The sequence below is a fragment of the Psammomys obesus genome, unplaced genomic scaffold (assembly GCF_907164565.1).
Source record: "Psammomys obesus unplaced genomic scaffold, mPsaObe1.curated_primary_1811, whole genome shotgun sequence".
NCBI classification, from domain to species: domain Eukaryota; kingdom Metazoa; phylum Chordata; class Mammalia; order Rodentia; family Muridae; genus Psammomys; species Psammomys obesus.
Window position 1 is genome coordinate 46262811 of NW_026585895.1, and position 71439 is coordinate 46334249.

General features: G+C 43.8%; 1 protein-coding gene across 2 annotated transcripts; it reads left to right on the forward strand.

The window, feature by feature from the left end:
- Positions 1-3204: 3204 nt before the first annotated feature.
- Gapvd1 (GTPase activating protein and VPS9 domains 1) lies at positions 3205-52156 on the forward strand. Of its 2 annotated transcripts, none has more exons than XM_055600240.1 (24): positions 3205-3288; positions 5283-5417; positions 5564-5753; positions 7834-7914; positions 9547-9707; positions 11479-11608; positions 13565-13690; positions 17711-17884; positions 20641-20781; positions 22948-23082; positions 23644-23763; positions 24949-25026; positions 25154-25518; positions 28825-28912; positions 29758-29838; positions 33797-33919; positions 35647-35776; positions 39387-39496; positions 39966-40125; positions 41454-41641; positions 44959-45172; positions 48570-48642; positions 49727-49924; positions 50180-52156. In XM_055600240.1, the coding sequence occupies exons 1-24, from the start codon at positions 3229-3231 to the stop codon at positions 50318-50320; spliced, it is 3402 nt and encodes a 1133-aa protein (XP_055456215.1). In that variant the 5' UTR covers positions 3205-3228; the 3' UTR covers positions 50321-52156. The 2 variants fall into 2 exon arrangements, with proteins under 2 accessions (XP_055456215.1, XP_055456216.1); XM_055600241.1 differs by having other exon boundaries at positions 11479-11545.
- The last annotated feature ends 19283 nt before the right edge of the window (positions 52157-71439 follow it).

Sequence of the window (71439 nt, forward strand, 5' to 3'; positions counted from 1 at the left end):
TTTTTTTTTTTGAGAGGTGCTTATATTAAAGGCATGCTCCACCCTCACCTGGATGTTCACATATTTTTATCATTTCTTTTCTTAAATTGTCCTAAATATTTGCTTCTCATGAAACAAAAGTAATTATATTAGGATTTTGAGATTTTTATAGTCATAAATATTTTCAAGTGAAATCCCTGAACTCTTGGGTATAGAGTTGGCTAGGTTTCTAGGACAAGCCTGTCATCCCTATTCTATAATTTCAGAGTCCAGATTGATTAAAAACTGAGAGTGTCCTTTCTACTTTAAAAGTTAGGCTGAAAGTCAAGTGGTAGGGGTGCATGCTTTTTACATAAGCACTTGGGAGGCAGAAGCAGGTAGATGTCTGTGAGTTCAAGGCCAGCCTGGTGTACAGGGTGAGCTCCAGGACAGCCAGGGTTATACAGAGATTCCCTGTCTAGAAACAAAACAAATCAGTATTGGAGTAGGCTGGAGGGATGGCTCAGTGGTTAAGAGTACTAGCTGTTCTACCAGACAACCTGGCTTCAGTTCCCAGCATGGTGGCTCACAACTGTTTATAACTCCAGTACCAGGGGACCCAACATCTTCACACAGACATACATGCAGACAAAACACCAATGCTCATAAAACAAACAACTCCAAAAAAAACAAAACTAAACCCTGAAGTTGAACAGGAGTACTTAGTATTTTTTGGAGTGCTATTGAACTCTTAGGCCTTTTTGCAGAAATATTCATGTTTTTGAAAGTAGACACCACCCAGTGAAGATTTTACATACTCACACACATATATACACACATGCATATATTAAGTTACCACATATATACACACATGCATATATTAAGTTACCCTTTTAAAAAAAATCTGATTTCAGGGCAAAGGTGATGATTCACTGGGTAAAAGCCTTGCTTGAGGAACCTGATAACTTGAGTTCAGGCCCTGGAACCCACGATAGTAGAAGAGAGCCTACTACTGAACTTCTGACCTCCCCTGACCTCCACATGGATGCCATAAAGGAACCCAGAGCCTCACATGTGCTCAGCACATGTTCTGCTGTTAAGTTACACCTGCAGTCTTATTTATTAGTCTATGTGTATGGGTGTTTTACCTGAAGTCTTATCATTTATTTCAATTACTTAATTTGTGTGGATGTTTTACCTGAAACCTTGTTATGTATTTATTTATTTATTTAACTTATTTTGTGTGCTGGTGTTTTGCCTGTGTGTGTATCTGTATAGTGTCTGCTGAAGAGAGCACTGGATTCTCAGAACAGGCGTTACAGACAGCTGTTAGCTTGCTAGACGGGCTGGTAATTGAACCCAGGTCTTCTGGAAGAATTAGTGGTCTTAACTGCAGAGCCATCTCACCAGTCTCTCTGCCCAGTCTTTTTTTTTTTTTTTTTTTTTTAATGTTTATTTTATTTGCATTGGTGTTTTGCCTGCATGTGTCTGTGTGAGGGAGCTTGGAACTGGAGTTACAGAGAGCTGTAAACTGCCATGTGGGTGCTGGGAATTAAACCCCGCTCCTCTGGAAGAGCAGGCAGGAACCCCTGAGCCATATCTCCAGCCCTAGCCCAGTATTTTTTTAAAAATTAAAAAGAAAAGTTTTTGTTTTGTTTCTTGGCTCACAACCATCTATAACCCCAAGTCCAGGGTATCTGATGGCCTCTTCTAATCTCCACAGGCAGTAGGTGGCAGATGGTTCATAAGCATGTAGACATGTAGGCGTAGCATTCATATGCTTAAAATGAAATAAATTTTTAAAACATTAAAGTTTTTTTAAATTAAAGAAGAGAGAGAGTGAGAGTATGTGGGTGTGGGTAGGCGTGGGTGTGAGTATTTGTGTCTTTGTGTAGGAGCATGTGCCATGTGAAGGCCAGGAGAGGGCACTGAGTGTCTTCCACTTTTGTGCTGTCTTTTATTCTTTTGAGGCAAGGTTTCTCACTGAACTGAAAACTCAACATTTTGGTTAGACTGGTTGGCCATTAAGCTTATAGTATCTGTTATCTCAATTTTCAATCTGCAATTATAGGCACATGCAACCATGCCCAGCTTTTAAGTAGGTGCTGAGATTTGAACTCAGGTCCTCATGCTTACATGCCTAGTGCTCTTAACCACTGAGTCATTTCCTGAGCCCCTACAGTCCTCAAGTCTTTTAATCATATTTTATTCTTCTGAAATACTATGAAGAAGAAATTGGGTTAATTTAAAATAGGCTGTCTTTCAAATTTTTTAAAAACTGATAAGCTGGTCTGGAGAGATGTCTCAGCAGTTAGGAGCACTGACTGCTCTTTCAGAGGACCCAGGTTCAATTCCCAGCATCCACATGGCAGCTCACAACTGCCTGTAACTCCATTATCTGATACCCTCACACAGACACAGACATACATGTAGGCAAAACAAAGCACATAAAATAAGTAAAAAAACAAAAAACAAAAAACAAACAACCTGATAAGACAAATCATCAGCTGGGCAATGGTGGCACACACCTTTAATCCCAGCGTTCAGGAGGCAGAGGCAGGCAGACCTCTGTGAGTTGGAGGCCAGCCTGGTCTACATAGTGAGTTCCAGGCCAGCCAGGACTGCACAGACCCTGTCTCAAAAAACAACAGAAAACTATAAAGAGAATGCTTTACCCTGAGTTTTTTGTGATTTGTAAGGGGATGAGTACTTTGTGTTATACTTGAAGTCATTTATTTTGTGAGTTAGTGTTTGAAGATTATTATTTTACAATGTAGTTCAGGGCATAAAAAAATGCTATGTAAGGTTGACAACTTGAATTTCATCTCTGAAACCTGTGATAAAGGGAGAGAGCCAAATCTCAAAAGTTGTCTTCTCACTGCCGAATGTACACCCTGGCATGCATGTTCCCCCAGTCATGCACACACATGTGGTAATTATAAAGTTTAAAATATTTTTGAGCACACAGAAAGTACGGTACCAGAAATAAATATATTGTTCTTTCAGTTTCCTAATGCTATTGTCATGTTTTAACGAGAAATTACAGCAAAATTTTCTACTTCCTCTAACTCTTAATCTGAAAATAGTAAAAGCTGACATAGACAAGATGCACATTTTATTGGAAACGTTATTTTGTTTGCCTGATCAGATGAACCCAGATACTTAGATTAGAATGGAAGTGCTTCCTCAGACCAGTGTCGGTGTGTGCAGTCTACATATGCTTATCATTGCTTTTGTTTACAGGTTGGCCGCCTTTTGCAGCAGTTAGCCATGACTGGCACTGAAGAGGGAGATCCCCGGACCAAAAATAGCCTTGGAAAATTTGACAAAGTAGGAATGAATGTTGTGTCATGTGAAATACTGTTTATAGACTGTAAGATGTCCAAGTGTGCTAGCCCACACCTGTAATCTCAATTGAGGCAGGAGGATTACCTCGAGTTCAAGGTTAGCCTAGACCTCAGCGAGTCTTCTTATCATAAACAAACAACACAGCTTTACTTGGTGAACAACTTTAATCCCTGTACTCACTGTAATTTCCAGGTCCAGCCTGGCGCACTCAGAAGTTTCAGGCCATCCAGGACTATTAGAAAGCAAACAGCATGAACTACAACAATACAAAATAAAAGTTCTGGCAGAGTATTAGTGAACTTAGTTTTTTAATTAAATGTTGTCTTTAAGTGATAAGAAAGTTAAGTTGTTCAGTCATTAATTTGTTTTTAAATTAGTTAACAATATCGTATCAGCAACAGTTAAATTTCAGAAGATTTCTCTAATGATTATAATTAAACTGTCATATATATTGAAGGGTGTCATTGTAGTGAGAATCAAGACCTGTTAGATTATTTTTTAAAAAGTTTGTTTTAACTGAATTTATTACTAATATAACAATCAGCAATAGTTAATTTTTTTTTAAAGATTTATGTATTTTTTACGTATACAGTGTTCTGCCTGCATGTGTGCCTGCACGCCAGAAAAGGGCACCAGATTTCATTACAGATGGTTGTGAGCCGCCATGTAGTTGCTGGGAATTGAACTCAGGACCTCTGGAAGAGCAACCAGTGTTCTTAACCTCTGAGCCATCTCTCCAGCCCTAATTAAATAATTTTAAATGTTCTTTATTCATGACATTGTTCAGTTAGTTGAGTAAAGATTTAATTAGATTTTGCGTAGGCTATTAATTAAATTTGGTTTAAAATTCAGATGTTGGCACAGGCCTTTAATCCCATGTGAGTTTGAGGACAGCCTGGTCTACAAAGTGAGTCCAGGACAGAGAAACCCTGTTTAAAAACAAACAAACAAATAAACAAACCAATCAACCGTCAAATGTTGGAACTGGAGAACTGGCTCAGAAGTGAAGAATGCTTACTGTGCTTTCAGAGGACAGGAGTTTAGCTCTCAGCACCTACCTTGTATGGCTACAACCACCTGTACCTTCAGCCCTCAGGGGATCTTGCACCCTTATCTTACCTTTGCAGTCACCAGTACACTTGAGTTCATGTATGTGTGAATACATATGTATGTAAACAAAAATTAAATCTTAAAAACAAATGAATAAAAACAGTAAGAACCTCAAATACTGTGCTGAGTATAGTAGTATATACTGTAATCACAGCACCTAAGGAGTAGAGGCAGGAAAATCACTCAGGTTTGATGCCAACTTAGACACTATGGTGAGTGTCAGGCCAGCCAAAGCCAAAGAGTAGGATTTTGTTTCAAACAACAACAACAACAACAAAAACTCTAAGCAATAAGACACAGACCAGCAGATGGCTTAGTAGATAAAGGTGCTTGGCATCAAACCTGATTGAAACTATGATCCTTAGAATCTACGTGGTGGAGGGGAGAACTGACCGCCTCAGGCTGTCTTCACAGGTGTTCATCATGAACACTGACTCATCCACCCCCACACCACACACAGATAAATTCATTAGAAAATGTAAAGGAAAACTCAGTAAAATAAAAATTTGTTGTTCTGTGTCATTTCTTCCTCACCTCTCATCTGTCACTTCCATTTCCTCTTCAAAGCTGTTGATGTTCTCAGTCTTTTGTGCATTCTTGTAGAGGTCTGTAAGTATGCACAGACTCCTAGTAGGTTCCCTGCTCCACACCCTTTCCTGCCTTCTCAGAATTGTAGGTTGCAGAGTGTGTTTTTTTTCTTGAGTGTATTCTCCATGACTGTATAAAGAGTTGTAGTTTTGAAAATGTTGGGTTTAAAATACTTTTGGTGAAGTTAAATTTTTTTTTCACGCTTATTCACCTTGGTGAGAAAATTTTCCACTCTTTTGAAGGAAGAATTTTACTTTGGTCTCTTCCTGTTTTAACAGGGCTGTGTAGCTGCTTTCCTTGATGTTGTAATTGGGGGCCGTGCAGTGGAGACTCCGCCAATGTCCTCTGTTAATCTTCTGGAAGGCTTGAGCAGAACTGTGGTTTACATAAGTTACAGTCAGCTTATTACTCTGGTAATGGCATCATTCTTTAATTGAAGTTTCTTGACTTCATTCTTCTAGCCATGTGCTGGCAGGTCACAGATAAATATATCCTTTTATAAGTCTATATTATTTTTGAAAAATTCATTTTACCAGATAATGTTCTTTCATTTTACCAGGTGAATTTTATGAAGAGTGTGATGTCTGGAGATCAACTGAAAGAAGATAGAATGGCTCTTGACAATTTGTTGGCGAACCTGCCCCAGGCTAAGCCGGGAAAGAGCAGCAGCTTAGACATGACTCCCTACAGCACTCCTCAGATGTCTCCAGCCACCACTCCAGCCAACAAAAAGAATCGGTTACCTATAGGTAATGGGAACTTTCCTTATTGGAGCTTTTCTTTAAATATTATTTTCTCAGAGTTGGAGGTGTGGTCAATAAGAAGAGTATTTGCCTAGAATTCAAGCCTTGGGTTCAACCCACAGCACTGCACAGACCAAGTGTGATGGCGAATGTCTGTAATACAGCATCCAGAAGGTGGAGGTGGGATGATCAGAGTTTAACGTCTGATAGTTCTTAGCCAGCTTGGGTTATAGTAGATCCTGCTTTGTTTTTTTTTTTTTTGTTTTTTTTTTTTTGTTTGTTTGTTTTGTTTAGTTTTTTAAAGATTTATTGACTTATTTTGTGTATATAAGTACCCTATCTGCATGTACACCTGTATGACAGAAGAGGGCATCAGATCCCATTCTAGATAGTTGTAAACCACCATGTGGTTGCTGGGAGTTGACCTCAGGACCTGTGGAAGAGCAGACAATACTTTTAACCTCGGAACCATCTCTTCAGCCCTACACCCTGCTTTTTTTAAAGAAATAATTATATTTAAATGGGCTTTACTCAATATTTGTCACCCATCTACATGCACACAAAAATTTATCGTATATTCTGTAGCAGGTACTAAGTAAACCTTTACAAATGTTTCCTTTAATCCACACAAACCTCCACTCACAGTATGGCACTGTTCTGTACTTGAAGCGCTCTATTAGATGCTGGAGATAAAAATACCATTCATAGTAACCCTGGTATTCTCAGGTTAGTTGCTCCTAGGCATTTAGGGAAAATGAGATCAGTGCTCTTCCTAGTATTAAGTGTTCCAATGGAAAGAAGCCTGTGGGTCATGGGATCATGACTCAGCCAGGTATAGAAAGTGAAGTCTGCACTTTTTCTTAAGGAATGGACGGGAGTTAGACCAAAGAAGCAAAGAATATTATGTTCAGGGGAGTAGGAGTATTCCGTTATCTGTTTAATGATGACATACTCAGCAAGACCTAGTGAATGTAGGTAAGCATTTTATCTTTATGGGTTTAATCTTTATGGATTGAATACAGGGATTTGCACATGCCAGGCAAGTACTCTGCCACTGAGCCAAACCCCAGCTTAATTTAACACATTTTAAAGAAAAGGAGTTCATTTTAGCTTCAGTTAACTGATTTTTTTTATTTTTATTTTTTACAAACACAGTTTCTTAAAATCATGAATTCCACTTAACATAATATGGGTTTATAGCAATAGGAATATTGTATCAAGTCTTTAGCTTTCTTCAGTATCCCAAAATGTCAGATTTATAATTAAAACTGGGACTGGACAGTGGATCCCAGTACTCCGCAGGCAGAGGCAGGTGGATCTCTTGAGTTTGGGGCCAGCTTGGTCTACAGAGCAAGTTCCTGGACAGTCAGGGCCACACAGAGAAACCATATTTTGAAAAACCAACCAATCAGCAATAAAAACAAACATGAACAAATAAAGGAAATAAAATAATAAATTTCTTAGCCAAGTGTGGTGATATGTGCCTTTGATCTCAGCACTCAGGAGGCAGAGGCAGGCAGAGCTACATAGTGAGACCCTATCTCAAAAAGAAAAACAAAACAAAACCCCGAAAAAACAACAAAATTCTCTTTTGATTAAAAAAATGATGCTTGGGACTTGAGAGATGGCTCAGACATTATCTTCCAGAGGTCTTGAGTACAATTCCCAGCAACCACATGGTGGCTCACAACCATCTATAATGAGATCTGGTGCCCTCTTCTGGTGTGCAGATGTACATGCAGACAGACCATTGTATACATAGTAAGTAAGTAAATATTTAAAAAAAGTGATGCTTTATGTTTAGTGATTTTTAATATTGTGGACTATTTGTACTTTGATAACATGATAAACCACTATTTTTGGTAGAGAGATCGCTGCCCTTCTTTCACTGTTGTATATTAGGTTTTTTAAATTTTCTGTCACTTGAATACATTATTAGAGGTGGGTTTAGTGGGAAGAAAATTTCAAATGTTTGCCCAGTGTTTTGTATGGTCATGTGACCTTGTCATTGCATTTAATTTCATGTTTTATATACAGTGTTTCCAATGTCCAAAATTTCTTTCTATTTAATGTTTTTGCAACCCAGGACAACAATTAGCAGCCATCACTGCCTGGGATTCCTCAGCCACCAATCTTACTGCTCATATTCCTCTAGTAACCCCTTTTGGTGGGTAATAGGCCATTCTCCTTCTCTTCCATAACTGCTTTAGAAACATTCACAGGTGTGCTCTGTGTGCATGCTGCCTTTGCTTTTTGCAAGTTTTTGTTACATGAAATTTGATCACTTGCATTTATTTAAGTTACAATTTTCAAGTTTGCTAAGGTCATAGAGTTGCTAATGAGATTGATTGTGAGTTCACAATTCAGTAGATGATAGGAAAGAGAAGCATAAGAAGTACTCAGCCTGTCTAAGGCTTTTGGAAAACCTGGGATGTGACTTTTCAGAGTGAAAGTGATAATGACATACAGCTTTGTGAAATGAAGAGTGTTGTTTATATCTCTGCCTCTGTCTGTCTCGACGAGGTCAGCTTTTCTCAGCCTTTCACTTGTGGGTGTTTTGTTTTATGTCTTCACTTTTATACCATTAGAGAATTTCTACTTAGCAGAGTTTTCGTTTTTTGCCCAGTGGACTCTGGGAAATGAACTCAGGTCACCAGGCTTGGCAGCAAGTGCCTTTACTACTGAGACTTCTTGTCAGTCTGAATGTAGAAAGAACCCCACTGTAACATAAAGCAATATTTCCTGTGTCTCTGGAAAGGGTTGATATATTTCAGAAGGAAGAAATGTGCTTTCAGAAGTTGACTCTGGTTTTACCAGTAATTGTATAATTACTTTGCTTGGTGTGATGGTGGCTGCCTGTCATTTTAGAATGCAAAAGGTGGGAGCAGGACAGTGGGTCCCAGGTCCCAGGCTTCTCTGTACTACATAGCTCAACCCTATCTTACAAAAAGAAGACAAACATGTTTCTGTGTTGATTGCCAGGATTGCTGGAAGTTAAAATTTTTATAAGAAAAATAATTTAAATGTCTTAAAAACTTGAGAAATAAGTAGGGCTTGCTGGTGCACACCTGTAATCCCAGCACTTGGGAGACAGAGGCAGGTGGCTCTCTGTGAGTTCGAGGCTAGTCTGGTCTATAGACGAATCTAGGACAGTCAAGGATACATAGAGAAACCCTCTCAGAACACCAAAAACCAAATAGCTAAACAAAGAAACAAAAATAAAAACCCTTGAGAAACAAGGTGGTGCTTTGTTGTTCCTGAAATCCTGATTGGCTAGGACATGTTTCCTGCACCACAGCTGTGATCAGTTGTGGCCTTCCTGTCCAGTGGAGATAGAGCATTATGCATTATTTCTGATGATCAGTTGTTTAAAGAAATTTTTTTTGGTTATATGTGTTTGAGTGCTTTGTCTGCATGTATGTCTGAGCATCAAGTGCATGTCTGGTGCCTGTGGAGGCCAGAAGGGGATGTCAGACTCCCAGGGACTGGAATTAAAGTAAGCTAGTATGTTGGTGCTGGGAATTGAATCCAGGCCCTCAGCAAGAGCAGCCATTGTGCTTAACTGCTGAGACAACTCAGGCTTCTTTCTAATGAGCAGTTTTGAAGGAGAATCTGTATTCATCATCAGGAGAGTAGCTAGGAGGACCTAGTGTTGGCTTTGTCCTGATTGTTTTTCTGTCTGTGTTTTCACCATCATCCTTCATGCATGCACAAACGTTCAACATTAACAGAACATACATTTTTGTATTTAGTGTACTGTTTTCTTCATTTTGACTTTTTCTCTTATTTTATTTGTTAGCAACTCGGAGCAGAAGCCGAACTAATATATTAATGGACCTACATATGGACCATGAAGGATCATCTCAAGAAACCATCCAGGAGGTACAGCCAGAAGAGGTGCTGGTCATTTCATTAGGGACAGGTCCCCAGCTTACTCCAGGGATGATGTCAGAAAACGAGGTATGCATGTAATACTACATTTTAAATTTTTATATTTTTATTTTGAGACAAGGTCTCACTACAAAGCCCTGGCTGTTCTAGAGCTCACTATGTAGACCAAGCTGGCTTTGAACTCACAGAGATTTGCCTTCCTCTGTCTCTTGAGTGCTGCTGGGATTAAAGGCTTGCTGATATCACCACGTCTTGGCTTGGATTGCTACATTTAACTTGTACCTATCAGCGTTAAGAATTTTAAGTCCAGCATGGTAGTTAATACCTGTAACCTCAGCCTGTGGGAGGCTGGGGCAAGAGGAACGTGGCTGCATAGCTGGTTCTAGGCCAACTTGGCCTCCACAGTATGGCCCTGTTTCTACAGAAGAGAGGAAACAGAGATTCTAATTAGCTCCCCAGCTAGAAACCACCTGCTTCTAATCAGTACTCACAGCTCAGTCCGTTAAGGCGAGTATGACAAAATCTAGAGGTTTAAATATTTTATTTTGTGGAGTTTTGTTTGTTTGCTTATTTATGTTGCTTTGCTTTATTTTATGTTTTGATACTGAGTCTCATGTAGCCGTGGCTGGCCTTGAATTCTGGTCTTCTACCTCCAACTCTCAAGTGCAGGGCTTGTAGGTATATGCCACTTCACAGAGAGGATTATAATAATCTAAAAAAAAGTTAGTAGTTTATAAGTAACAAATTTATTTCTGGTTGTTCTGGGGGCTGAGCAGTCCAAGATGAAGGCATACTTGGTGTCTTGTTAGGGTCTGCTCTCAAGTGGTGGAAAAGGTGCATGGACTGATTTTAGAAGGACACATCTGTGAAGGCTTTGCCCTCACACCAGTCACACCAGCTAATGCTCCGTGTCCAAATGTTATCATTTGATGGTTAGGATTTCACTACATGAACCTTTAACAGACTTCAAATGGTCAGGTTATACCAGTTCTTTTTTTCTTTCCCTCCTTTCCTTTTAAAAAATTCTTCCCTCCTCTCCTCCATCCCATTCCCTTCTTACTGATAGGGTCTTATGTATCCCAGGCTCCCAGGCTGGACTAAAATGTATGTGTGTGTGTGCAACATCTCCAATATATATGTGACCATGAGCTTCTGATCCTTCTGTGTCCACCTGAGTGCTAAGGGTTCACATGCCTGATACATTGGTGATGGAGATTGAATCCAGATTTTCATACAATTGGCAAACACTCGGCCACTGAGTTGTATTTCCAGTCCCACAATGTATTATTTTCCATAAGTATATGGGAAAAGCCATCAAATACTAAGCTCCTGTGAACAGTTAATGCTTTAGTACTTACAGGACACTGAGGTGGGTGACCATATCCAAAAAAAAAAAGGAAATTGTTCTAGTAGCAATAGAAGATAGGTATTGACACCGTGGAATAGAAGTTGGTAAGATTTCTCTAATGATTTGTAGGAAATGTTTTGCTTATTTTCATTTGGTGGTACATTCGTAGCTGAACACTAAACTCAAGCTGGGAAAACAGACTTGAGCAGCTCTACTGACATAATAAAAACACCAGTCTTCTGATGGCTGTGCCCGGCCTCCTGCCACCCTGTGTGACTAGCTGCTGCTGACCCTGGGAGGAGGATGGAAAGACATAGCTTGAGTTGGCTTCGAGCATAGACTTTGTTTTGATTCCATTTGAAAGCTTGAGAGACCTTGCAAGTGGGTTTTTAGTTCAAATAACCAAGAAGAACTTAAATGCGCACTTGTTTATTTTATTCTCAGTAGTCTTTCATTTGTGATGGGCCAATATTTTTTGTTTTGTTTTTTCAGGTTCTAAACATGCAGCTTTCGGATGGAGGACAAGGAGATGTCCCTGTTGATGAAAACAAACTCCACGGTAAACCTGATAAAACCTTGCGCTTTTCCCTCTGCAGTGATAATCTGGAAGGCATATCTGAAGGTGAAGGGTTGCTTCATTCAGGGAGTATGTGATTGAAGTTGTTTTGTGTTCTTTAAAGGAGCCTTATAAATTAGTTAAGCCACTCCTGCCTCTTCTTAAGGAGAATGATGAAATTTCCTTTAATGAGCTTTAACATGGCTGTAATACTGTTTCTTGAATAAAATTAAGATCACAAGAGGCTGTTGGTCATGTAAAATGAGAAGATATGTCTTCATTCAGTGTTAAATTTGAGTAACAGCAAGTTGTGTTTATCAGTCTGGATATCAAGCTTATAGAGCTCCTTTAGAAGGATATAATGCATGTACAAGTGGGGAGAATGGACTTACTTATTTTTAGAATGTTGTGCATACTTTTTGCTGTTCTCTGTTCCTTTATCCACACAGTCACACACGCCCTTATAAATCAGGACACCCTGGAATAATAGGCATTTGAGGCTGAGATACAGCTCAGTTGGTAGAGTGTTTGCCCTACACCCTTAGATTTAACCTTCAGTAATGGCAGGAAAAATAAAAAAGGAAACTTTTAATCCAGATTGTGAAGTAAGAGTTTGTCATTCCGTATATTAGGTCATTTTGTTTTAGGAAAAAAGTTCAGGTTTGCTAACATTTAAAAGAAGATAAAAAAACTTTCAGAAAATTACTGAGTAGGATATATTCACTCTAGAAAAGGTGGAAAAGAAATAAACTCACCTGTAATTTTACTATACTTTTAACAGTTAATATTTGGATCAATTATAGCAAAACTAAGTTTATGGTGTTTTGTAACCTTTTAACATTCCTTTTGGGATTTGTGTTTTTAAATAACATGCTTTTATTTTTATGTTTTTTTTTTTTTCTTTATTTATTTTTGAGACAAGGTGTCACTGTGCAGCCTTTGCTGGCACAGAATTTACTATGTAGACCAGACTGGACTTGTACTTACAGATTCTCCTACCTCTTTCTACCAAGTGCTGGGAGTAAAGGCATGGCAATAACATGCTTTAAAGGGAATTTTAGCATCAGATATGCCTTTCAATTTATTTTAGCATTCTCTCTGTATAGATAGGTAGAATACTTTTGCTTTTTATTTTATTTACTTACTTTCTCACTTTTATTTATGACAAATATTCCCTAATGTTTTCTGGTCAAGAGTGCCTTAGCCAGTTGGAGAATAGAATCACCTGACTCCCCCAGAGGTGGTGGTGTGCACCTTTAATCTCAGCGCCTGTGAGGCAGAGGCAGGTGGATCTCTGAGTCAGAGGCCAGGCTGGTCTACAGAGTGAGTTCCAGGACAGCCAGGGCTACACAGAGAAACTCTGTCTTGAAAAAACAACAACAAAACAAAAACCAAAATCAAACAAACAAAAAACACAAAAAGAATCATTTGAATTACTCATTGTATAAATGGCTCACAGATGGCACAGGTTTTAAACTGGCCTTTAAACCTGCATGTGGTTTTGTCGACCTCAGCAGCATCCCTCTGAATGGACGTGTGGCCCTGGCAATAATGATGCCATAGTTGGTGGAATTTCCACGGGAAATACAGGTTCATGAACTTGCTGGCATTGTTCTGCATGTCTAGGCATCTTTCTGTGTGCAAGCACAGAAAGTACCTTTACCTTTTAAGTATTACATTTCTTCAACAAGCAACCTTTGATTTATTTTTCCTATTAGTTTTTTAAAGATAAATATCTAAAAGCAGAGCTGTTGGCTCAAAGGCATCTGTATTCTTAAGGAAATAAATACAATATTAAAAGCATCTTAAATCTGGCATCATGGCACATCAATAATTGCAGGGTGCAGAAGTAGAAGATATGAAAGCGTAAGACTAGTCTGGCCTTTGTAGTGATACCTTGTTTCAAAACAGAACAGAACAAAAACTATAACTAATTTTTAGTCTATTTTCATGGCAAGAAATGTTACATGGTGACTTATGAATACTTTAAGAAAATTGCTGACAGGATAAACATTTCTCTAGGTCCTTCTAATCGCTCCAATTCAGTGTCTTCTCTCGACCTGGAAGGAGAGTCTGTATCTGAACTTGGGGCAGGACCTTCTGGGAGTAATGGAGTTGAAGCACTACAGCTGTTAGAACATGAGCAAGGTAAAGTGGTGGTGAATACAGTTGTACAAGCAGAAAAAAATGTACATGATTTCAAGAGAGGTAATGTTTGTTTGAGAAAATAACTTAAGTTGATTAATGACCATTACAGTTGTATTTATTCATAGCTCCTTTAGTTTTTAAAAGGTGTTTAGTTAGTGAATTATTTGGGCTTAAGTTACATACAGCAGTATGCATTACCTTAAATTCTGTAATATTTGCTCTCCTTAATTCTGTAATATTTATGGGGTACAATGGTAACTATTAAGGGCTCATGGAACTTAGTTTAGGGAAAGAATAGTATGCAGATGGTTAAAAGCCCCCAAGTCTGATGATCTGAGTTTGATCCTTGGAATTCACTTAGTCCTCTGAGCTCCACATGTGCACTATGGCACGGATACAAACTGACATAAACAGAAAGGAAGAAAAGTTGCTAGGAAGATGGCTCAGTGGGTTAACTGTCTACATAGAAACATGAAGGTCCAAGTTTGGACATCTGAGATGTCGGGGACATCTACATAAAAAGCTGGGAATGTGCACGCCTGTAACCTTAGCTGGCTGATGGGGTGTGAGGAATGGAAGGATGGAATGGTGAGGAGGCAGAGACAGGCAGATCCTTGGACCTCTCTGAACTCTTGCCTACACACACATGAGCACCACAAATAAACCCTAACAAAGAGAAATTCTAGGTAGAGCACACATCCGCAACTAAGTTGGATTCTTAGACTTTAGTGTATATGAAAATTACTTAGGGAGATTAAAAAATTACTTAGGGAGATTATTTTCCAAGCCACCTTAGAAATATGTTTTTGAAAAGGAGAAGCCATTGGAATGTATGGCTTATATAGAAGTCTTGCCATATTGTTTCCATCTTTCAATGTATCGATTAATATTAAATTTATAGGTGTGGTGGCCCACACCCTTTAATTCCAGCACTCAGGGAGACAGGGGCAGGTGGATCTTTGTGAGTTCGAGGCCAGTGTGGTATATTATTAAGCAAGTCCAGGACAGCCAAGGCTACACAGAGAAACCCTGTCTCGAAAAACAAAAAACAAAACAAACAAACAGAAATAAATATATTGTGCATAACTGAGAAACCGAAAATTAGCATACAGGCAAGGATGAATGAAAATCACATCTTCAATGGGCCTTCTGGGTGATTCAGTGTAAGAGTTGACACCCTTTGTATATGAAACGCTAAGAAGTGAATTGGGCTGGAGAGCTGGCGCAGTCATTTGTTTTGTAACAAAACTTTTCCTGGGGAGACACTACACATATGGCTACTTACCCCACTTCTCGAGTCCAGGAAAGACCAAAGTCCAACATGGTAAACATGACTTTTATTGGGGTTACTTACAGGAACAGAAATTACTCAAAGACAACTACATAAAGCCCACTCTAGCATGGGTGACAGCTCACAAAAGCTGGGAGCCTGGAGTTCAAGTATGTAGGCAGCTTGACAAGTTGAAGAGTGTCCTTTCCAAGTGAAGCTCTTTTTAAGCAGCTCAGCTGCTTTCACCTTCTTTCATGCAGCTGGTCTGGTCTCAGATTCTTCTTTGGAGGGTGGCTTTTCTTGACTACATTCAACTGGGAGTAACTGTTTTTATTATTTATTCTGGCATGGGGTTACCTAGTGAATCCGGTCAGTTTCAGGAACTTCCTAAAGCTATTTTGAGTTACCTCTGCTTAAAGAGCTTTCCTGCAGGATAGAATGTTTCAATCTCAGAGAAAACTGTTACACAGCATTATTGATAGGATTTACTGCTCGTGCACAGTACCCTGGTTCAATTCCCAGTGTCCACATGGCAGCTTATATGGGTGCTGCAGGCATCAGGCATGTAAGTGTTATACATACATATACACGCAGGTAAAACATTCATGTACATATAATAAAATAAATCTAGAAAGAAGGTGAGTTGAAGCCAGGGCATGGTCGTGCATGCCATTAATCCTAGCACTTAGGAAGGAGAACGAGTTTGAGCTAATGTGGACTTCATAGAGAGACCCTACTTTAAAAAAAAAAAGGAAGTAAGAAAGTGAATTGAGAGCTAGATGTGGTGATCTATGCATGTAATCGCATTGTTAAGAGGGTGAGGTGGGAAGATCATAAATTCATGACATTTTGAGGCCTTGTCTTAAAACAAAAAATACCAACACTAAAAACCAATTCAAATTTTACAAAAAGGGAATTGACAAGAATGAGTTGTGGGGCTGGGTAGATGGCTCATTGGTTAAGAGCACGTGCTATGTAAAAGCCAGGCCTGGCCATGTGTGCCTATAACGTCAGCATTGGGCCACAGGGACAGGAGGATCCTGTGAGCTTCCTTGGCTGAAATGGTGAGCTTTCAGTTCAGTGGAAGGTGGAAAGCAGGACCTTCTGGCTTTGGGGTACATGTACACATCATATACACAAAGCAAGTTGTAGAATATTGGCTTAGGAAAGAATAAAAATTCTAGAATACACACTTGAGATATTGCCAAGTGAAATAGTTTTACATAAAACCATAAGGATTTTCTATGCCTTTCCCAGCTCTGTATAATGACATGGAATTGTATATTTATTTATAATAGCTTTTATATCCTTGTTCCCAACCAGCTTTTATAACCTATATTAACCCATTTATATTAATCTATGTTCTGCCACGTGGCTTGTTACCTTTCCTCAGTTTCGTACGTCTTACTTCCTCCAGGTTTCATAGGCAAATCCTTCTGCCTCAGATTCTTTTTTTCTTTTGTTTTTTGTGAGACAGGGTTTCTTTGTGTAATCCTGGCTGTCCTGGAACTCACTCTGTAGACCAGGCTGGCCCCAAACTCACAGAGCTCTGCCTGCCTCCGCCTCCTGAGTGCTGGGATTAAAGGTGTTTGTGCCACCACCACCAGTACCACCAGCTCTGCTTCAGATTCTTTCCTAGAGAGCGCCCATTTCTCTGTAAGTCCTGCCTGTTTTCCTTGCCTTTGATATAGGCCGTTCAGCTATTTATTCAACCAGTCAGAAGGTGATGAAGAGCAGTATTTACAAAATACGGAGGCAGGTGATGCTTATTAAAAGTCACAGTACTGGGGCTGTCTCTGACATGAACTCGGTGGTAGGCTCTCTGATCACCTCCCCCTGAGGAGGGGGAAATGGCCTTACCAGGCCACAGAGGAAGACAGTGTGGGCAGTCCTAATGAGACCTGATAGGCCAGGGTAAGATGGAAGCGGGAGGAGGACCTCCCCTATCAGGAGTGGACTTAGGGAAGAGAAGAGGGAGAGAGGATGGGATTGGGAGGGGACAGGGGAGGGGGCTATAGCTGGGCTACAAAGTAAATAAATTGTAATAAATTTAAAAGTAAATTAAAAATAAAGTAATAAAATTAAAAAAAAAACTATAAAAAATGAAAAAAAAATCACAATACTAAAGTCCAAGTTCAGCCTGTACTCAACTTTCTGGGTATGGAAATCAGTATTTGAATAATAAAAGGACAATTTTTTTTTTTTTTTAGTTTTTTATTATTATTTTATTTACATTGGTGTTCTGCCTTTCTGTATATCTGTTTGAGAGTGTCAAATCCCCTGGAACTAGAATTACAGACAGTTGTGAACTGCCATGTGGATGTTGGGATTTGAACCTGGATCTTTTGGAAGAGCAGCCAGTGCTCCTAATCACTAAGCGGTCTTTCTAGCCACTACAAGGACAATCTTCAAGCGGTGCATAATAAGATCACCCCCACAGTTTACATATGGGTTTATCATCTAATTATTAACACAATAATGATATCTAATAAGCCACCCCAAAACATTTTATTCAATTTCCTCCCGGATTATTTTTCCCCTTTTAGACTGGGCACATTTCCTTTCAGCAGTGATTAAGTGTGTGTGGGTCTCTGTTAATCTTAACTGGGGTGAATTGATTAGTTCAGAGCAGGCTGGAACTATGTGCTTATTAATGATAAAATGAAGTTTAAAGACAGAATTATGTCAATTTAACTAAAAAGTTATAGCAGTGCCACCATATTTAAAGTGCTTAATTTTGTTTTTAATAGCTACAACACAAGATAATCTTGATGATAAGCTGAGGAAGTTTGAGATTCGTGACATGATGGGACTAACAGATGATAGGGACATATCAGAGACAGTGAGTGAGACCTGGAGCACGGATGTCCTGGGAAGTGACTTTGACCCAAATGTTGATGAAGATCGTTTGCAAGAGATTGCAGGTAACTGGTATTCAAGGCCTGTAGGAATGAAGAGCTGTGTAGTTGTTGTATCCATTTGTTCTTCATGGAGGGTTAGTGCTTTGAGTACTTCCTGAGAAGCTGGTATCTATATGGAACAAGACATTTGAGTACTAAACTGAATAGGTATGTGTTACCTTCTGCGTTAACCTCCTCCGCTTTCCACCTCCTTTGAAAAGGAGAAAAACAAGGACTGGTAAGATGGCTGAGCTGGGAAAGGTACTTGCAGCCAAGTCTCATGACCTGACTTTGCTAGCTAGGGTCCATATAGGGAAGGAGAGAACTGTCTTCCCTAAGTTGTCCTCTGACCTCCATGTGTGCCATGGTATGCCCATGCACATGCACACACAGTTTAAAAACAAAGGAAGGCCAGGTTAATCCCAGGCCTTCCTGGGATTAACTCAGGGCGCCGAGGCCTTGTGAGTTTGGCCAACCTGGTCTACGGAGTGAGTTCCAAGACAGCCAGGGCTATACAGAGAAACCCTTTCTCAGAAAAGGAAAGACAGACGACTCTTTTGAGTCTTATCTTTGGGGCATAGTATATGTTCTCAGTGTGTGATAAGCTTATTATATTTTTGAGGCTAAAAACCTTACCTTAAAGTGAAAATTCTTGCAAACATAGCCATAAAATATGGACTAACAGAATCCTAAAGTTCTTTAAAATGAGGGCTGGAGGTGTAGCTATTGGTAGAGTACTAGCCTAGCATGTGTGATGGTCTAAGAACTATCCCCAAGATCCACACAATCATAGAAAATAATGAAATAAATTCATTTCTGGAAAAATTAACTCTCTTCCAAAGAATAACCAGTTTTTTCTTTTTTTTTAAATATCAGTTTATTATGTTAGGACATTCAAAATCACCCTTTTAGAATACTGGTTTGTGGGTTCTGAAAGATTTCATACAGTCTTATAATTACCATCTTCATTTTCTTTTTATGGAAGATATAAACCAAAGACAATAGAGAATAGTAGGAGCTCATTGTACCTGGCCTTGAGCTTTAGAAGTTAGACACACACGCCAGTTTTGTTTTCCCATTCTTTCCCTTTCCCCAGTCATGCTCAAGCAAGTTTCAGATAATTCTTTTTTTTCTTTTAAAGTTTTATTTGTGTTTCAGGTGTATGAGTGTCTATATTTCATGTGTACCTGGTATCTACAGAAACCAAAAGAGGGCATTGGATCCCCTAGAATTGGAGTTACAGACAGCTGTGAGCCACTATGTTGATGCTGGGAATCGGACCTGGGTCCTCTGCACCTGCAATAAATGCTCTTAACTGCTGAGCCATCTGTTCTGATCCTTACTTGCAGTTCTTTTAATATTATCTCTGTAAAAGGTAGCTTTTGCTTGTAACTATCCTTAAAGCTTTTTTATGACCCGAAATAGAATTATTCCTTTATTAGATTGGTTCAAACGAAATAGAGAATTCCCATAGGTAGTATTTCTTTCTTTCTTTCTTTCTTTCTTTCTTTCTTTCTTTCTTTCTTTCTCTTTCTTTCTTTCTTTCTCTTTCTTTTTTTTTTTTTCTTCTTTTTTTTTTTAATGTGTATGGATAGTGGCTGGCATGGTTATCTGTATACCACATGTGTGTTGTAGCTGCAGAGGCCAGCAGAGAGTGTTGGATACTCTGGCAGCGGAGATACAGCTATCTGTGAGCTGCTATGCACGTAGTTTTTGGGGATTGAGCCCAGGTCCTCTGGAAAAGCAGCATGTTTTAACTGCTGAGCCATGATTTTTCATCTTGAGTCTATTAAACATATATATACAATAATGTTTTGTTCTGGGATAGAGAGATGACTCAGAGGTTAAGAGCACTGGCTTTTCTTCCAAAGGTTCTGCGTTCAATTCCCAGCAACCACATGGTGGCTCATAACCATCTATAATGAGATCTGGTGCTCTCTTCTGGCTTATAGTCATACATGCAGACAGAATACTAATAAATCTTTAAAAAAAATGTTTTGTTCCTTCCACTTGTGTTTTAGTAGTGTATATAGATTTCTAAATTGGTTTTGGATTACTTTTTTCCAGATGGCAAAATAGTATTGTTATTGGCCACAAGCAGTATTTACAGTTGGCTGGATGCTATGAAGGAGCTGTTTAGTCTCTTAGAAATATATATTATTGGTCTGATTTTGTGGCTAATATGCTGGAAGAAAACATGTTTGTCTAGTATAACTTTCTGTGGTTAAATTCTCTGGATTTTTATAGTTCCCCTAGGACTAAAAATCTTATAAAGTTAAAAATGATATCAAGGACATTTGCTGAAAAACCTCACTGAAAACAAATCAACATGAACCTAAAGATGTGTTTTCCTTGTGGAGAGTCAGAGTTAAGCGAGAGGTGGCTCAGCAGATACTGCTCTTGCAGAGAAGAGGACCAGAGTTTAGTCTCCAGCACCCACGTGGTGACTCACAGCTGTAACTCTAGTTCCAGAGCATTTGATACCTCTTCTGATCTTCTCAGGATCCTACATGGACATGGCACACACACAAACCTCAGGCGTGCGCGCGCGCGCGCACACACACACACACACACACACACACATATATGTAAAGCAAAGGAATGAAAAAAAAGGTTGTGCCAGTGTGCCCAACTGGGAACTTTGTGATGTTAGTAGCATGCTTAAATGAAATGGTTCCTACCTTAGCCAATTTCTTAGTGTTACTATTCTGTGTGACCCTTTTCCACTGCTCTGGCTACTTTGCTTTCTTTGTAACACTTTGCTCCCACTGGTTGTACAGGTGCAGCAGCAGAGAATGTGTTAGGCAGTTTGCTCTGCCTCCCAGGCTCAGGGTCAGTTCTCCTTGACCCTTGCACTGGCTCTACCATATCAGAGACTACAAGTGAAGCTTGGAGTGTAGAGGTATTGCCAAGTGACTCAGGTTAGTATGCCGTCATTTTTGCTTTTTACTTTGTGTAGAACTTTAACATGAAAGGTGTCTTAAATTTGTATTAGGTGTATTGTGCCAAATGACATTTTTATTTGTTTTTGTGTTTTATTTGTTGAGAAAGGGTCTGACCCAGGCTGACTTTGAACTCGGAGTTCTCCTGCCTCCGTGTATTAAGTACTAGAATTTCATGCATTTAACCACAGCACCTGATAACACACACACACACTCTCTCTCTCTCTCTATGCAAATATCAGACAGTCATATTGTTAAAATTTTCAAGTAGAAATTTAGATAATTTTCTGTCCACGAAGGAAAAATTTGTTGGGCAATAATAAGATAATATTATATAATATTTTATTTTTATTATAATCGGTCAGTGGTGATGCATGCCTTTAATTTCAGCAATTGGAGGTCAGAGGCAGGTGGATCTCTGAGTTCAAGACCAGCCTGATCTACAGAGTTTCTGGGCAGTCAGGGCTACACAGAGGAACCCTGTTTCAAAAAACCCAAAATAATAACAATAATAACAACAACAATATAGCAAGTGCTTCAGAGTCTGTGTTAAATTATATTTGAAGTAATTATTTGAAGCTTTTCAGAGTTTTGTGTGTACGATGTGTTCAGTTTTACTAATTTATCCCAGGATGAGAGTAACAACCCAGCTCAGACCCTGCACATTTGAGTTCCTAGTCAGCATCCTTCCATTTGTCCCTGGATGGCCAGCCCAGTGAGATAGCTTAGTGAGGCTAATCTTCAGAAGGAGACAAACATACATGCACACACACGCTCACTTACGACTCATTCACTCGTGCACACAATGAAATGTAAAATTATCCTTGGAAATAACTTGTTCCTCTTAAGAGATATCTGAAAGTTTGTTTGTTCATTAATCTTTTTGAGATTAAAACAAGTTTTTTTTAATTACATGTTCACATACTCACATAGTGTCTGTATGTGGTTATGTGCACACATAAATGCAAGTGCCACAGGCTCCAGAAGAGGTTATTGGGTCTCGTTGGCCAGAGCCTGGAGTTAAAGGCAACTGTGAGCCACCTGATGTGAGTGCTGGGAACTGAAGACATCTTCTGAGGAGCACCAGCAGTTCCTTACCTGAGCCATCTCTCCAGCACCAATTTATTATTTTCACTTTATGTTTCGAGTATCTGTGTGCTTGAATATATGTACATAGCATGTGTGTAGTACCTGCGGAAGCCAGAAGAGGTTGTCAGACCCATTTTACATGACTGAGTTACAGCCATTTGTGAGCTGCCATGTGGGTGCCAGGGACTGAACCCAGGTTCTCTGTAAAAGCACCAAGTACTGTTAACCACTGAGCCATCAATCTCTACAGTCTCTTAAACGATAATCAATTTGGTGGCACATGCCTGTAATTTCAGCTTATGCTGTATAGTGAGACCCCTATCTCAAAAGTCAGTAGATAAATTATTAACTAAAGAGATTATTTTTTCTTTCTTTTTGGGGGGATGGTTTGAGACAGGATCTCACCATGTTCTTCTTGCTGTTTCTGGAACTGCCAGTGTAGATCAGTCTGGCCTCAAACTCACAGAGATCCACCTGCCTCTGCCCACTGAGTGCCTAGATTAAAGGTACCTGCCATCATGTCCATTTTGCATGCTTTTGAAAACATTGAAATCAGAAAGTTGATACCGTACTAAGCCATTCTGTATTCTTGTTCAGTTTATATGCTAACCAAAAAAGGCCCCCCCCCCTTTTTTCCTTTAAAAAGTAGTTGGGCTAAAGAGATGGCTCAGCTGTTAAGAACACTGTCTGCTCTCCCAGGGGTCCTGAGTTCAATTCTTAGCAACTAGAGGGTGCCTCCCAACCATCTATACTGGGATCTGATGCCCTCTTCTGGCAGGCGGGTGTACTTGCAGATAGAGCACTCATCTACATTAAATAAATAAATAAAGTTTAAAAAGAGTAGTATAGAAATAGTTGTCATCTGTTCATAACAAACTGTGTATCAGGAGGAAATCATAACTTTGCCTTCTTTAAACCCTAATCTAACTAGCTTTGCTAAGTAACTTAAACTTAGAAATCTCTTTATATGTCTGTAACTTGTATGTGTGAGTCACAAAAGCTGAAATTTTGCATGTTCACGGAATTACTAGGTGACTCTTCCTGTCTTCTCTTCAGAGGCTCCAGACTTAAAGCAGGAGGAGCGCCTCCAAGAGCTGGAGAGCTGTTCTGGACTGGGCAGCACGTCTGATGAGACGGATGTCAGGGAGGTCAGTTCCCGCCCCAGCACACCAGGCCTCAGTGTTGTGTCCGGTATGTCTGTCTTGTTTCAAGGACTAGAAATTTGAAGACATCTTCTAGTCCCTATTTGAAAAGTGTTACCAAAGAGATAGTGGGTTTTGTTGTTGTTTTATAGTATGGTACCAGCTGTTGAACCCAGAACTTTGGGGCATGTTAGTTAAGCTCTGTCACTGAGCTGCATCTCCCTACCCAAGAGATATGTTTTATTTAGGAACTTAGTAGTCTCCAGGGAACAAAATTAGTCCTATGTCTTTATAATCTTTTAGAACTTAATATGTGGCTTTTACAGCCTGTTGAAATAATCAATGAACCATTCCTCTACAACTCTTGATATTGTTGGTAGCTTCTGCTACAATATTTAGGTATAATACATAGTTCTAATTATGTTGTATAAAGCAAGATAAGTACATTTGAACAACAGTATGGTAAATTCACAGTACTCAGCAACTCACATGTATAGAACTAGAATATATAAAAATTGAGAATTTCTCCAAACTTCATATAATTTTGTGTAGCTACTTTGTTTTTGCAGCCTACTTATGTACTTAAATACTTTTGCTGTATTTTTCAAAGGGATAAGTGCTACATCAGAGGATATTCCCAATAAGATTGAAGACCTGAGATCTGAGTGCAGCTCTGATTTTGGGGGTAAAGATTCTGTAACCAGTCCAGACATGGATGACATAGCCCATGGTAAGTAGTGAGAGTGAGAATGGCTTTTTAAGATGACATGGCCTTCCCTGGTTACAGTTACCTTATCTTACCAGCACTCAGCAGCTGAAGGCAGAGGAATGTCTCTAAGTTTGAGATTTTCCTGGTCTACATAGCGAGTTCCAAGTCAGCCAAGTCTACGTAGTGAAACCTTGTCTCAAAAACAAAAAAAAAACAAAAAATCCCCACCAAAAAACAAAATAAAGTGGGGCTAGGGAAATGGCTGAGCGTTAAGAGCACTGACTACTCTTACAGAGGAGACAGGCCCCCACATGGCAATGCACAACTGTCTGTAGCTTCCGTCTCAAGAGGATCCAGTGTTCTCCTTTGGCCTTCTTTGGCACTGCATGCATGTGGTGCACAGATAGACATGCAGGCAAAACACTGATACACGCAAAATAAAACTAAGAACTGTTAAAAAAAATCCACAAATCAAGAACAGTGATGATTATATACTGCTGGTATTTCATCAATTAGCAAAGCTCTTCAGCCATAACTTATCAATGTGTACTTAAGGCTTTAAATGCTTATAGTCTAAATTTGGTTCGGTTAGAGCTGCTTCTAGAAATCCATGAATGGAGAAAGCTTTAGTCTCTGTATACTTACCTATTTTAATATTTCTAGTTGTGTCAAGATGTGTCAAGGAGCATATTTTTGGGAGTGGGGCCTCTGTAGCCTAAAATAGTACATTTAAAAGTTAGAGTTAATTTCATGATATTATATATTCATTTCACTCACAGGTTCTTTTTAAAATCAAGTCATCTGCTGAAAGCAGTATTAGACTTTCAAAATTTACAGTTCTCTAATTACCTCTTTTTTAGATAATATTGCTTGTTTTTATGGTGGGAGAGGTGACTCTCAGGCTGTGCCATTATGAAAAATACGGGGTGAGGTCTCATGGTTGTGTTCTTCGCACTAACTGTAATAGCATTTGTCCATCAGGTCATAAGCTTTGGATGCTGTTCCCTCCAAATGTAGGAAAGGTCCTTCCATGAGGAGTAAAATGCGGGGTAACCAGATTTGATTATTAGTTTCATTTATTTCTGGTATGCTACTCAAGTTCTAATTGATTAAGAGAGGAAAACTGTGGAAGAGTCCCAGCACCTTCTTCAACAGGGGAGTGCTGTTTACGTGTGGCTGATTTCATGGTGTGTCGTCTTCTTGTAGGCGCCCACCAGCTGACCTCTCCTCCCTCTCAGTCAGAGTCTCTGCTTGCCATGTTTGACCCACTGTCTTCACATGAAGGTAAGTTTGTGCAATGAGCTAACTCTTGCACTCTTTTCATGAGCAGAAGCAAGATACGCAAGCCTTTGGCTGCTGCCTTTGTTGGTTGGTTCTGTTCTGTCTGCAGAGCTTGTTTTCTGTGTTACAGGAGCCTCTGCTGTAGTAAGGCCGAAGGTTCACTACGCCCGGCCCTCACATCCACCACCGGATCCCCCAATTCTGGAAGGTGCAGTGGGAGGAAATGAGGCCAGGTTGCCCAACTTTGGTTCTCACATTTTAACTGCAGCTGAAATGGAGGCTTTCAAGCAAAGGCACTCTTACCCTGAGAGACTGGTTCGCAGCAGGAGTTCTGATATAGTATCTTCTGTGCGGCGACCCATGAGTGACCCAAGCTGGAACCGACGTCCAGGGAATGAAGAACTCCCTTCAGCTGCAGCCACTGGTGCTACTTCTTTGGTGGCTGCACCTCACTCATCATCTTCGTCCCCTAGTAAGGACTCTTCAAGAGGAGAGGTATGGAACACAGACTGTAGAATTTGCATGTTATGCTGAGGTCAGTATTCTCTTTGATGGGTTCCCATGATGTCTGAAATGAATATAGACTGTGAACTCAAGATTATGGGTGACTGTGGTTGTGATTAAAGATGATCTGTCAGCCAGGCATGGTGGCTCAAGCATGTAATCCCAGTACTCGGGAGGCAGAGGCAGGTGGATCTCTGTGAATTCAAGGCCAACCTGGTCTACAAAGTGAGTCCAGGTCAGCCAAGGCTGCACAGAGAAACCCTGTGTAAGAAACCAAAACAAACAAAAAGGTCTGTTATGCTGAGAGGTGAGGGACACACCTTTAATCCCAGCACTTGGGATGCAGAGGCAGGTGATTATCTGTGAGTTTGTAGCCAGCCTGGTATACAAAACAATTTCCAGAATGGCCAGGGCTACACAGAAAAACCTTGTCCCAAAAAGAGAAAAATCAAAACCAAACAAACCAAATCTGTCAAACTAGTAATTTGTCATACTGATAGAACTAGGTTTTATAGTAATCATGCCTTTTACAACACTTGGATCTTTTCTCCAAGCAGTTTTGTGTCTAATTACACCTAGGACTCTTTTGTGATGGTTAAAAATGTATATCACGTTTGATTTGAAAGTCATGAATTTGGGAGCACTAACACTTTCTCATTTAAAAGTAAGTTTCCAACCCAGTCCTTCCCTCTCTTTTTATTGAGTTAGTATGTTTCCTACAGACCACACATTGTCCTACTTGTAATTCTACCCATCAGCTCACCCCAATCATGTCTATCTAGTTGTGAGCATTACATCCTGTTTTGGTGGTTTTGTTTTTTTGTTTGTTTGTTTTGTTGTCCTTGTTTTTTGAGACAGGATCTCATTATATATAGCCCAGGCTGACCTGGAACTCATTAGGTAGGCCAAGCTGATTTTGAACTTGTGATAATCCTCATGTCTCTGCCTTCTGAGTGCAGGGTTTATACTGGTGAGCCACTGTGCCTAATTCATGTTTTATAGCAGCAGGACACAACAGTGCCTGTGTTGCCTGTCCTGCCTTTTTACACCTTTATTCTACTGCTTGTTCAGTTTTTGCCTTGGGCAATTTCTTGAGGTTATTTAGTTTTTGGTTTTTGATACAGGGTTTCTCTGTGTAGCCCTGGCTGTCCTGGAACTTGCTCTGTAGACCAGGCTGACCTCAAACTCAGAGATCCACCTGGCTCTGCCTCCTGAGAGCTGGGATTAAAAGTGTACACTACTACTGCCTGGCTATTTTTAATTTTTTTTTTAATTCTCCCATATATTATATCTTGACTGTTTTACCCCCTTCTTCCTCTCCTGAGTTTTGTATTTTATGTAGAATGTATGTATGTGTTTACCCAAATGTCTACCTGTATATCACATAGAGCACCGTCAGAACCCAGAAGGGGCATTGGGTCACTGGGACTAGAGTTACAGGTGGTTGTAAGCCAACATGTGAGGTCTGGGAATCAAACCTGTGTCCTTTGGAAGAGCAACCAGTGCTCCTAACTGCTGAGCTACTTCATTATATTCTCTATCTAGTTCTGGAATTAGCTATTTCTCCAAGGGTTTCTAGGTCCTCTTGTCAAAACTAGTTTTCAGAAATTCATTGCTATGGCATATGGCTGCTCTCAGAGCCTATCAATGGACAGAGCTAGGGAGGGTGTGTGTGTGTGCTTGTGCGCGCGCACGTGAGTGTGTGCGCGCATATGTTTATAGCTGTATACATGCTACACCTCTGTATTCACTTCTTTCATGGCATAGAGAGAACAATGAGTGGACAATGAGTATATACTTTCAATCTAGAAAAAAACTTTATTTTCTATCCCTCCCATGCTTTAACTCCTCAATGGTGAAAAACCTGCTTTTGTTATTCCTCATGTGTGTACTTAAGAAGTTTGCCTGTCAATAAACTTTCCATCCTCACTAACTTTCCTGCTGCATACATAAGCCCTCATCTCACTGCTTGGAGAAAATTGCTATTGTTAGTTAGTAGTAATTTCATGTTCTCCATTCACATGAAGCCTTTTAAGTATTTCCTCATAAGTAGAACTACAGATAGTTAATTACCAACAACAACAAAAAAAGCACTCTGAGAATAAGAGTGGACTGGTGAGCAGAGAGAAAGGTACCTGCTCTAACAGCCAAGACTGTATAGTCCCAGTTGTATAAAGAAAAAAGTAGAGATTTTCTGAGGTCACATTATAGGCTAGTAACAGAATCACAGGCCCTGTCCTTCCATGTGAACAGAGTTAATGATAACTGTATAATTGGTGAGCAGAGAGAGGCAAGGCAGATCTCAGTGTGATGGTCAGCTGTGCCCCATGTAAGCTATGTACCTTGGGGAAGATCGCCTCATTTAACTTCATGTTCTTCATCTATAAAAAGGACTTATGACTGGGCATGGTGGTGCATGCCTTTAATTATAGCACTGGGGAGGCAAAGGCAAGGAGATCTCTGTGAATTTGAGGCCATTCTGGTGTACAGAGTGAATTCTGGGAGAGCCAGGGCCACATACAAACCCTGTTTCCATTAAAAAAAGGGGGGGGCTTATACACTGAGCATGGTCGCTTGTGCCTACAATTTCAGTAGTTGAGCTATTTGGTGAGGAAGAGGTTAGCCTGGTCTGCATAGTACACTTGAGGCCAGCCTAGGCTACAGATTGAGACCCTGTCTCAAAACAAAAATTAACAAAAAACCCTTAATAACAGGAGCCATTTTCCTAGGTAGTTGAGAGGATTGAGAGATCTGTTCTTAGGCTCAGTTCTGACATACCAGGTGACTATTGCTATACCACACTGACTTTGCCCCCATTAAAATTTACTGCACTGAATTTACTTAGGGTTTCCTATTTTGTTTGTTTTGCTGTCATGCTGAGGATTGAACCCAGAGCTTGTACCTGCTAAACACTTGCTCACCCACTGAGCTCTACCCCAGTCCCTGCCTTCTTTGGGTGTTCTTTGGGTATCTACTATACCTAATTCCATTAGGCCTTTGGTTTGCTAGCAGTATAGAGACAGTGTCTAATCTCAGGCACAGCAGTCTGACATGAAGAGCATATGTCCACAATCTAGGGGGCGCCTGCAAGGCAATAGCAGTGGTTTTCTGCGCTGGAGTGTGGCAGGGTACTCTGAACTCCATCCATAGCACTCTTCTCCTCCTCTGCTAGCACCCCAAAAAGAACAGTTTTGTTTTAAGGCAAATAGAACTGAATTAAAGACTTAGTGAAATCCTTTTCATAGCAATCTATTCTGCTGCTCAACTCCAAATAACACATCAAACTCTTTTCTACAGACTGAAGAGCGCAAGGACAGTGATGATGAGAGATCAGACAGGAGCAGACCTTGGTGGAGAAAGCGATTTGTTTCAGCTATGCCTAAAGGTAATTTCATAAAACTTTAGAGTGCTGTCTGTCGAACAAAGCCTCAAGCCTCTTTTGGAGAGCAGTCTCACCACGCCTCTGTGATGTTGTTGGGCCTGTTTCAAGCCACGTGGAAGTGTAGGAATGCTTTCATTGAGAAGAACGCTCTGGCAGAACTTTAGTTCTTGGTGGGAAGTGGCAGTGGTGTTCTAGATGGAAATTATGCCAGACACTGTCATTAAACGTGGAGGACTCTCGGCATGCTACTGTCATTGTTAACTTATTGATGAGTAGCCATTTTGACATTTCTGGAACAGGTCTAAGCTTTTCATGTCTATGTGCATTGAAAGCGTGCGTGCCCTACAGATGTAGCTAGTGTCTATTGTGGAAGGGAATTGTATACATGTATTTTTCGTGAATAGCATCCTTTGAGTTGGCAAAAACTTCTCTTCCTGGAAGAAGAGATTACCCAAAAGTTGACCTCTTCCATAGGCCTCTTCCCAGGCACTTAGGAGCTGAGGAGACCTGTGTCTACCCGAGCTCAAACCTGTTTAATGGGGAGGAGTGAATGAGACAGGAACTCTGAATGTGTTCTTTTTGGTGAGGTTAAGAGGCCGTGGTTTTGATTTACTCTCTGTGGATCCTCATTAAATCATTCTTTCTATGGCACATGACTCCAAAGCAGATTCTGAAATCTTCTTTAAGACCCTTTGGTGCTATTGTAAGAATGATTACCAGTTGACGCTTGGGATTTCATAGCTTTTAAATTTTCGGCTTTCTTGCACTTAGAAATGTTGGCACACCAGTCAACTTCCGAGGAGTGCAGTCTGTTATATGTCACACTACTGACTCTATTTAATTTCCAGCTCCTATACCATTTAGAAAGAAAGAGAAACAAGACAAAGACAGAGATGATCTGGGGCCTGACAGATTCTCAACACTCACAGGTTTGTAGACCAATGGGCTTCCTGGCTCCTTCATTCCCAGAGCACATATTTCATAACACTTTTTCTTGGGTGCCATAAGCGTTGCCTTTTTAGAAGAGTGTGTCTGTGTGTGTATGGTGGGGAGTATGTTCTTCATGGCTCTGTGGTTTTCCCCTAGGGGCCACAGTGGGTCTCGGTGTGCTCTTCCTATAGACCACCACCACCATCACCATCCTCATTACCATAACCTGTTTCTGACAGGCCTGCCTGTCAGCTCACCACCCAGGGGACGATGCCATGTGGCTGTTGGAGTGTGTGGCGCTGCCTCTAGTGCTCTGCATGCCATATCTCTCTGGATCATTGGCTGGATAGTCTTCTCTAACACGGATCATAGAATACTACATTTATTTTCATCTATAGTTTGCTCTAGCTTGTTCAGGGTCACAATGAAATGCTGTTTTATCTAATCATTTTTTTTTTATGACTAAAGTATTTGTTCAAGCAGTATTACAAATGCCAACCATTGTAGTAAAAGTTAAAGAGTTCACAAAATTTTTTTTCAGCTTGAACCCTTATAACTGCTGTCTGGCCCATGGCAGAGCTTTAGGGATCTTCCTTATTCAACACCTGCCTTTCTGCAGCTTCTTGGTACCTTAAGAGCATCTGTGAGAGCTAGCATGAATGAGCAACTTTGAATTTGATAGCTGTGCATTGATTCTTAGGTTCTGCAGAGTATCTAGAGGGAAGTTTATTTCTTGTTTTTTTCTTAATTTTAAGGTGTGCTATCTTTCCACCCTACTAAGTTACAGTGAAGCTTTTTAATTTAAAAGTAGAATAGGTCTTAAGAACATGGCCTCAAAGATGATCAGCACAATACATACAACATCCCATTTTGATGCCAGTTCTAATGCCGACTTGTGCGTGTTAGGTGCACCTCCATATTTCAGCTTATACAGCACTGCATTATTAGATTCAGTAACTTGAGCAACAGGAGACAGGTAGACAGGCTATAGTTCCCTGCTGAGAGCGGCTCAGCCTGTCTTTTTCAGTCAGCAAATATTTGTTGATCATCTGACTTGTGCCAGACTGTGCTAGATACTTTGGGTTTTGGGAAAAGACACCATCTTGGGCAGTGTATTTGTGTATTTTCCTGTATTCCTATGCCACTGAGGATGCTGGTGCATTCCTTTAATTTCAGCACTCAGGGGGCAGGGGCAGGAGATCAGGTCAGCTTAGTGAGACCCTGTCCTGGAAAAGGGCAGAGGAGAGTACTGCAGTGAACATAACTTTAATTAATTACATTGGCTGGAATAGCTTTGTATGCAAATTGTTTACTAAATGACTTTGAAGAAATTGGTAGGTCTTTGGGCAATAATTTTTTCTTGGTGCTGAGATTAGAAGCTGAGTAAAGTTTTTTTGTTTTTATAAAATAGTTCATTTTCTTTGGGTCTCGGTCAGTTTGAAATGTTATAAAGAAATGTTATTGTATATATTCCGTATTAGTCTGACCAAAATCCCGTCTCTCTAACAACTATTTTTTATGGTCTCTACAACCTCTCTGAGTATTTGTATGTGGTAGCTGTTTTGTGACTGGATCAGCTATGTATAACTTTGTACTTACCTTCACCATGTGTCAAACACTTCCCAGTTTCTACTGGAAATAATTGGCCTTTGAATAATTTTTATTGGCTGCAATATAATTTGATTCTACTACACTGTAGTGTAATTGTTCTTTTCCTGTTGAACTATTTAAGTTGTTTCCTATTGTTTTTCTCTGAAAATACCTATAGGTTTTTGTTGTTGTTGTTTTTATATTGTGTTAACAGTGCTGGGGATTGAACCCAGGCTTATTATACATGCCAGTCTGGCACTCTCCTACTAACTACCCAAACTCTGCTTTTGCTTTAATTATTTTCCTAGCATAACATTTTTGAGAAGTATGCTATTAAAGGTAATAAGCAACATTATAGTTTAATTGGCTGGGTTTAGCCCATTTATATTTGTCCCTTTTCATAGTCCTTGTGAGCTTTCAAAAGATAACCAGTGGGGCTGGAGAGACCCTCGGCAGTGTGGGGTCCTTGTTGCCCTTGCAGAGGACATGGGTTCAGTCCCCAGCACTGACATGTTGGCTCACAGCCACCTGTAACTCCAAGGACTTTTCTGGCCTCCTCAGGCACCAGGAATGCCATGTGGTATATTTGCATATGTGAGACAAACACTCAAAAATGTAAAATAAGTAAATGAATAAGAGTATTTTAAAAGTTACAACCAAAATATTATTCCTTAAAAGGCTTCTGCAATGGTTGTATTTATATTTTGAAAAAGTTCACAGTTGATTATGAATTTCTTGTCATAACCACAGTGTAATAGCAGACATTTAAAATGTCTTTGGGCTCACACCTGTAATTCCTGCACGCACAAGTCTGAGTCAAGAGGATTGCTACAAGGCCAGCATAGAGTATAGAGTGAGACATGTCCCAAAAAACAGAAAATGGAAAGCACAATTTTGGGTGTCACCTATATAACACGAGGTATTTTACAGAAACATAAATAGCAGATGCTTGTTTTGTGGAGAGGAAAGGCCCGTGAGCATGCTGCTCGGTCTCCATGCTGTACACTTCTCTGCTGTGCTGTAGTGATGCCAGTGTTTCTGTGTGCAGTTGTTTGATGAGTAAGTGTCCACATAAGGTGCTCAGTACAAGGTCACTGGCACGTGGTACAAATGCAGTAACTATTAACTGCTGTTACTATCATATGTAGTGATTTTGATATGATTTTAGAAATTTTTACAAATGGGATTCTACCAGACATTAGAGAGCTGGGTTACCCACTAACCTAGCTCAACATCAGGAGTTTGAGATTTACTATGGATTGTCATTTTGTATTGAAGATCCGTAGCAGTTCATTAATGCCTACTGTTTAGACTGTAGGCCAACTTGTGTGTGTGGTGCTGTGCATCAAACTCAGGGCCTCGTAAATGCTAAGCAAGTCTCTACCACTGGCATATATTCCTAGATTGGTTCTTTTTGAGACAGAGTCTCACTATAGCTCAAGCTGGCCTTGAATTCATAAGTCTTTTATTTCTACTTTCCAAGTGCTGGAATTACAAGCATGTGCCATGATAGTAAGCTAGGTCAATAGTTCTGATATCTGATTTGGTTGTCAGAGTAACAGTCCTATTGGTTAAACATTCTGCTTTCTGTGTAGCCCACAGACCATCCTAGGCCCCCAGAATGCCTAGGTTCTCTAGCAATGCCAGTGACCATTGTATGAACAAACGTGCTGTGTGTAGGCAGCTGCACTGTCATGGAGAGATGTAGTGTGAGAGAGTAGTATGTTCTGTAGCTTTGAAATATGATGTAAAGAAAGATTCACAAAGAAAGGATGGAGGAAGCCATTTATCAAAAGTAAAAAGGGATTTCCATCTAATTTGAATAATTATTTTTCTCCTTCAGCTTGGAAGTGTCTGAGTAAGTGTGTTTATAAAAATTCATTGTTGGGGCTATGTGGTGGTCTCAGCACTCAGCAGGCCCAGCTGGGAGAATCACAAACTCAAAGCTAGACCTGAGCTGCATAATGAGTTGAAGATCAGCCAGGTTACACAGCGAAACTCTTCTATTTGCTCCCCACTCCTAGAGAAAGGAACCATTGGTGGAAGTTGTGTTAGCATGAATTGATAGTTACTGTGACTCGAGCAAGTGTTTTAGAATCCTTTCTGCACTGAACTTTGACACACTCATGCAGAATTCTAACAGTGCTAAGGTAGAGTGAATCTTCCTGGTTTCCTGCTTTGGGAAGGCTCTTAGACCTACTAGTGGGGTTGAGTAGGCAGCTGCATGGTGCCTCATAACACTGAGATATGCGCCCTTCTTTAGTTTGACCTCCTAACCCGCCTTTGGGATTATGCTACCGGCGTCATACTAACAGCAAAGTTGGTATGAACCCAGGGAACTAATTCTTTCTCTCTTTTCCCCTGCAGATGAGCCCAGCCCTAGGCTCAGTGCACAAGCTCAGGTTGCTGAAGATATTCTGGACAAATATCGGAATGCCATTAAGCGGACCAGCCCCAGTGAAGGAGCAATGGCCAATGATGAGAGTGCAGGTGATAATAATGATAGATTTGAACAGTAATAGTTTATCATAGGGATGAAGATAATCCAAACTAAATAAACCTTTATCAGTCACAGTATTTGAAAATTATAGCTGTTGTAAGAAGGTCAGATTAGCATGTCCCTCTCCACACCTTCCTACTAAGCCTGGGCACCCCAGATGTTCAGATGGCTTAGGGTAATCTAATGAGTCTAGGGTGGCAGCCCTGAGGAACTTGGTGCGTGTTTTCATGAGAGGGAACTTCTTTCTTTTTTTTACTGGAGAAATGAGATTTGATGTGGTTATAGACTTTTAGTAGATCTGTGGTGGCCAACTCGGGCTAAGGCACCCTCATTACTTGGAACTTCTTTTCTACAGGGTTCTCTCTCTTCATAGTGGAATACTGACTAGCTGTCTTAAAAATACGGAGTCCTCAACATAAATTAAGAGCAAGCAAAAGCACATAAAAGCATAAGCAGTTTGCTAAATCTGTCTATGCCTATGTATGCTGAGAGCATTTTCTGGAAGAATCTTAAGCAAGCAGTAACGTAAGCTATTCTGAGGAACCTAGGCTGAAGAGGAAGGAAGGGCAAGGAGGGATTCTCCCTCTTTGTTTTTCTCTTTTAGGGCTGTAAAACAGGCTCTCACTCTATAGGGCAGGCTGCCCTTGATTCAGAATCCTGCCTGTTTGCCTCTCAAGTGCCAGAATTACAGTACAGTGAAGATTAGTAAACCCTGTATTTAGATTTGCCAGTTACTAACATTTTGTCATAGTATCCTGTGTAGTATCTATACTATCTAGGAACATTTTATTCCTTTTGACTTAAAAGGTTTTTTTGTTTGTTTATAGCCCAGGCTTGTATCAGAGTAACAGTAGATAATCTTGAATTTTTTTTTTAAGATTAATTTTATTTTATGTGCACAGTTATTTTTGCCTGTGTGTGATATCTGTGCAGCACGTGTGTCAGTGCCCATGGAGGCCAGAAAAGGGTTTTAGATCCTCTGGAACTGGAGTTACACACACTTGTTAGGCACCCTATAGATGCTGTGAACCAAACCTGGGGGTGCTCTGGAAGAGAAGCCAGTGTTTTTAACCTCTTGGCCATCTCTTCAGCCCAGACCTTGAATTATTGATCTTTTTGCCTCTACTTCAGTTTTTATGTGGTGCTGGGAATGGAATCCAAGGATTTGTATGCTAAGCAAGCATTCTACCTACTGAGCCCTATGCCACTTGACTGTATATGTATGTATATTACCTTGTATTAACTGACTCATTAAAAACAGCAGTTGTGGGAACCTCAGATCTGGCCTTGGTAGTTTGTGAGCCAGTCCCTGGCTAAGTCTTAGGTGTGGAAGGGCTCTGTTGAGGGGCATCAGGAGACCTGAGTGAGGGTCTGTTCAGCACTTGTCAGGAGTCATGTCTCTCAAGTGAAGGTATTGTTAAAAAGCCTTTTGAGGCTCTTAGTTCTATGGTTCAGTGATTCTGACTGTGGAATGGTTGTTTCAAGCGTTGGTTGTTGTACACTGAGGTAAAAAGTACAGTTCTTAGCTGTGATGTCGGCTGCCTTGATATATTGCCCTTGCTCTTGAGCTTCATGTGTCTCAAATTTGTTTTCTTTCTCCAAGAACTCTTATTGCAAGACAGACTGACTTATGATTAAATTTCTCTGAATACTTGCTAGTAGCAGAAGTTTCCACATTAACTGGGTTACCTTTTCCCTGGGGACTGGTTTTGTTTAGAGGTCATGGGTGACGGTGAAAGTGCTCATGATTCTCCCCGGGATGAAGCACTGCAGAACATCTCAGCTGATGATCTCCCCGACTCTGCCAGCCAAGCAGCCCAACCTCAGGATTCTGCTTTCTCTTACAGGTATTTCTTTTAGGCTGTGAACTTTGGGGTTTGGAGTCTTTTTGTTGTTGTCGTTTTGTTTGCTTGTTTGTTTGAGACAGGGTTTTTCTGTGTAGTCCTGGCTGTCCTGGAACTTATTCTATAGCCAGGCTGGCCTCAAACTCAGAGATTCGCCTGCTTCTGCCTCCAGAGTGCTGCCTCCTAAAGGTGTGTGCCACCTTGGCATTTTTTTTTTTAATATTTTATAAAATTAAAATATAATTACATCCCCCATTCCCTTTCCTCTTTCCAACTCTTCCCATATAGGCTTTGAACTTTTTTTAAATCACCATGCAATCATTTCAACCGATTGTTAAGTATAAAAAAGGGCTGGACGATGACCCGGTTCATGAAGTGCTTGCTGCACAAGTTATGAGTCCCTAAATTCAATCCCTGGGACCTACCTGAAAAAAGCAAGCATGACAGTATGCACTTGTAATCCCAACACTGAGAGGGCAGTGGAGCCCTAGAGTTCATTGACCAAGCTCTAAGCCAGTGAGAAACCCTATCTCAAAAAGCCAAAGCTGATGGCGTCTCCTGGGTTGTCCTGTGGCCTCTATTCACATGCACACCTGAAATATACGTACACGTGTATGCACACCAAAGAGAAGAATGAAATGCTATTTACTAAGAAAACTCACTTTGGGCCAGCACTCAGGAGGCAGAGCCAGATGTATCTTGAGTTTGAGGCCAGCCTGATCTACACTGTGCTACAGGCCTAGGTCTATAGACCTACAGGGCAGCTAGGACTATACGGTGAAATACTGTCTTTTTTTTTTTTTTTTTTTTGGTTAAGTGATATCCATTTGTGGATATCAGATAAAACATAGATTCAAGAATTAAAAAACAAAACACTGCTATGTCCCCAGGAGCCTCACAGGCAATTTAAACAAGTTGCAGAACCACTGTCTGTGTAAAACTACCAGCCTGCATTGGTCACAGTGGGAGACCCAGGGGATCAGGAATAGTTCTAGGATCATCCCACTACATACTAGAGCTCAGTGTTGGCATCCTCTGCATTCCCTGCAGGGCTTCTCCCTGCCTCTCCCCAGCTGGGCTTGTGAAAGTGACTTTTGGATCCTGACATTTTGCACTTGTGTTTTGAAGGGGCTGCTACTTCCTCAGACAAGGACACCCTAAAGTACCATCAGCCAGCGGCGTGTCCTTGTTCCTTCTCTCCATCTCTTCATTTTTAAAATTTCTTTGCCTTTTAACATCTATCTATCTATCTATCTATCTATCTATCTATCTATCTATCTATCCATTCACTTATTCATTCATTCATTCATTCATTCATTCATTCATTCATTCATTCATTCATTCATTCATTCATTCATTGCGTGCATTGCTGTTTTGCCTGCATGCATGTCTGACGGTGTCAGATCCCCTGGAACTGGAGTTACAGACAGTTGTGAGCTGCCATGTGAGTGCTGGAAACTGAACCTGGTCCTCTGGAAGACCTAAGTGCTCTTAACCACTGAGCCATCTCTCCAGCTCCCATTTCTCCATTTTTTACTTTTTGTTTTGTTTGAGACAGGGTTTCTCTGTGTAACAGAATCCTGGCTGTCCTGGAACTCACTTTATAGACCAGGCTGGCTTTGAACTGACAGAGATCTACCTGCCCCTGCCTCCCAAGTGCTGAGATTAAATGTATGTGCCACCGTTTAAAATTTTTGCCCGGCCCCATTTAAAATTTTTGTCTGTTTGTTTTCGAAACAAGATTTCTCTGTGTAGCCAACCCTGGCTGTTCAGGAACTTGCAACTCTGCCTCCTGAGTGCTCGGATGGATTAAAGACGTGCACCACCATGCTATGTCCCATTTTTAAATTTTTATTGTAGAAATTTTCAAGTAGTACAAAATTCAAAGTATATGATGAAGTGCCCATTAATTCAAATTCATAGTTATTAATATACAGCATTATTTCACACTTATTTTATCCAGTTATTTTAAAGTAAACTTAAACATTATTTTATCCATAAGTATTTGATAACTTCACAATTTTTTTCCCCTACAGTAAAATTAAAGAGGGAATGGCAGACAGTTTTACTCAGTCATGGCTTCCCTAAATTAGGTGACTTCACCATAATATGTTTTATGAAATTCTTGGCAAAATGGGTATACTGGTTAATTTTTGTCCACTTGATACAAACTGCAAAGTCACCTGGGAAAAGGGAACCTCAGTTGAGGAATTGCTTGTATTGGATTGGCCAACAGGCTTGTCTTTGGCATGTTATTTTCATGATTGATGGTTGAAATGGGAGGGCCCAGCCAGCCCACTGTAGGCAGTCCTACCCCTGGGCAGGTGGTTCCAGGCTGTTCAAGAAAGCAAGCTGAAGGTTGGAGAGGTGGCTCAGTGATTAAAAGATTGTACTGCTCTTCCAGAAGATCCAAGTTCAGTTCCCAGCACCCACATCAGGTGGCTCACAGCCACTGTTAACTCCAGCTCCAGGGGGATCTGATATTTCTGTCCTCAATATGCAACTGCACTCATGTGCACAAACACGCAGAGGTACACACACACATGCACACATATTTTAAAACAATAAAAGTAAACCTTTTTAAAATGGGGAAAAAAGAAGTGGGGGCCAGTCAGTGAGGCATGAAGGAAGCTTGAGGAGAGCAAGCAGATTTCCATGGCTCCTGCCTCTGCTCCTGCTTGAGTTCTGCCCTGGTTCCTCAATGGGTGACTGTCATTTGGACATGCGAGTCCAGTAAACTTTTCTCCTCTTGTTGCCTTTGGTCATGGTGTTTACCACAGCCACAGAAAACAAACTAGAACAGTGGTTGAATATTACATTTGATGAGCTTGATTTCTAAGTCATTTGTTTTGTAGGGTCAGATTGGCTAAGGCAAGACCAAAGCTAGTCATGAGGTAGGCATGTGTTGACCTGTGGAAGGGCAATTGGCTGTTCTCCAGGACATCAGACTCCCTTCTTTAAACAACTGCACAAGGCCAGGAAAGGCATAGGAAAGGGGGAAGCACCTGTTCACATGGGTAGGAAGAATTGACTGCTGTGGAAGGAGGCCTCTACCTGAAGAGGCTTTGCCACCAAATAGCAATTGGTGGGTCACAGCTGAAAGTTAGCAGATCTGTCCCTCTAGGCAGTAAAGCATAGCAGGTCTTTCTTGTCAAAGGACAGCCATGTCTGAATCAGGCCCAACATTTGTGGAGAGGCTGGGAGGAAGCATTCAGGTTGGGTCATGGGCATCTGTGGCATACCCACTGTCTACTCTCAGCTCTCTAGTGTACTCAGGTAGTGCTGGTTGTAGTGCTGGTTTGGCTGATTGTAGAGGCCCTGCAGAGCTTGCCCAGAACACTCTTCTGGCTCTCTTAGCCAGTGCCTAGAGGCCTGTACTTTTCAGAGAGGTGCCAGTTTGTTGAAATGGATCTTTTCTTAAAGAATTGTTTGTAGCATTTGAGATCTTCTGAGCTAACATGTTAATTTATGTGTAAATATTTTTAAAATGTAACCATGTTTGGCTGAGGATGTACTTAGCCAGAGGTTCTGGGTCCCAGCTCCAGACACCACAAAAAAAGGATATGATCATTTCTGTGTAAGTAAATTAATGTGCCCTGCACTTACTCTTCAGAGATGTAAAAAAGAAGCTGAGGCTCGCACTTTGCTCTGCAGACTCCGTGGCCTTCCCAGTGCTAACTCACTCAACAAGGAATGGGTTGCCAGACCATACAGACCCGGAAGGCAAGTCACTTCATGATTCCTTACTCTAACATGTATACTGCTTCAACAGTAGAATAGAAGTCACCCATCTCCTGTCAGAGGCACAGAAATTCCCTGTGGTCCAATAAGTCCTCTAAGGATACTTTAATTTCTCTTTCTTTTTTTTTTAATGTTTTTATGTGTCTGCCATCTGTGTTGGGTGCTCACAGAGGCCAGAAGGGGGCAGTAGAGCCCCTGGAGCTGGAGTTCAGACAATTATAAGCTGCCGGGGGTGGGAGCTGCTATGAGCAGGTCCTCTGGGAAAGCAGCACATGCTTTTGACCCTGAGCCATCTCCCCAGCTCCTCGTACCTTGATTTCTAACTTTATTTCCTAAACAAGAGTGGCAATACTGCTTGGTTCTAATGGTTTGTGATACAGAAGAATTGACATCCCAAATGCTGAGAGGTTGTGCACACCCTAACAGAATTCTTGTTTGTGTTTGTTTTTAGACAATGAAATTGTATGCTTCTTAAAAGTTCAAATAGCTGAAGCAATTAATTTACAAGATAAGAACTTAATGGCTCAACTTCAAGAAACAATGCGTTGTGTATGCCGCTTTGACAACAGGACATGTAGAAAATTGCTGGCATCCATTGCTGAAGACTATAGGTACTGTTCCCAGCCTGGCCAGTTCAGAGAGCTGACTATGAACTGACAATGCTTTGTTTTGTTTGGTTAGAGGGAGGCTTTTTCTTGTGTGTTTTAATTGGTCTTTATTGAAGAAATGACTATAATGTTATTACAGAGTGCATGATTATGTTTACTTGGGTAGAGGCTTTTTGTTTATTTGGTTGGTTGTTTTTTTTGAGACAGGGTTTCTCTGTGTTGTCTTAGACTCTCTTTATAGACCAGGCTGGCCTCGAACTCACAGAGATTTACCTTCCTTTTCCTCCCTGAGTGCTGGGATTACAGATGTGCGCCACTGGCACCCAGCTGCCTTTTTCTTTTGAGACAGGATCTCTTACTGAACCTGCAGCCTGCAGTTTTGGCTAGTCAAACACACAGGATCCATAAATATCTGCTTCCTCCAAGATGGACAAATACATACCAAGGTTGGCTTTTGCCTGGTTGCTGGAGAACCAAACTCAGGGCATCATAATTGTACTTTACTTATTTAACCATTTCCCAAAACTCTTCTTTACCTGTGTTTATGAAAAGCTGAAGTAAATTACTCTTCTTTATTAGCAAGAACTGTTGGTTTACAACATTTTTAAGCTGTGTTGCTTAAAGCCTCTATCCAAGTCAGGAGGGGGTGGTACACTCCTTTGATTCCAACACAGGAGGCAGTGGCAGGTGAGTCTCTGAGTTCAAGGACAGCCTGGTCTATAGAGCAAGTTCCAGGACAGCCAAGGCTACAGAGAAACCCTGTCTTGAAAAAAACCAAAAACCGAAACCAAACCAAAACAACAACAAAAAAGGCGACCAGAGAGGCAGAGATGGTCTTAGGAATTGTTACTGTGTTTTGCCACCAAGTCCTTGCCAGTTTGGGGGAAATGTGAGTGGGGCACTTAGGCAGAATGGAGGCAACCAGCTTTCCGGGATCCTGTTACACTAACACTATAAGTGGTGGTGGTTATTTAATGATCTAGTGCATATGATTGTATTTTGTTGCAGCAGCCAATTTTTTTGTTAAGTGTGGGGTCCTGCTAGAATGGAGACCGTGCTTTTGTATTAAATGAAATGAGCCTGCAAAGGGCCTTAGAGACATGTAGTAAGTTAGGTGCTGATGATAATGTGCCACAAAAACATGCACAAGGGCTTTCTTTCTTGAGCTGGCAGCATGAATGGTTCCCAAGATGCTTGTCTATAGCCTCTCGTGCCAACTTATAAAAACCAGAGTCTGTGAAGTAATTGTTTTAAAAAATTAAGACTCTTAGTTGCTGAGGAAAGTATATGCTGTTATGCATCTGATTTTAGTAGCTGCTTTATTCTTTCAGAAAAAGAGCCCCATATATTGCTTATCTTACCCGCTGTCGACAAGGACTGCAGACCACACAGGCTCACTTGGAAAGACTCCTGCAAAGAGTTTTGCGAGACAAAGAGGTGGCCAACCGGTACTTTACCACTGTCTGTGTGAGGTTACTGCTTGAGAGCAAAGAAAAGAAGATCAGGGAGTTCATTCAAGGTAACTGAATGCATTCAGACAGACCTCTCCTCAGCCAGTGAAATGGGGAGAACTGTTTTGCTTTGCACATTTATGGACAAGCTTGCGTGCCTTACAACAGTTCCTTAAATTGTCTTCTTCCTTACTGAGTCCCTTTCTTACTCCCTCCCTTCCTCTATTTTAAGATTTTGGGAGCTGATGAAGTGGCTGGTTCAGCGGTTATGAGCACTGGCTGCTCTTCCTGAGGACCAGGGTTCAATTGTCACTACATGGCAATAGCTCATAATCATCTCTTAACTCCAGTTCCAGGGGATTTGCAATCTTCTAGCCTGTGCAGGCACCAGGCACAAACATGGTGCACAGACAAATACAGGCAAAACACCCATCCACAGTGAAAATAACCACAGCAACAATAGTAAAATAGGAGATTTTTAGTATTTGTGTGCACATGTGGTATGTGTGTGTGTTGTCTGTGTCTGTGTGTGTCAGTTTAATCCAGAAGAGGGATCAGATCTCTTTATATTTAAGTTACAAGGAGTTGTAAGCCTCCTAACATGGGTGCTGGGAACCAAACTTCCATCCTCTGGAAGAACAGCAAACTGCTTTTAGCTGCTAAGCTGCTCTCTAGCTGCTTTTAAATTTTATTTTTCACTACTTTTATTCTTAAAAGTAGTGGATTGGTGTATGCCACATATTACACATATTACATATTACACATATGTAATAAGACAGGTGTGCATGTGATACACAGACATGCATGCAAGCAAAACCCTCATCTTCATTGGGAAAGTAAGTTTTTTTTTTTTTTTTTTTAAGTAAATAACAAAGGAATTTATCAAAAAAAGAAAGAAACCCAAATGGCTCCCTACACTATGAGGAAGGAACTCTATACTGCAGATAGGCTACCTGAAACACAGCCACAGACATCAGCCGCCCTAGATGGGGTCAGCCAGTGTGCAATTTGGGGGCTGCCAGTTGAAGAGACCTCATCAAGAACTCACAGACAGTGAAGCGGTGTGCTGCTGCCTGTCCAGCAGAGGGAAGGCCAGATCCTTATTCTTTGTGGTTGTCAGCTTTCACTGGCCTGCTCCACAGTGCTGCTCTGTTCTATGAACAAGGGATCCAGCTCAGGATGGGTAGAGAAAGCCACTCTGTCTGCTGCTCCATACTGGGAGTGAACACTGAAGGTTTGGAAGTCAATCTCTGTGTGCTAGGCAACCTGCTGCTCAGAATGGGAGGGTAACAACAGACCTTGACAACCCTGCCTCCAGGATCTGCTTCCCGCCTAGGTATATATTATCACACTGCAGGGAGTGCTAATTCAGTATAACCAGATGCTGAGATTGCATAGAGATCCAACAGCAATGTCACTTTCATGTTTTTGGATTTTTTGGGGGGGGTGGGTTACCAGTGTCTCACTATGTAGTCCTGGCTGGCCTTGAAATCACAGAGATCCTCCTGTCTCTGCCTCTCGAAATCTGGGGATTAAGTTGCATGATATCATGCCCTGCTCTTAATAAACTTTGAAGCCCCAACCTATGATGTAGCACTTAGGAGGCTGAGAGAGGAGGATTGTGAATTTAAGTCAGTCTTTGCTGACAAAGAGACTGTCTCAAAGGAAAAAAACAAAAACATAGGCATAGTGGTATCATTCTGTAATACAAGCTGCCCAGGAGGCTGAGGCAGGAAGATCACAAGTTCAAGGCTTTCCTGGCTGTTGAGTGAGTTTGAGATCAGGGAGGATTAGAAATGAATTCAAGGCTAGCCTGGACAACTAATAAGACCCTCCGTCTCAAGATTAAAAGCAAAAGCAAGCTAGGCTATGGTGGCATATGCCTTTAATCCCAGCATTCAAGAGGCAGAGGCAGGCATGTTTCTGTGAGTTTGAGGCCAGCCTGGTCTACAGAGTGAGTTCCAGGACAGCCAGAGCTACCCCCGCTCTCCAAAAAAAGCAACGTAGAGTAAGAACATAAGTTTAGTGGTAGCTCTATCTTAGCATGCATGAGGCCATTCAATCCCCATTGCTTTAAAAAGAAAAATTAAGCATTGATAACAAATCTATTAAGTTGCATTATTTTTCTCTGAGACTGAGTAGCTATATATTAAAAATTGAACAAGAGCTGCAGAAATGGCTCAGCAGTTAAGAGCACTGGCTGTTCTTCCAGAGGACCTGGGTTCAATTCTCAGGACCCACATGGCAGCTCACAACCATCTATAACTCTAGTTCCAGAAGGTCTGACACCCTCTTCTGGCTTCTGCACTCTTCTGCAGTATACACGCAGGCAAAACACCTATATGCATTTAAAAGAAAATTGGAGATGTTAAAATTCTGGGTCTCCTTTTTCTCTTTCTTTCTTTCTTTCTTTCTCTCTCTCTCTCTCTCTCTCTCTCTCTCTCTTTCTTTCTTTCTTTCTTCTGCCTACTTTTTCTTTATTATATTTGATTCAAAATCTCATATAGCCTAGTCTAGCTTTAAACTCACTGTGTAGTTGTGGCTAGCCATGAACTATGTTTATCCTTTTCCCTCTTACTCCCAAGTGTTGGCATTAAAGACGTTTTGAGGCAATCTCAGTGTATCTCAGGCTGGCCTCCAGCTTTTGGCCTTCCCACCCCAGCCTTCTAAATGATGAGAATGTAGGCATTTGTCACCATAACCAAGTTATAATCACACAGTTTTTTAAAAACTGTGTATATTTTATAACAACCCCTTGTGTTTAAATGTCTTACTTTTCCATGCTTTTGATATTTTGGCTTTAAGATTATGGTGTTCCTGTCATTTGTTAACTAGAATGATTTCCATAGATTACCTTCCTCTTCTCTTCATGATAGTCATACTCTGAGACTACACAGTTGAGACTTAAACTATGCATATGCCGAATGGATAAGTGAGCTATAAATGAGGTAACTGATGAGCAGGCTGTGTCCACAGTATGGTGTCCTAACCAAAAGGATACTCATGTCAAGGCTGGGTGGAATGAGAGTTTCTAGATTTTTTTTTCATGCTATCCAGAACATTGTGCAGTTTAAAAGCTTAGGAACAGTGAGTGAAGGCATTTGTCACCAAGCTTGATGACCTGAGCTTGATTCCTGGGACTCATATGGTGGATAAACCAACTCATACAAGTGGCCTCTGGCCTCCACGGTGTGCAGTGGCAGGTAAATGTAAAAAAAAGAGAGAGATAAAAATAATATTTGCAGATGTTTATTTCTAGAACTTTTCCATTTAATACTTTAAGTAAGAATAATGGAAACAAAAATAAAGATATGAGGGTCTGCTGTAGCTCCCCTTTAGTGTTAACTTCTATGACATATTTTAAAGATTACTGTTTTTCTTGGAGACTTTCAGAAACTTACTGCTGCTGATGATAAGACTGCTCAAGTGGAGGATTTTCTACAGTTCCTCTACGGTGCAATGGCTCAGGATGTCATCTGGCAGAATGCCAGCGAGGAGCAGCTGCAGGATGCCCAGCTGGCCATTGAGCGGAGTGTGATGAATCGGATCTTCAAACTTGCTTTCTACCCTAACCAGGATGGGGACATCCTTCGAGACCAGTGAGTACTGTGCTGCATGTCTGTGCTGGTCTTAAATTATAGCTTTGGTTTGCTGTGCAATAGTAAACAAAATGTATCTGTTACCACTTACACTCATCTGAGTTATGTAATCCAAGTGGGTGCTCATCTGCAGTTTGAGGGCTTGTGCCAGTGGGAAAAGAGTAGTATGAGTTGGGATAGCTTTTCTGTGTGTACCTGCCTCACATGTTCTGTGGAATGAGCTCTTCACAATTGTTTGGTCTTGACCCAGGCTTCACTTTCTTAGGAACCCATTTCCTTTCTACTTTAAATTGCTCATGCTTTTACATGTAATAGTTTTGTAGTTGTCATATGCCATTTGTTTGAGTCATGGTTTCATCTGTTGTTGTTTTTGTTTGTTTACTTTTTTTACTTTTTTGTTTTTCAAGACAGGGTTTCTTTATGTAGCCTTGGGTGTCCTGAACTCACTTTGTAGACCAGGCTGGCCTCAAACTCACAGAGATCCACCTGCCTCTGCCTCTTGAGTGCTGGGACTAAGGCCTGTGCCACCATGCCTGGCCTGGTTTCTTCTTTCTTTTTTTTTTTTTGAAGGATTTATTTATTTTATGTATGAGTATTCTACCTGCATATCAGAAGAGGGCATCAGATCCCAGTATACATGGTTGTGAGCCACCATGTGGTTGCCAGGAATTGAACTCTGGACCTCTGGAAGAGCAGGCAGTGCTCTTAACCGCTGAGCCATCTCTTATAATTTTTTAAAGATCTTTGTGGTTTTTTTTGTTTGTTTGTTTTTTGTTTTTTTTTTTTTTTAAGATTTATTTTTATCTTATCTGTATTAGTGTTTGGCCTGCATGTGTACCATGTGTGTGTCTGGTGCCCTCTGAGGTCAGAAGAAGGTATCAGGTCCTCTGGAGCTGGAGTTAAGAGATGGTTGTGAGCTGCTGTGTGGGTGGTGGGAACCTAGCCAAGGCCCCGTCAAGAGTAGCCAGTACTCGTAACCCTGAGCCATTTCCAGTAGCTCTGACATTTTGAGCCTGGTAGTTATTTAATACAGGAACCTGTCCTGGATATGGTAGGTGGTTAGCAGTACTCATGGCCCATAACATCCAGCCAGTTATGGCAACTGAAAGCATCTCTAGACACTGCCAGACAGTCCCTCATTTACATCCTTCCACTATGAGGGCTTGACCTTTGGGCCTGTGCATACTTGGCAGACACTCTTCTCTGTGTGTGTGAGGTGTGTGAGGTGCATGTAGAGGCCACGGGTCAACATCATGTGTTTTTTTCAGTTGCTCTTCACCTATTTTTAAAGACAAGGTGTCTGCTGAACGTGAGGCTCTAGAACTCAGCTTGCTGACTGTCCAGCAAGCCGCAGGGATCCTACTGTCTCCACCATTGCAGCGCTGGGGTGACAGGCATGCATGGAGGCTAGACATTCAAACTTAGGTCTTCATTTTCACTTTGCAAGTACTTTCCCAGTTTTGCCATCTTTGCAACCTTCCCCTGTTCTTGCTCAGTCTTTCTCAAGGTCACACATACTTTTCTCTACGGGTTGTGCCCACCATGAGAGAAGGAAGTACTGCTTGTAAACCAGGTATGGTGTCTTATGCCAGTGAGCCCAGCACTTGGGCAGCTTAGGCAAGAGGCTCATCTCAAAGTAAGGGCAGCACAGGCTACAATGTGAGATCCTGTTCCCTGTGAAAACAAACAAACAAACGAACAAACCCACTTTTATTCTCCACTGTGCCATTGAACCAAGAACGGGGCTTGGCTTCTGAAATGTGCTCGTTATGTATTTATTGAGAATTAATAGCTATGTATTTGGATATCTGCAGGCATCCATAGTTGTATGGTGTGTGACCTGTACTGAAAGAAAGCTGTTTTAAAAAGTTATCTTGCAGGCTACAGATGTAGTCTGTGTAGGCTACAAAAGGCTCTGAGTTTGAACCGAGTATTATAAGTAAAAGAGCTGCCTGAGCCAGGCAAGGTGACACATATTTCTGGGGAGGCAAGTCCAAGTCCATAGTAAAACCTTTTCTTAAAAAAAAACAAAAAACAAAAAACAAAAAACAAAGCTGTTGGGTGGCAGGGTGAGGTAGAAAAGTGGAGTGTAGAGAATTTGGCCTTCTTCCTCCTGTCTTTTCTTGAATACTACTGCACAGTCCTGTTTCTGCCTGAATATACTGACATTGCCACCATGGTGTCTAGCAATGACAGTGACTTTGGTGCCCGTGGACCCTCAGGAATCCATGTGGTAGGTAGGATCTCAAGGAAAGTTATTAGTTGTTTTTTTGCTTTTTACTGATTTTGTGTTTGTGAATTGGTGTGCACACAGTGGATAGGACCCAGGGTTTCCTGTGTGCTCTACCACTGAGCTGCGCCCAAGCTACATTTTGAGGAGCTGCACACGTTTGAGAGAATGTACCTTCCCGTGAAGTGAAGTGGGCACTGGGATTGCTCCAGCATCCCGCTAAGTGCCCTAGTCTCAGGCTGCTTCCTTACCATAGGCCCATTTCCTCTCCAGAGCACCTGCTTGCAAGTCTGGCATGTGGTATGGAGCTGGGATGTTGAAGCTGTGTGTACCACAGAGAGTTTATTCCTATCCATTGTTCCATCCATTTCTGCAGGTTTTACAGAGTTTGGGGAGCAAACTGATCTCTAGAGAGCATCAGAAGCCAGGAGGCTGGGGTTAGCGCCTGCTGAAGCAGGTCCTTAGCTTTTAAAATCCTAATTACATTCATCAAAATGAAGGGCTGGGCAGCTAGTCAGGTCTTTGCTTTCTGGCCTGTGGTAACTCCTGCTTATCACTTCTCTCTTCTCTTATTACCTTTCCTTCACTGAACAGTGTGTCCGAACGCAGGGTCCCATTACTGGCATCCTCCACACTCCTGCATCCTCTATGCTCACTCAGCATTTCTTTATTTCTTTTTTAAAAAAGATTTATTTTTATTTATGTGTTCATCTGTGTAATTGTATGCATGTGTGTATGAGGGCCAGTGCCCTGCAGCATGAGCTGCCTAACTTGGGTGCTGAGAGCAGAACTTGGGTTCTCTGGAAGAGCAGATGGTCTTAATATGTAGTCCAAGCTGATGCTGGCCTTGACTTCTTGATCCTTGTCCCTTGACCTCTGCCTGGAATTACTGCCATGCTTGGACTTCGATATGACCTTTTTTGATGTTCTTGTTTTTTGAGACTGTTTTCTACATAGGTTAGGCTGTCCTTTAACTTACCTTGTAGCATATGTTGAGCTCGGATAAGGCTTTTAAATGAAGTATACCTACAACTAAGAGAGTCTTAACCTAATGTAATCTATATTTAGAAGTGAGTCTAAAATATTTTGTTTGGATAAAAGACAATTGAGACTATTTGTATACTTGCAGAAATGTGCATTTACATATGAATTTTGGGTGGTTTTCAGGGTTCTACATGAACATATCCAGAGATTATCCAAAGTAGTGACTGCAAACCACAGAGCTCTGCAGATTCCAGAGGTAATACGGGTTTGTGTGTAGTGTGTGTGGTGTACATGGAGAGTTACCACTTTGGCAAGGCACCCAGGTGCCCCAAGATAGAAGAGCCTCAGCTGTTCTTCCGTTTAATTGTGGCTGTTGAGAGGATGGCTCTGGGATTTAACTTCCTTTGTGTGGAAAAGGATCTCAGTGGCGGATTGGGGAGGGCCTGCAGGAGAGTTCCCCTCAAAGTAGCTCTGCCCTCCTGGGCAGTGTGCTGCCCTCACACCTTCAGATGGGCTTTGCATGGGCGTCCTGTCTAATGGAGGCTGCCAGGCAGGACCTGTTCCAGAGGATAATCCTGGGTCTGGATGGCCTCAGGACAGCTACGCAGATAGTTGTTACATTAGAGCTTTTCTTCTGAGAGTCTGTAAGAAAGCTGCGTGATCAGCTATTTAGGGTTTCTGGCTGTGGTTAACAATTTCTTATAATGAAACATTAAGCACTGTAAAGTTTTACGTTTTCTTTGGTATGGGTCTTTATTGTTTGGTATTTATTTTTCTGTTTGTTTATTTAAGAGGGAGGTTCTTTTTTGCCTGAGATAGGGTCTTACTTGAACTTTTGCTATCCTGAAACTTCTGTGTAGACCAGGCTGGCCTGAAACTCAGAGAGATTCTCCTGCCATTACCTCAAGAATAGAGACAGATTCTTATGTAGTCTAAGCTTGTAGTTAAAGCTTGCTGTGTTGCTAACACTGGCCTTACCCTTCTGATCCTCCTGCGGTGATTCCCCCAAGTGCTGGGATCACAAGCATGTGCCACCATTCTGGGCTTTGAATTAGTTTTTTCTAGAAGCACCATCACTTTCTGCTGCTAGCTTGTCTGTGCTTTTGGAATCAGCTCATCCCAGCTTTGTAAGAAACACAGGCACGTTAAAGAGCTCCAGGTTCTGTGGTATACCATCTCATGTCCAATGTCTAAGCTGCTGTCTTTTCAAACACGAAGGGTTTATCTTGGGTGGGAGGGAAGGAAATACTTTCTTGTCAGCTTGCTGGGGCGGGCACCATGGCTGCTCTGTACATTGTTGAATTCATGAGCCGAATGTTGTCTGTCATCTTGCCTATTAGGTTTATCTTCGAGAGGCACCGTGGCCATCTGCACAGGCAGAAATCAGGACAATAAGTGCTTACAAAACCCCTCGGGACAAAGTGCAGTGCATCCTGAGGATGTGCTCCACCATCATGAACCTCCTGAGTCTGGCCAATGAGGACTCTGTCCCTGGGGCAGATGACTTTGTTCCTGTGTTGGTGTTCGTGTTGATAAAGGTGAGTCTCTTTCTTTTGTCTGATAGTTTCTGTGGCCTCCTGAGCGGGGAGGCCACATAGGTATACCAGGGTTCACAAAGTAATAGGTTCGAATCCTAGGCTCCTTTCTAAGACTTGAAGGTGCTTACTTCCAAAACAGTTCAGAGGCCTGAGGTGGCAACTCTTTGACAAATGATCGGAAGAACAGATGCTGAGATGGCTCTGGTGGAGCGCAGTACCCAGTGACGGGCTCTTTCTTATTTTCCACCTGTCTAGGCAAACCCACCCTGCCTGCTGTCTACTGTGCAGTACATCAGCAGCTTCTATGCCAACTGTCTGTCTGGAGAAGAGTCCTACTGGTGGATGCAGTTCACAGCAGCAGTGGAGTTTATCAAAACCATCGACGACAGAAAGTGACCAAGACCAGCCCCCCCAAGGCAGCAGACTGTAGCCAGGAAACACATCTCTAAGAATGTGTAGCAGCTTCCTTGAAAGCTGAACATTGTTTTGTCTGATGCTGTAAAGCTTCCAGATGTTTCCACACGGCTCTTCCTACGCAAATTAACAAGCTAGCACGCAGGTTCTCGTTCCTTTTGGTCTTTCTGAGTTGCATATTTTATTTCTTGTCCCCAAGTAGAGAGTAGTACTGCAAAAGGGACCATGTTTTTCAGGTGTTTTAAATTTTTAAAAAACAGAACAGAATCTTTTAGGAAATGTCCAGATCTCAGTTCATGGATTCCCCATTCGTCCCTATCGTTTTTAGAACAGTGTGCCTCTTCCAATCGCTGTGTGTGCGTTAGGTCGTGAGACCCGCTGCCCTGAGGGTCTCAGGAGGTGCACTGAAGCCTCCCTGTAGATACAGTCTCCTAATGAAAAGCCAAGAAGGAAATGTAAATATAAATATATATTTATATTTGATGAATATGGGCATCTTCAGACTCTAATAAACAAGGACAGTTGCTGAGAGCAGGCTGTGACATTCCCTCTTGTGAAATGGTTTCCTTGACAAAATTTAAGCTGAGCTTAAAAGCAAAAGCAGAAATATTTATTAGTGTGTAATACAGTTTATTACTCTCCCTGTGTGGAGTTTGATGGGAAGTCATGTAGGAGTGTGCCACCACAGGCATGTGTCAGCCTGCACACGAGGACAGACTCTCCCATGCATTACATAGGACGAGCAGTATACACAGGTGTGCCATGTCCTTCGCACCTGCACACTGAGTAGAAGTCACAGATAGGGCTCCTTACAGACCCTTAATTGTCATCTGTTTTTGATGATTCTTCACATTGAATGCACAGACCAGGAATTCAGTGAATGTCATTTTTTTAAAACTAATTTGTATCGTCTGCTCTACTGATCCAGGTTTTACTAGTGTTAAACTATTTTGATCAGCCACACTATTCTTATGGGAAAAAGAAATCTATTTTGGCAGGTTTCTGTGCCTTTATTGCCCTCTTCTGGAAAAAAAAAAAAAAAAAAAGTGTCTCTGTAGTTTGGTTTGCATTGTACATCAGTAATGAATCAGGAATGGGCTTTGGTGCCTGAGAAGCTGGCCAAGAAGGCACACCGAAGCTTCAAGCACAAGTCTTGTACATAGGCATCACCGACTGGGTTCACCTTGTATGTTTCCTAAACATGTTTAGCTTTTATGACAAATGCTGCAATCCCATACTTCCAAGTCCCTTGTGGTGGCAGCAATACAGGCATCTTCTAAGGGACCTGTGATGACCAGCCGTGAGCAGATGGATAGAGGCCGTCTGCTCCCCTCTCTGAGAAATCGGCCGCACCGTGCCAAAAGAAGCTGGGTTTTCTTCATGCTTCCACCTCTTCTCTTTCCTTTAAAATCCCCAAATAGGAATTTACATAGGAGTGTGAGGTGTGGTTTCTGCCTTTTAGGGAGAGATCAAAACTAAACTAGTATCACAAAATATCCTTGAAATGTTGGGTCAGGAAATCTGTGTACTTCATGGGATGTCGTTGTCAATCTTGCCGTGGAGTTAGAAGTTATGTCCCATCGTAAGTACATTGCAAGCCGAAATCTGACATGGTTCTGCGACTAGATGGGACTCTAACATCTACTTCAGCATTTATTCAATAAATGTCAAGTCAACAGATTTTGAATAGTTGGAATTCATTGTTATGGGACTTAACTTGTAAATCATCGAGAGATTTTTTTCTCTCTCTCTCTGTAATGGTAGCTAAATATATTCCATGTTATCACTGTGGAAATAAATATGAAGATGTGGACAGTGCATCAGAGCTCTTTTCTGTGGAATGAAGGTGATGGATTTACATGTAAGGCTACCCTGCCCAGGCCAGTGGTGAAGTACAGTCTGGCAGTGGTGGCTCCTGTGGACTTGGGGTAGAGGCCAGCACTGTTCCAGGCGCAGACTCCAGCATTCACATCACTGCTTTGCATCCAGGCCAGAATTTTTTTTTTCCTCCAGATTTATTTTATTTTCTGTGTATAGGTGTTTTGCTTTTATGCCTGTCTGTGCACCAAATATGTGCAGTGGCCATGGAGTCCAGAAGGGTGTCAGATGCCCGGGAACTGGAAAACATATGATTACTGCGATGTGGTTGCCTGAACTCCAGCCTGGGTCCTGTGGAATAGCAGCCAGTGTTCTTAACTGCTTTGCCATCGCTCTGGCCCCCATGATGGAGTTCTTGAACTGTTGCTTTCTCAATTTAGCAAGTGTCTACGCTCTGGCTCGTGACTGGAAGTGACTCGATTTGTTTTCCTGCTGTGCTTCCAGCACTGGTTCTGCATGAAGATTAGTACAGTGTACCAGTCACCTTCAGAATGTTCACACACCTGAAATTATTATACAGTATTTACAAATAATTAATACATAGTAAATAGACAGTGGCTCAGCTCAGCCCAGTTCTGTAGAATTAAGAAAAAGAAGCCATTTATATTTTTAGTTAACGTCCTGTTTCTGAATTTAGTAGAACTAGGTTGCAGACCATCTTTCCTGGTAAATTTTCTTAAACTAGGAAAAAATGTTTTTCTCCCCACCTTAGGTAAAATCTTGGCCACCGTAATTGCTGCTTTTGCTTTTTATTATTATTGTTATTATTATTTATAAAAATATGCTTCGGGGGCTGGAGAGATGGCTCAGTGGTTAGAGCACTTGTTGCTCTTGCAGAGGACCTGAGTTCAGTTCCCAGAACCCACATGGTGGTTCACTACCATTTGCAACTCCAGTTCCAGGGGATCCAAAGGTACCAGACAGCACTGAAGACATGGATACAGGAAAAACATAGAATAAAATTAATAAACTGAAGGGTGGCAGCAGGGACATGCTTCCGAGAGGTTTTTGGAGTAAATGGATTACTGTTGAAGGGGTCTTGGGCTTTCGGGGCATTGACAATAGATAGGTTACATGGCTATCCTCCTCCTGGTGTTCCCTGAACATCTTTATTGAAATTGGACTTCACACACTTCCTGACGTGTGTAAGCAAAGACCCAAACCCCAGCCCAACAGGAGGGCTGTGTTCTTGCCTAAGAACCCGTGTCCACCTGCAAGCTGAGCCAGGTACCATCTTCCTGCTGCTGACAGTGGGGTTGCCTCTGCACCAAGTAAAGGCCAACTAGGAGTTGGAGGTGTGTGGCCTTCCTCTTGGTGACAGCTGCCTGTCAGACACATCAGAGGGTTGGACAGACGAAAATGAGGACAATGCAGTCCTGGCAGCGTGTTATCAGTGGGGTAGCCTCTTCGCTGCTCCATCTTGTTTCATCAAGAAAAGTCTGTGTTCTCAGTTCTTTGAGGTCTAGCAAGTGGATTCTGTGTTTGCAGCGACCGGGGAGTGGGGGGAATCAGGAACCATTTGCTTGAAGCTAGTGCGTTTTCACACAGTGGTGAACTGTTGGAACTCTGAATGTCAAGGGCCTGAGAGGTGTGGCTCATACCTGTGAGCCTAGTCCGCAGAGCCTGAGGTTGGAGGACTGTCAGCCTGGGCTGCAGAGAAAGAGTTTCTCTCAAGTAAATAAAAATAAAAGTCCTTGAGAGCTTCGCCAGATGGGTGTTGGTGGATGTTCCAGAGGCAGGTGGCTGGGAGTGGCTTTTTACTGGGAAAACATTTGGACAAATGAAGGTACAGTCTGCTGTGATGGGAGCAGAGCTCAGGGTGGGCAGCAGGTTCAGGTGACGGAGGTTCCTCGTGTGAGCTATGGGCTGAGTGGCAGGGTCCCTTTTAACCCCTTTCTGCTGAGATGACACCTGCCTCCACTGATGTCTGCTGTGAATCTCTGTATTCACAGAGTCTTGGGCTGGCTTTGCTCCAGTGAGCATTGCCCTATGTAAGGCTAGGTCCGTGAGCCTGCCTCCCTGTCCTGTTATTCTGTACAGTGTCAGTCTGGGAACCTGATTAACAGGGACAGTGTTCTCCCTCACTGCTGTGTCTCTGTTCAGAACCACTGGTGAAAATGTGCTTCACTTAGCTGTTACTGGTGTTCTCCATGAGTTTATACTTAGGAAATAGCTATAGATACTTGTCCATATGGAAGATTGCAAACTTGAGGCCAGCATGAGCTATATAACAAGACTCTGTCTCAATGAAAACCTTGCTTTATATGGTCCTAGAAGGAACTAGAATGACCCAGCAGTCCTTGAGCGGAACAGCTACTGTCTTAGCACATTTCCTGCCAGACCCCAGACTAGGTACTCGTTGGCCTTTTTTGTTGGCGCCCAGCTGCAGTATTCGTGAACACCTCTGTTAACTTACTGGAGGCGAGTTGTTGAGGGCTGGCAAGCTGCAGGGCAGATGCCCTCCATAGGCTTTTTCTTGCCCGTGGGACAATGCTTTCCCTGTAAAACACAAGCTTCTGATTAGAAAGGAAGCACCTGAAAGCTCAGTTTTCCTTCAGCGATGGTTGGAGTTGAAAACATGAATCTGACTTGCCGGGATTTGAGAAAATCCAGCATCTTTTGCTGAGTGTGTTGGGTGCCTGTTTGGGAGCCAAGAAAGCTCATTTCAGAGACAGAAGCTTAAAATGCAAGCTTTATTTAGTTTGGACACAGGGAGGCAGCCAGTTCAGGATTTGAACCAAGTCCTCAAAGGGTGGTTATGCGACACTTTAAAGGATGGGAGCAGGGTCATGGTGGGCTGCTGTATCGACCAATCATATTTCGACACAAGGGGTTGAGCAAGGAAGCGAACATGGGTGACTGGGCCTTTCCGGGTCACCTGGTTTCAGGACCCTCCACTCAGCTTTTTGCAGTCACGTCCTCTCTTGGAGTTTGGCCTGGAATTTAGAATGATAGGGGAACAAAGGAGTGGGCAAGCTTTAAGTCAAGACAGGCAACACATTTACAACCTGTGTGCCTTAGTTTAGATAATGGATGATGGCAGCTTCCCTCTTTCCATCCTTTACTGGTTAACAGACAAACGTGAAGCACCTGAAGAAGCAGATAGGAGTTGGGTTCCAGGGCCTGGGACTATGAACTCATTTTTGACCCTGCCAGCAAGATGGAACTTGTTTCTGAGGTGGTGGACCAGGAAACTGTCTCCTGACAAGTGGAGGTGTGTGTGTCTCTTGCCTCCGTAAGGCTGTGGAGCTTCTGGGGTCTGCCTGCACTGCTGAGCTTCCTGGAGTGGAGCCCATCTCTCCTTCCCCACCTGAAGATGGAGTATGCTGTGGGCAGTCCAGACTTAGAAATATTTATCAAGTGATCATGCTAGACAGTCTCTGGCTAAGTTAGAGATCAAAAAACAAAGAACAACTTGGCAGTAAGTTTTTTGGCCTGTAGACAACAAACTTGAAGTGCAGTGGTCTTAAGTCTGTTACCTAGAATTCCACGTGCTGCTGACTGACGCATGGGATTTTATGCCACTCTCGAGAATGTCCAAAGTGGTTTTTCACTTTAGCTTCCTTCGCTTTCCGGGGACTCATGACAAGATTTCTGTGACTAAGGTGTGTTGACAGATGGTGTTTCTTCCCTTGGTTCCTGACCTACCCAGTCAAGGGAGCTGATGTGACCATCCATGACCAAATTAATTGTCATCTTTTGGGGGGTTACTCCTAAAATTGGATTTTTATTTTTTTTTTTTTTGAGACAGTTTCTTCTGTGTCCCTGACTAGCCTGGAACTGTGTAGATCAGGCTGGTCTCAAACTCGCAAAGATCCATCTGCCTCTGCCTCCAGAGTGTTGGGAATAAAAACCTAGATTGGAACTTTTTTTTTTATTTTAATTTTTATTAATTACAATTGGAACTTTTTTTAAAAAGTGCTTTATTGGGAAAGTTATGAGGGGTTTAGGTCCCACTACTTTTGAAAAAGTTCTAGTGTCCTTATACCTCCGTAATCCCAGCTCAGAGGGATGAAGGACAAAAGAATCCCCATCCGAGGGAGGACCCCGAGGCCTGCTGGCTGCCAGGCCGGTGAGAAAGAGGAAACGCCAGATTCAGGGAGAGACCCTAGACCCTCCTCTACAGGGGTTGTTGACAGCGACAGAAGACGCCCGACGCTCCCTCTCCCATGCCCACCTAAGAGACTCACAAACAAGGCAATCTTAAAAGTAACAGCCAAGTCTGCGGTTGCCCGGAGCTCTTTGGCTCTGTCTGCCTTTGCCAGTGAAGCCTGTCTTTCTTCCTACAGCTCCTCCAGCCGCTCAGAGTTGCCCCTTCCGCCTTGGTTGTTACCTCTGTCTCCTGTAAACATCCTTTCGGAGGACCCGGTGAATCCTTCCTGCCCTCTCCAAAGAAGACCTCGTCCCTACTCAGGGCAGCTGTGGTCTAGTGCTCCTCTCCGCTCGCCTGCAGTCACAGGCAAACCTCCCCAGATGTTTGCTGCTGGGGGTGGACAGCACAGATTTTCTTTTCAAATTGAGGCAAAGACCTGTCATTCAGGTACCTCCTCCCCAAACTGCAGTCAATGGCAGTTCCCAGCTTCTGGGGAGAGCATGCGCGTACCCTCTCCTGGCGCTGGTGGCTGCAAGTGTGTACAGGTGGGCTGCAGGTGCATTAGCATCCGGGCCTGCACATCCGCGCCACATCCCTTGTCCGAGCCGGGAAGGCAGGTCGGGGACAGCCTCTGCGTCCAGATCTCCGAGGTAGGCTGCGCATGCGCCGACCTCCCTCCGCCCCCCCCCATCCAGTCCCGCTTCCCTGCTGGGACTCAAAGGTAGAGAGTTGCACGGGAAAAAACCTGGGCCTGCTGGGAATTACCAGGTGGGAAGGCGTGGATCAGAGGCAGTGCCTGGCGCCCTCTGTGTCCACGCAGCGCCCCTGGGGTCTCCGTGGCCCCCGCACGCGTGTTCGTAGCCGTGTCCAGCGCGTCAACGCATCTGCCCGGGTAGAACTCGCTCAGGTTAGGCGGCGTCTGCTGAGGGCTCTGCGGAGATCTACCGTGGTCTCCGCAGCTTCCTCCCAGGCCTCCGCTCAGCCGCTCCTTGGGTGACACCTTGTGGCCAAGGACGGGTATAAAGCACCGGCTGGGAGGCCCTGTGGGTCTGGGCTGAACAGGTTGCTCCCGGCCTCCTGCACCGGGACAGCTCCACACAGACCCCAAACCGTGTACAGGTCACACACGCGGATACACCAGGCTCCTCCCTGCCCACCCGCGTCGGGCGAGACAGACATCATTCCCCCCCAGCGTATGAAGCTTATCTACGACAGCGCTGTCAAAGTTGCTGTCGCATGCCTCGAGTTCATCCCGAAACCAGGGAGCCTTCACAGCCCAGTCTGCAGGGGCTGCTGCTGGAGGGTGCTGTGTTTAGTCACAGCGGTGCTGCCCCCGCTAAAGCCCACTTTCATCTGTCAAGAGCGATGCTCAGAGCGCCACACGCGTCCCTCCCACAGCCTGGGCCTCACTGTGGGCCTCACTGTCCTGGTTTGCCTTTCACTATGGTGATAGAACACCCTGACAAAAAGCAAGTTACAAAGAGAAAGGCTTTACGTGGCTTACAATTCAGACTCAAGCCAGGAACTGGAAACAACGGAGAGAATGAACGCAGGGCACAGCCCCCTTCCTTGGCTCTGTACAGCCCAGGGCCCAGCCCTTGAAATACCTTCGAGGTGGCTCTACCCACAGCGAACAGCCCAATTAAGACTCCCCCACCACAAACACGGGCAAGTCCATAGGCCAGCCTGGTCTAGACAACCCTTCACCTAGACCTTCCCAGGAGCTTGTACAATGTGTCAAGCTGACAGTTAAAACCAACCATCAGGTAGGCTCTGTGGCATTGGACTTCTAACAAATGGGATGGACATGGGAAGTAGGAAAAAACAAGAAACAGCACAGGAGCCTACCGCAGAGGGCCTCTGAAAGATTCTACCTAGCCGCTTATCAAAGCAGATGTTGAGACTCATAAGCAAACAGCAAACATTCGGTAGAGTACACGGAATCATAGGATAAAAGGGGGAGTTAGTATGGCCGGGAAAGGACAGGAGCTCCACAAGGACAAAATATATCAGGGCACGGGAATCCTCTATGAGTGTTTCTCCAACCCAGGACCATGTATGGATATAACCTAGAACCTCTGCTCAGATGTAGGCCATGGCAGCTCAGTATCCAAGTGGGTACCCTAGTAAGGGGAACAGGAACTCAGTGGCTGGCTCTTTGATCTCCCCTCCCCACCCCCGAGGGAGGAACAGCTTTGCTAGGCCACAGAGGAGGACTTTGCAGTCAGTCCTGAAGATACCTGATAAGCTAGGGTCAGATGGAAAGGGAGGAGGACCTCCCCAATCAGTGGACTTGGAAAGGGGCAGGGAGGAGATGAGAGAGGGAGGGTGGGATTGGGAGGGAATGAGAGAGGGGAGCTATGGTTGGGATACAAAGTTAATAACCTGTGATTAATATTAAAAAAATAAAAATTAAAAAAAAATAAAACCAACCATGGCACCCAGGGAGGCTCAGAGACGAGAGGCAGCTCATCAAAGCTGTACGGAAATGAAGGGCTGACTTTGTAGGTCACCAGATGCCATGATTTTCAGAACAGAATCTGTTTGAGAGGCGCCCTCAAGTGAGTATTTTCACCATGAAATAATTCTATTGCAGCTCTAACCTCAATTTTAAATGGTTGCAATATGACCTAATCTTACGGATATAATTTATCTATTTCCCTACTGGTGACTATTTGAAAATACTTGTTTTTTTTTAAATGTATGTGTATACGTGTGGCTGAGTGCATGTCTGTGCATCACGTGTGTGCAGTACCCATGAGGGCAAGAAGAGGGTGTTGGATCTCCCGGAAACAGAGTTACAAATGGTTGTGAGCCACCATGCGGGGGCTGGGACTCAAACACAGGCCCTCGGCAAGAGCAGCCCTTAACCCCTGAGCCATCTCTCCAGCCCCACTGATGGACTTTGTTGTTTGAGACAGGGTCTCATCATGTAGCCCTGGCTGTCCTGAAGCTCACTGTATAGACCAGGCTGGCCTCCATCTCAAGAGATCTGCCTACCCCTGCTTCCTGAGTGCTGGAGTTAAAAGTGTGTGTGCTGCCATTCCTAGCTCTGATGACTCTCTATTTTTAAAAGAGAGAGGGAGAGAGACAGGTGTGGTGCATGTCTATAATCCCTGCACTTGGCAAGTGGAAGCAGGAAGATCAGAAGTTCAAGGTCATTCTCAGCTATCCAGTTTGTTCCCGTAGCCTGGGCTACTTAAGACCCTGAGCATGATGCCTGGGCATGATGGCAGACAGCTTTAAGTCCTAGCATTCTGGGGGCAGAGGCAGGCAGCTCTGTGGGCTTGAGGCCAGCCTGATCTCCATAGTGAGTTCTAGGCCAGGGCTACATAAGACCCTATCTTAAAACAACAAAACAAGATACAAAGTGAATAAATTGTAATAAATAATAATAATTTAGAAACATGAATAGGTCTTAGATATTATTAAAAAAAAAAAAATCTGGGCAATGGTGACACATACCTTTAATCACAGAGTCCGGCAGATCTCTGAGAGTTCGAGGCCAGCCTGGTCTAAAGCACTCATTCTAGGATGGCCTTGAAAAACCAAACGACAACAAAGCAAAACAACCAGAGACAAGAAAGAAAGAGGCAGAAACAGGAATCGAATCCAGATCTCAAGAATTCTCAGGTCTATTTTTAGCTACCTAGGACTCTGACCCCTTCTGCCTTCTGCAAAGGCGGTCTAACAGGACTGTGGAGGATCAGGGGAGCCAGGGCGCAGGCGGAGCAGGCTGTGGAGAGTGGTTTTTATGGCAGTGGCTCATGATCTTCGCCATTGTGACCTCCTTCTGTCTGTGTCCCTTGGCACAGGGATGGACACTCTTAGTGTCCCAGTGTTAGGACTGGCATCCAGCAGGAATCCACAAGTCAAACTGGATTTTAGTCTCTGTGGGCCTGCTCGTGGCCCAGGTACATTAGCAGGGTCAGCGACACAGCAGAAGGGAGCAAGCAGGTGACCTTCACCTCCTCCTTGCTGCAGCTGGCTGGCACTGGACTTCCAGACAGGTCCTGGGGGAGACGGGCTGCTTGCAGGGGCTGGAGGGCCGGGGGAGGGGTGTTCCTTGCAGGTCCTGGGGAAAGCAGAAGGGTAGTGGAATACAAACATGGCTGCGAAGGGGAAGGACAGATGAGGAGAGCCTCCAGGTGGCTGGGTGGAGCGCCCTGCGGGGCGGCGGCCCCCTCTCCGTGCACAGATTGAGTCCATGATGAAGATGAATGGAACCCTTTTGGGTAGAAAACGTGGCAGCAATCAAGCCAGCTACCTGTGCCCAGGGTCCCTCCCACCAGCCCGGAGCAGGGAAACATTAGGCTTCGAAATCACAGCCCCACCACATGGTTAGCACAGGCACCAGGCAAAAACAGACCAGCAGCCTTGATTACAGGATAAATGACACAGGATGCCAGCGAGCTTGGCACCGACAAGCCAACAGACGACAGCTTGCTCAAGAGCAGGTTGGCCCAGATGGGGGAGGATCCTCTGGCTCAGCCTGGACCTCACAGTGAAGTGGCCTGAATGACCAGAGCACCCTTCCGTCAATGGTGGTGGGGGTCCTAACGGCCGGATGAGGGGGGAGAGGGGTTGCTGCTTTGTGTGTTGGTGGAGGAGAACAGCACTCACAGAGCCTACGCCGGGAGGCACGGCCGATGAGGGCTCTGTGTCTTCCTCTTTCCAGCCCCACAAATCAAAATTTTTCTCAACATGTCCACTGCAGAGCGATAGCTGATCGTTCTGGTCACACACGCACAAACACGCGCGAGCACACACGGAGGTCCAGGAAGGGGAGAGTCTAGTAGTTAATACTGCCGGCGAGATTGCAGGGGGCTTAACTCGCTTCAGGTGCTCTAGAAGCTTCGCACAGTGGAGAAGCTAATTACAAATCATGCCTATTTATTCATTAAACAGGGCCTGGGGGAAATTCAAAGAGGCAGCGCTGTCTTCACTTCATTCAATTTGCAGTCTGTGATTAAACGGAACACAGCTGCAAGGCTCGGGCTGTCTGCTCCGTTCCCGCCTTTTCTCAAGCTCTGCTGACCCTTTCATTAGGGGTCATGTCTGTCCTCACACAGGGTCTTGTCATCCTTCTTCCCTGTCTCAGCCTGGTGACACTGGGCAAGTCCTGTCAGCACCCCGAATCCCAGTTTCCTCATCTGCAAAGTGGGTGCCTTAGGTTCCGAGAGGCAGAGGGAAGGAGGTCGGCCCTGTGCCTGTCCCATTTGCTGTGTAGCGACACCTTCTTTGGCATCCTCTGACCTTTTACAGGAATGGCTGTCGGTGAGGCAGAGGGCCCCGGGTCTGTCTCCCCACTTCCCACACTCAGCACCGAGCCCTTCTTTAGTGCTGGGCACAGCTGAAGCCTCCCGCCTTAGAATGGAGTCCAGGCCTCCGCTCTCTGATAGGGTGACCAGCTGTCCCCGTTTGCCCAGGGTTGAGGATTTCTCTAGATGTGACATTGTTGAGGACCTGTCCCAGGCAAGTCAAGACAGTTGGTCTCTGCACACCGTTGGTCCCAGCATGCTCTCCTTACCTAAAGCCTCCTACACTAGGGCAAGAAGAGAGGTGTTTACCTGTAACATCTGGAACCATCTGGGAGTCTCCCGGACTGTGGTGAGAAGCAAAGGGTGGCATTTCCGTCATCAATAGAGCCTGTTTGGCTTACAGGAGAGTGCCATGGGCTTCTCTTTCCATCTCTCTGTAGCGCCTGATGGAGCCCACCCTGCCAATTCGAGAAGTGTGAAGTGAGGGGCCACGGCAGGGCACAGGCCTCTAGTCACTTGTCCTCTGTGAGTCTGAGGGCTGGCAGCTTTCGTATTCTGCTGCAAGCTTTTCTGTCTTCCACTGTTTTATTATTATTTGTTACATTGCTCATTTGTGTGTGGCAGCCACAGGATGCCTTGATGGTTATCTCCTCCCACCATGGGGGTATCAGATGGAACTTAGGTCTGCAGCCTTGGCAGCAAGGTCCCCCACCCTCAGAGCCATGTCTCCAGCCCACTACTGTTATTGTTGTTGTTACCGCCATAACACCACCACCACCACAGGTCTCAGGTATCCCAGGCTAGCCTCAAATTTGTTATGAAGTGGCAGATTGCCTTGAACTTCTAATCCTCCTGCCTCTGCCTTCCAAGGCCCGCGATCGCAGGCATGCGCCGCCACACCTGAGGTGTGTGGTCCTGGCGGTAGTGTCCATCCCTGCGTGAGGCTAACACTCTATTAGCTGAGCTACATCCCTCTATTCTAATTTCATTCTGTTGCTGAGATGAAATACTCTGGACAAAGCAATTTAGGGTAGGAAGTGGTTTGTTTCAGTTTCATAGGCACAGCCGGTTGCTGAGAGAGGCCAAGGCAGGGACTCGGCCAGAGACTTGAAGCAGAAACCATGGAGGAACGGTGTCTGCTGGCCCAGCAAACTGTTTCTGCATGGCTCAGGACCACCGGCCAAGGAATGCTGCCGCCCATAGTGGACTGGGGCCCCCTAGTCAGTTAGAAACAAGGGCAATCCCCCACATACATGCCAAGCTGATCGGGCCTACCGTTGTCAGGTGGTGTCAAGTTCTCAGCTGAAGTAACCCAGACACTAGAGAGCTCAAATCCTGCCTCCCCCCAACTCCCCTCCATCCCCGTGCCTTTCCTTTCCTCTTGTGAGGAAGGTTCTTGTTTCTCTGTAGCCCAGCATGGCCTTGAATTCACGATGTTGCCCAGTCTGGTCAAGGCTAGCTTTGAACTCCTGATGCTCCTGTCTCTATCTCCCAGGTGCTGGGATTACAGGCATGCACCGCTTCAGGCCTCTGGAGATCTTATTTGCTCCCATTTCCCAGGGTGGAGTCAAGCCGGGTCATCCTGACAGGATGCTGCTGCAGAGCCTCTGTCCCAGCAGGTGTTCCATTGAGAGCCTCTCCCGCTGGCTGGAGTCTCTACTGTTCTTCTGTTCCCAGCTGAGTGCTAAGGTCCCCCTCTTCCCTGCTGGTGTTTCCCAGATGACCTTGACCTTGGATCCACTTTTCCTCTCTACCCCCAACTAGGGGGCTCCCCACACCCTGGAAGGCCTCTCTGTAAAACACCCCATTTCCCAGGGCTCCCTGGGGGGGTCCTGATGTGTTTCTAGACGTGTTGCCATCCCCCCCATGGCTTCTCAAACATACAAATCACTCTGTCTGCGCTTCTGTGTTTCATTACTAGGAATGCACATTTGAAAACAACAGAGGGCGAGATCTAAGAGCAACATGCAATTTTTATTACATATATCTCCAAATCTGCCATTAGGGCCGTCCCCGCGGCATTATTGACCTTGGTTCTTGCTCATTTACATCCTGCATTTTTCATCCTTTGGAATATGGTGTTTGGGGACTTCTCCATCATTAAGTGGGTTTACAGCAATTTCCCTGTGTGTTTTCTCCAAGGGATTCTGTTATGAGATGCACATTAAGTCTCCATTAATGCCTCATTATCCGACTGATAAGATTACCATGATAATGAGGCAGAAATTCTAATTGTTTCACTCTTATTGCGCCTTCCATTTAATTCTTCCTCTCTACCTGGAAGTTCACAGGCTGCTGAGTGCCAGGCTGGGGAAGTCCTTCCCATTGGAGGAGCAGAGCCTGGGATCCTTGTGATCACTACTGACAGGCCCAGAAGGGTGCCGATGGAAGTGGACTTGGTGGGCCAGGTCTTTCGCACTGAGAGAGCTTCCTTGCAGCCAGCCTAGGGACACACTGATTCACGCGTGTGCCGGAAACACATGCACACAGGACCTGTACTGCAGGGGAGCTCAGCCTTTTGGTTTCCTGCTCTATTTGCCCTCTGGCCTGGTTGCCTTTCTAGAAGATCCCAAGTTCAGGGGCAGTCCCTAAACCTGCCTTCCAGGCTGGCGAATCTATTTGACAGAGTTAGAGGCTCCAGGGTCAAGAGTGGAGTAGGGAGAAGAGAAAATATGAAGAGAGGCCGAGGGGCCCTGGGCCAGGAGGCTCTCACCAAGGGGTCTCTGCACCCTAGGCATGCTTGGCTGCCACCTGTGGGCATTCCTCCATCTGTTGGGGTTCCACTGATGTAATCCCATGACCACAGTGTCGCCCCCATCAGAGTCAAGGCTTTGAAGGAACCCGCGGCCAGGACATTTCTGGAGTGGGATAGCTGAGCCTTCGGGAGACCAGACACCCCCGCCCTCATCATGCTGTCCTTGTTCCCACAATCGCTGAGATTACCTTCAGCCTCAGGGTGTCTTCAAAGCCTGCAAAGGTTAGGGAGCACCCAGAAGCTTGGTGGATGCCACAGTAGGCCTGTGTGGCTCAGAGACACAGTAGAGAGGCCCCCATCCTACGGGGTCCAACACTGGACCCCAGGTGGATGGCTAGAAGCTGCCCACTTCTGCAAGGCCAGATGGCATCATGCTGGGCAAGGGGGCAGTGGTAAGGGGTGACCAGTGTAGGTTCCAAGCCAACATTATGGATGACTTAAAACAACAGCAGTATCCTGTCACAGCTGTGGAGGCCAAGTCAAAAATGACGGTGCCAGCGGGGTCACCCTCCCTCTACACTGGGCAGAACTGTTCCCTCTCCTTAGACCCTGATGGTGGAGTCCGTCATTCTGTGACCCTCGGCTGGCACCACTCCTGTCTGTGATTGCAAATCACATGGGCCATCTTTCCAATCTGTACCCTGGTCTCCCCTCCCCACCCCCATTTTTAAACAAATTTTTCAAGACGGGGTTTCTCTGTGTAACCCTGGCTGTCCTAGGCTCACTCTGTAGACCAGGCTGGCTTCAAACCAAGAGATCTACCTGCCTCTGCCTCCTGAGTGCTGGGATTAAAGGTGTGCGCCACCATGCCCAGCCTGTCTGTCCTTTCCTCTAAGAACCCCAATCAAATTGGATTCATCTTAATTTGATGGCAGCTGCCAGTGAACCCACACACAGGCATTAGGGTGAGGCTCTCAACACATCTTTGGGGTGAGAGGCAGAAGTTAGCCCTTAAGGTCTTCCAAATACATCCAAGTAATTAAAACACAAGACAGGGCTGCGCTTGGTGAAAAGGACTTTCATTTTGGCACATGGGAGGCAGAGGGATTTCTGTGAGTTTGAGGCTGCCCCAGGCTATATTGCAAGTTCCAGGCCAACTAAGGCTATGTGGTGAGACCCTGACTCAAACAAAACAAATAAATATCCTACAACAACCAAAAAAAAAAAAAAAAAAAAAAACAAAAAAACAACAAAACAAAACAAAAAAAAAAAAAAAACCCCAGAAACACACAAAAAACAAAACAACCCCCAAACAAATACTGCCACACCGCAAAGACAGTATTAGACAAAGCAGATTACAGCTGGCAGAGCTCATGAATAGGGTCTCGGGGGCTGACACCCGAGTCTAACTGCAGTGAGTGTGTGTGGCTGGGAAACCGTGTTTAATTAAACACGATACCTCTTCCCAACCCATTTCTATGACACCTCAGATTGGCCTCAAATTCATAGCAATCCTCCTGCCTCAGCTTCCTGAGGGCTAGGATTACAGGTATGTGCCACCAAACCTACCTAATATATATTTTTTAAAATTTCTTTTCTAGCCAGGCATGGTGGCACAGCCTTTGATCCCAGCACTTGAGAGGCAAAGCCAGGTGGGTCTCTCCTAATTCAGGAGACAAGGCCAGCCTGGTCTACATAGCGAGTTCTAGGCCAGCCAGGACTATACAGAGAAACCCTGTCTCAAAAATAAGCAAATAAGATAAATAAAACTTTAAAAAACTTCATTAATTTTAGTATTTTGTGTGTGTGTTTTTGTGTGTCCTGTAGCCTAGGCTACCCCAAACTCCATATGTACTATAGAATGACCTTGAACTAGAGTAGCCTTCCCTATTTTATTCGTGTGTAGGACTGCTTTGTCTGTCTGTCTGTCTGTCTGTCTGTTTACCGCAGTCATACCTGGCTCCCACAGAAGCCAGGAGAGGAGGAGGCTGCCGTGTGGGTGCTGGGAACTGAACCCCGGGTCTCTGAAAAAGCAGCGGTGCTCTTAACTCTTGACCTGCCTTTGTCACTTGACAGCAGCTTTTTCTGTTTGTCTTCCCTATTTCTTTATGTTGACATAAAAACACAGATTCCCCCTCAAAAGGGCATAAAAGATAGTTCATCCTGGAGCCAAATATGAGTGAGCACAGATTCAGGTAGCCCCATGTCACATCCCAATGTGAAGATATTAAAGTAACAGAAGAACGAAAAGCTTGTATCAAGATGCTTTTCAAACAGCTGGTCAGAAACAGCAAGTGACCTCGTCACGGCAAGCAGGGGTATGTCTCTGTTGCCAGCTCTCCACACTACCTCATGACATTTGTGGCTTTCGTGTTGGGAGAAGCCAGTAGTCTAAGCATAGTCCAGAAAGACTTACCTTCACAGGGATTGTGAGTCACACACAGACGAGGGCAATATTGGCTAGTTAGAAGTCTCAAGACAAGTGGGGCATGGTGTTGCACCCCTGTAATCCCAGGGAGGCAGGTAGATCTCTGTTTGAGATCAGCCTGATCTACAGAGCGAGTCCAGGACAGCCAAGGCTACATAGAGAAACCCTGTCTCAAAGAAGAAAGAAGAAGAGAAGAAGAGAACAGAAGAAAAGAAGGAGGAGGAGGAGGAGAAGAAGAAGGAGAAGGGCTCAAGACAGTGTTAACTCACTTATGGATCTGCAACATTCCAACTTCCACAATCACCGAACTCCCTTCAGTCATCAGAACCTACAACACGGGTACGACTTTTCCTGGGACCACAGCTCACACTCGTGTCTATGATGCTGGGTTGAAGGCTGGACACCTCATCTTCTTGTGCAGGACGGCAGAGGCTGAGGCAGACCGTGCTGAGTCTGCGAATTCACACACTTCTGCCATATCTTTCACTCAGGAACGTGAGCTGGTCAGGTCTGGCGCTGAAATGGGTCTTATTTGTGGTTGCCTTGGTTACCATCACCACTTCACACTCCCCCCTTGCTTGACTAACAAAAGTGTCTTTTTGTGTGCTTATTTGCATGTATGTAACATGTATATATTTAAGTTAGTATCATCTGTTTGTCTTTCAAGACAGGCTCTCACTGTGTTTACTTGCTTATTTGACTCAGAATCTCTAGCCCAGGCTGTCCTGAACTCCCATGTGCCTTCGGACCTGCGTGTAGCCGCATGCCACTGCTGGGGTTACAGGCAGGCAAATGCCCCAACGCAGTGTGGGGGGTGGGGGAGCAGCTCAAGCTTTCCTTTATGCCCTGAAAGCATCCTACAAACAGCCAGAGGCAGGAGTCTAAGGATGGAGGCAGAGGCTGGGGCTGGGGGATGGTACCTGGGACTGAGGTCTGAGGTTGGCGCAGGAGACTACAGGGCTGGAATTTGGAACTCATTCTGAGGCTAGTGTCTGGGGGTGTTCCTGGGAGTGGCTTCTAAGGAGGAATATAGGATGAAGCTTTGGTTGGAGCTGGGGCCTGTGCCAGGATTTGGGCTTTAACGAGGGCCATACATAGCCTGAATGCAGAGTCTGGGGTTCCGGTGGGGACTGAACAGTGGGCAAGAGACTTGGTGTAGTGCTCGGAGCTGAACCCAGGGACTAGAACCTGCCATAGGATCCTGGGGCAGAACCCAGGGCTGATGCCTAGGATAGACATTTAGGCCAGTAGGCAGGGCCTGTGCTCAGGGCTGCGGCCTTTGTTAGAGCGTTGGGCTGGTGCCTGTGGTGTGGTGTGGGGTTTGGTGTTGGAGCTTAGATCCGAGGCCGAGAATAGTGCTTAGTCTTAGGGCCTAGGGCCGGAGCCCAGAATAGAGGCTGAGGATAGTATCTGGAGTTCAGATTAGGCCTAAGTTGCCCCTAGAGCCTGGCCTGAGTGACAAGGCTGGGAGCTGGGGCTAGGAACTAACGCCTAGGGTGGCATGTCTGTGGGCCATTGTCAGGTCCTAGGCTTGCTGCCTGGGCATGGGAACTGGAACTATAACCTGGGCCTGGGGCTTGGGACAGGAGTCCGGGACGGTGCCTGAGCTGGTGTCTGAGAGGCCAGTTAGGTGGTGCCTGTGGAGGCCAGATGAGCGCATTGGAACTGGAGATACAAACAGTTGTGAGCTGCCATGTGGCGCCGGAAACTAAACCCGGGTTCTCTGGAGGAGTGGCTGGTGCTCCGAGCCCCTGAGCCATCTCCCCAGCCCACATTTCACCCTAAAGAATAAGGGGGCGGGAGAGGGGGAAGCCAGGGAGAAACGAGTGATGACAGGAAGCCATTCCTGCTGAGCACTGCTGCCCTTGTTTCTGGGCTAGCCGGCGGTGAGTGCCGCCACCACATCCTCCTGCCACGTTCTACACTCTCTTCATCCTCACCAAAGTCCCAGCTGGAACTGAGACCTTGCTTGGCAGTATGACATAAAGCTTTCTTCTAGAAACCTCTGTGTCTTAGGTACTTCTCTTTCTTTCTTAAGATTTATTTATTACATATACAGTATTCTGCCTGCACACCAGCAGAGGGCAGCAGATCTCATTATAGATGGTCGTGAGCCACCATGTGGTTGCTGGGAACTGAACTCAGGACCTCTGGAAGAGCAGTCAGCACTCTTAACCTCTGAGCCACTCCCACCACCCTTAGTTTCTTTTCTATTGCCATGATAAAACACCACCACAAATGCAACTTAGAGCAGGAAGGGTTTATTTGGGCTTACGGCTCTGAGGGGAGGTAAGAGTCCATTGTCATTATGGAGTGGGAGGGGGGCTGGAATAGCCGCTGAAATATCACGTCATAAATTACAAGCAAGAGCAGAGAGAACACAGACTGGGAATGGTGGAAAGTCTGAGTTCTCAGCGCTCACCCCCAGCGACACACTTTCTTCAGCAAGGCTCATCCCCTAACCCTACGCAGACGATACCACCGACCCGAGGCCAGGCAGTCAAACGCCAAGTGCCCGAAAAATGGGGGATTAGAGCTACCTCGTTTAAACACCACACTGTGTCCGTGATGTCCCCACCTCTGATGGCACACCGTCACCAGTCACCAGCGGTGACCAGGAGGCTGACCATGTCTGGCATTTTTACCAACTTCAGTTGTCAGTTGTGATCCTGGACTGATTTTTTTTTTTAATGAGACTCTTACCTTCCCACCATTTCCTAAATAGCACAGGCCACTGCAAGCAATCTGAAGACAGCTGTAGCAACTCGGGGCTGCGGCGAGGCGGCCAGATGCAGCCTCAGCTTCCAGTGTGTGGCACTGATGCTGTGTCCTCAGGTGGGAACGTTTCTCCTTGCAGGGATGGGCAGGCAACGTTTTACTGGACTAGAGCCATTCCCACATTTGCCCTTTGACTCCTCACCTTGGGAGCCCAGCCAGGCCCTATGGGCAAAGTGTCTGCCCTGCAACATGCCGAGTTCTGTGGCCGCTAAGGTAACCGAGTCTTCTGAGTGCACGTGATACCCTTCCACAGAGCTGCTGCTTCCGAGTGGTGGAGAGTCCCAGGGTGGGCAGGTGGCTTCCCCAGGCCCTGTGACATGTGACTTGCTGTAGCATGATTTCTCTGGACCTGCGGAGGGCTGCGCACATCTCCACGGTGGACGACAAGCTCCTTGAACGTGGGTGGGTGGAGCTTTGGCAGAGGCGTTTTGGATGGGAAAGCAAGTCGATATAAATATTAATATTAGTGTTCTGGAGACTGGGGGGGGGGAGACAGCTCAGTTGATCCTCAGCACCCACATGAAAAAAATAAGTGTGTCAGCATGTGTTTGTAAGTCCACCACTGTGGAAGTGGAGACAAAAGGGTTCCTTCTGGTAGCCCCAGGTCCCAGTGAGAGACCCTGACTCAAAAACGAGGGGTCGGGGAGAGACTAAAGAGATAGCTTAGAGGTTGAGAGCACGGGCTGCTCTTCCAGAGGTCCTGAGTTCAATTCTCAACAACTACATGGTGGCTCACAGCCACCTGTAATGAGATTCAGTGTCCTCTTCTGGCGTGCATGCTTTATATGCAGACAGAGCACTTACAAAAATAAAAATAAAGGAGTAAAAAACAAACAAACAAACAAACAAAAAAAAAAAACCAAGAACACCTGAGGTTGGCCTCAACCCCCCTACCCCCCAGGGATTAGTGTAGTTCTTGCAGGACCCTGGGTGGCTCCCACAAGAGGATCAGAGAGAAGGACAGCCTGTCCCAGGACTCTGGCTTCCTTAAAACCCCTTTCCCACAAGCACTCCCGGCCATGATGTCATCCACTATGTTGTGATGTAGTGGAATCAGAGCAGATGGTATCCTTGTGCTTTTGAACCTTTAGCACTATGAACCGACTGAACCTTTTTTGCTAAATATCCAGACTCGGGGGTCTTATTACAGTGAACTAAGACAGCATTACTTCCAGCTTTCCACCCCACAATCCCGAGCTGTGTCGGGTAGTCCACCGGTCCCCGTGAGAGGGCTCCTCCTCCTCATCTGCCCTAGGCCATCGTTCCTGGACCTTTTCTCCATGAGCAAATGGGTCTGCGTCCCTTCTCTTGAGTCTGAGTCATGTGTGGTGGCTCTGATCCACACACTGTGACAGAAGGCACACTGTGTGACAAATCAGCAAGATGTCTAACTGAATACAGTGGGTTTGCTTCTGGGCGGGGGGAAGCCAAAATAAGCACAGTCAAGACCAATTAGAGTACAGAAAGATACATCACTCACTGCGAGCAGCGCATAGAAATTTGTCCCAAAGCTATGCTTCACAGCAACAGCGGAGGTGAGGAATTTAGGAGGGCAGATGCAAGCGTTCAGCAGGGGAGGCGCTTCGGGGAGATACGTTCCTGCGCATGCCTACTTTGAAGGAGCATTAGCGCCGGAGACTCAGGCCGGCTCCGAGGCTCCATGACCCTCCAAGAGCTCCCACCCCCACCCCCAGAACCACGGCAGGATCTCAGCGGGGCAGGAGGAGAAGGTCCCTGAGCTCAGTGTGAACCCCAAATGTGACTTGAGAAAAGTGTGGCACCTTGGTCACTACAGAACTCGTCCAAAAGTGTGTTCAGACTGGACTACAGGGCTATCTCAGGAAACTTCTAGAATTAGGTCAACTCAGAGCCTGTAATCCTTGAACCAAGAGTTCTCTTTTTACACAGGGTCATGCTGCTAAGTGGTCCTGGGCGAGGGATAGAGGAGGCCTATAGTGACCTGAGAAA

Coding starts and splice junctions, on each gene's coding strand:
- Gapvd1 (XM_055600240.1), top strand. CDS start 3,229: ATGACTGGCACTGAAGAGGGAGATCCCCGGACCAAAAATAGCCTTGGA. Junction 13,691..17,710: donor GCTGTTAGAACATGAGCAAG/GTAAAGTGGTGG, acceptor TGTTTTTAATAG/CTACAACACAAGATAATCTT. Junction 40,126..41,453: donor TCCATTGCTGAAGACTATAG/GTACTGTTCCCA, acceptor TTATTCTTTCAG/AAAAAGAGCCCCATATATTG.